Source organism: Amborella trichopoda, chromosome 8, assembly GCF_054954075.1.
Source record: "Amborella trichopoda isolate Santa Cruz 75 chromosome 8, AtrichopodaSantaCruz75HAP2 v2.0, whole genome shotgun sequence".
Lineage (NCBI taxonomy): Eukaryota > Viridiplantae > Streptophyta > Magnoliopsida > Amborellales > Amborellaceae > Amborella > Amborella trichopoda.
This window is the reverse complement of record NC_142343.1, coordinates 15,822,008-15,894,096: the sequence shown is the minus strand read 5'-3', so window position 1 is coordinate 15,894,096 and position 72,089 is coordinate 15,822,008. Positions and strand designations below refer to the sequence as shown.

The following is a 72,089-nucleotide window of genomic DNA, read 5'->3' as shown; positions in this document are numbered from 1 at the left end:
ATATTGAATCTAGGTTGTTCTAACGATCACATATGTCTGGTAGTATTTAAATTTTATTTATTTGTCTACTTAGCTAAATCACTTGAAATTTTAGGTGTGTGTTCATAAAAAATAGGTGAACCTTTCAAAAATATCATAAAAATATTTTTCGTGAAATAACTCCATCAAAATACCCCCAAAATGTTTTACGGGGTATTTTGGTTATTTTTATTTTCACAATTTATATTTTTATTAGGTGTGCCTTGATGAGAAGAACACACACCTAAAATTTCAAAAAATTTAGATTCGTAGAAAAATAAAATAAAATTCAAGCACATTGGACATCAGTGATAGTCAAATCGGCCCAGATTCAATTTGGACCGTTGGGCTTATATGTTCATATGAGCTAGTGGGCTAATCCCCAGCTTTTTCAGGGGTATTTTGATCATTATATATTTTGAAAAATACTTTTTATATATCTTTAATTGTATACCCTATTTCTTAGTATACACGTCTAAAATTTCATTATGATCCGATTTCTAAAAAAAATATTAAAATTTATATAGTGATATGCATTCTGAATCACATGGTGAAGATCTGACGGCTAAGATTTCACTTATATTACTATTTATTATATCTGTCCAACTATTGTTAGCTTTTTTTTTCTTTCTCTCTCTCTCTCTCTCTCTCTCTCTCTCTCTCTCTCTATATATATATATATATATATATATATATATATATATATATATATATATATATATATATATATATATATATATATATATATATATATATATATATATATATATATATATATATATATATATATATATATATATATATATATAATGTTAAAGGCTAAAGTTTTCATGGAAACTCTTATACAAGGTGTCGCCTTTGAATTGTAGAAGTAACGTGTACCTAAAAAGCCCATCAAAACAAATTGTTTTGATATTGTCAAAACCTTCCAATTGATCATCTTAACCTTGAGATATATGTATATTTTTAAAAAAAAAAATTTATTTCAAGTCTTGAAAATCGTGGATCTTGTAGGCATTATTTTCAAGCCTTTTAATTATCTATATATCTACTCGATCTATACTATTCTTAGAGCTTTAAATTTCATGATTAAGGACGAAAACAACTTTTTAGGCCATCACATAGTTTTTCAATACCAAAACTACATCGTTTAATATAATTTAGAGATACACGTTACTTAGATTGTTTAAGGTTGGTAACTTATTTAAATCACACCCATGTTTTAGAAGTATATTTCTTCATTAGGAAATGAAGCCTATTAAAAAATGGTAAATATTTTGATAGGGCTTCAGCCCTATAAATATAAGTAAAGCTTCAATTAAAAAATCATTGAAATTTGCAATTCTGGTCTCGATTCGATCATCTCGGCCTTGACCATGTGGTTGTCAACAAAATAGGATTTCTAATACCATCCATTTCGCCCTTACAAAATCCTCTTAGAGGTCCATAAGACATGTACACTTTTTTGAACTCCAAATTTCATAATCGATGTTAGAAATTGATTTTAGAGCACTATCGTGGAGATTTCTGAAGCCCAAAGTACTTTCCAGATGCGGATTCGAGCTGAGGCTTTACTTTGTTTTCATAAAACCTAAGCGTTATAGAAACTACATCTTTAACAAAAGTTTAGAATGAGGACATAAATTTTGTCTATCACAAAATGAGAATGCATATTATAACATTATCAATAATAAATATGTTTTTTATTTATGAAATTCTTCCTCGTCTCAATCCATCTCAGTCATTCTCCTCTAACGCATCTCCAATCTTGGTATGGACTCTTGAATGGACCTCATTGATTTCTGCCATGGTTCAGATTGTTACAAATAATATTTATATATTTTGGATAAATCACTAGGGCTGACCTATTTTTTATTTTTATTACCAATCTCAAAAAAGGTTATGAAAAGGAAATATACATATAAAAACATTATACAATCCTTTTCTAGGGCGATGTTGGCAGAGTCACTCATAATGAGTTACAAAATCTAGGGGATGGGTCCGCCAAACTGTGGCTTGAGCAACATGTGAAGAGTATCAAGTTTCTCTGAAGAGACTCAATATCCATTGTCTTATATAGACATATACAAATGATAAAAATAGAAATAAATCACAAATACCTTTACATATTGTAAGGTATTGGGAAGGGTAGATACAATATCTTGTACTTTATGGTAAGTCTGGGTAGAGTAAAGGTATTTGTGATTTATTTCTATTTTTGTCATTTGTATTTGTCTATTTAAGACAATGGACATTGAGTCTCTTCAGAAAAACCTGAGACTCTTCACATGGTATCAGAGTAAAGTTCATATTTGCCGTATCCATTCCTCGTCCTTGAAGCATTGTCGTCGATTTTCAAGATGAGTCTGTTGCTCACCCAATTGGTACAACTTTTGTCAAGTCGTGCTTCGACTCTTTGATCTGTCTCTTTGTTGAGTCGTATTTCAACTCTCTGATCTATCTATCTACCGAGTCGTATTTCAACTCTCTGATCTATCTCTCTGCCGAGTCGTGTTTCGACTCTCTAATATGTTTGATCTCCTTTGCCTCGACTCTTTGATATGTTTGATCAGAGAGCAATTTGAGCATGACAACCATTGTTTCTACTGGTCACGCTATGCACCTGAATATCCTGCTCGTTTCCGCAATTAGTGTTCAAACTCCAGCTGCTCTCTTTGATTGCATCTTGAGTTTGAGGGGAAGTATAAAAGAAAAGTTTATATTGCTTATTAGGTTAATATAGAAGGTGTATATAGTAATCTGTATAGTTGGGAAGGTGTATGTTGTAAGGTATTGGGAAGGATAGATACAATGTCTTGTAATTTATGTTATGTCCAGGTAGAGTAAAGGTATTTGTGATTTATTTATATTTTTGTCATTTATATTTGTCTATTTAAGATAATGGACATTGAGTCTCTTCAGAGAACCTGAGACTCTTCACACAATAGATGTTGTCGTTTTCACCAGGCAATCAACATGTCTCCCAAAAAATGTGGGATATGTTATTTACAATCTTTAAGGCTCCACAAAGAGATGTCAATTTGTTAAGATCTTGCATTCTAGAATAATTTGAACCCTTTCCAAACTTAAAAAAAAATTGAAAGTTAATACAAATTAGGAGCATAAAACCTTTCTTCCATATATGTTTTACTTAGCATGTTCGAATGACATGTTATATATAAGTTAAATTTTATCGCGCATCAAATTTTTTAATAATATCTCACAAATCAAACATGATAAATAAGTCCACTAAATATGTGGTTTTGAGCGGTTGTTATAGTAACCGAATTGTCACCAATCTTTGGTTTGCTTCGACTAGCAGTTCGATCAGTCAATAGGAAAAGAGCCTGAACTTAATTGATTAGCGCTTGACGATTTGCGATGTTACGTCCTAGACTCAATTCCTATAAAGGGTAAAGGCCCTATCCCCACTGACTCGCCCAAAAAAAAAAATCGATCGGTCAATAAACCAGTTGTGAATTGAATAAAACCAATCAAAATTTATAAATATATAGTTTTTTTTATAAAGAAAATTAACTTTTCTTAGAATCAATATTGTTATTGAACCAGACCGGCTTGGGTCTAGTTGATCGTCCAATTCATCAAACCGGCAGGCATAAAACTGGATTTGGCATCGCTGGTTTTGAGTCATTTTCTATACTTGTCCTTTGAATATATATATCTAAGAAGAGGCTGAACAATTTGGAAGCTACAAAAATACATATAAAAGCTATTAACCATCTCGTTTCTTAAAAGATTACAGAGATGAAGAGATATAAGGACGACATCTTATTTTTTATATAAAAAAAAAAGAGGATGGAATCTCCATTGTTATTATTAGTATTGTCATCAAAGTTTTTTTCCAACTAATTAAGATTGACTACTACATGAACTCTGGTTCGTTATTCTGCTTTATTAAAGGTCATACTTTTAGTAAGGACATAAGTCTCCATGCCTTTTCTAACTATTTCCAATCATGTTCTTTTGGGCCTATCCATTGCTTTTTTTTAGCTGTGTACTTGAACTAACTCACACCTACTAACGAGTGTTGTACTGTGTAGGCGTCACATCTAACCAGCCCACCTAATTCTATTGTCTCTCATCTTATCTCCTATTGGTGTTACATCTAAGTTTTTTGGGGATGTATTCATTTTGAATTCTATTCTTTCTTGTTTTGTGACTCATCCATCTCAACACCTCCGCTACACTCATTCTATGGATATATTGTTTTTTGACTGCCCAACATTCTGCCCCATAGAGCACAGCATGGAATGTACACCATATCATCTTTAATAATTGAGATTGTACATCATAAGACCATGTACTTTTGGAACAAGGAGTCGACCATTAATTTTTTAGTTATTGGATCTAAAATCAGACATGTTGAAATGCATCATAATATTTGAATTTTTTTTTTTAGACTTTGTGCCTAATTAATAACACATCTCCAACTACCCTATTTCATATTTAGTAGTCAATATGATTGTTTCCTCTTTATATAAAAAATAAATAATAAAATTTATATAAGTGCGATGTTCTAAACAATCAAATTAGGGCTCACCTCAAAATTTTATCTAGAAGAGGTTGTTTTGATGCCCAAATATCTTCAAATTAATCATCTCGACCTCAAGATGCATGAACATGAGAACAAAACAAATTTATAGTTTTGGAAATAGTACATCTTGTAATGCATTTTTGGATCATCAATTTTCAAGATTTATATAGATATGCTCGATCTGTATTATTTTTGAAGTTATAAATTTTATAATTAAAGATGAAAATATATTTTTAAGGCTATAACAAATATTTCTAGGGTTGAAACCACATTTCTCGATACTATTTGAAGGTGTGTTTTACTTTAATTGTTTAGAGCCTCGGCCCTATAGCACCCAAAAATAAATAATCTTATTATTTTCATTTCCTTAACAGTTTTATCCATATATGGTAAGTTAAATGGGAGACCAACTGCATACCCCATCTTATCAATCTTAGTTTTAGTCAACTTTCAAGCATGGTAGGGGACAAGAACCAACCTTTGTGTACCATCATGCAAATAGTGAAAGATAAAGAAATGCCTTACTACATTTGTAGAAGACATAAAATGCCTTTGTTTGATAGCAAATTTTTATTTCTTAGGTCTCTTCTGACCACTTGACATGTTGTCTATTTAGGCTTTGGGAGTGGCATTCACGGGCCACAAATGCAATTTTTCTCTTTTTGGGTGAGTACAAATGCAAACTTCGTGCCTGACTTGTCATTTCAAATGTTGCAAAATAAGAAGACTCTTACATGTGGGTCCCGTCATTGGGGATGGAAATAGAGGGACTTGCCTCGTCGTTTATAAGATTTGAGTACCCACATATTATTCATCACTTTATGGTTTAGATGGTCTAGATTTGACGCATATTTTAAAATAATATAAATTTTTTTATATATTTTTAAAAATATTATTAAATTTATATTATTTAAATAAAATGTTCAGTATTTATTACTACAATCTCACTTCTAGTTGCAACTTTATATAAACTTTTCTCTTTAAAAAAAGATTAAAACTCTACGAACTGTATTTTGATATTTCTAAAAGAAAAAAAAAAGTATTTAAGTTAGGACATGATCGCAAGGTGTCTTCTAACATTATATTGACAGTCTTCGTAGAATTGGAACATGATGGTTAGGTACCGGGAAAATTGTCAAATTTATGAATTTTCAAAATTTGTTGATTTTGAGATCATTGATTAAACTTTTATTTCTCCTATTTTGGGAACTAATTGGGAAAGTTATTCTCTCATTCTCATTGTTTGGGAATCAAGAAAGTTTCGGACCATATGGTTGTTGGGAATTTCGTCAAACAATTTTCTTACAATGTCTCTCTTCTTGATCTATTGGACAAAATCTCTGCATCTCATTAAGCAAACATGACAGAGAAGAGAAACCACTTCTATAAAGGTATGTGAACATTTACCTAAAAATAAAAAAGTCTTAAAATTGATATGTTATCTTTGTAGAAAAGAAAAATCATTTTTAAACATTTCAAATTTCATTGTTGAAAATTGGGAAAATTTGATGTAACGATTTCAAAAAGCATGAAATTTCATAAATTATTATTGTAAAAGAGTGAAGTTCCCAAAGAAAAAAAAAAGTAAAGTTATTTATTTTGAAATCCAAAAAGTGAAATGTTTGCTGAAAGGACAACCTTTTTTATTATAAATTCTAAAAGTTCTTGAAAATCTTAAAGTAAGTCATAAGTGAATTTCAAAAGCCATAAAAATCCATATTTTAAATAGAGTAATGGTTCTATAAGACCTTTTTCCACCCATGTGTGTAGGACCCTAAAAGATCACCATTAAAGTTAGCAAGGATATTTAGAAAAGTTATCCGATGGTGTGATATTTGACTTTTCTATAGATCCGTGCTAAATTTAATGGTGATCCTTTTGGGTCCTACACACATAAGTGGGGTAGGGTCCTATAGGATCATTTCTCTTTGAAATATAGGATTTTAAAATGGTTGTTCGATTTCTCTAATAAAGATAATGTATGTTATATAAATATTTAGAAATTTGTAATAAAAATATATAGAAAAGTCATAGAACTACAAAATAATGCAATCATGACTGAAAATATGGAATACATATGTGTGGCGATATAAAAAGGTGCAGTTTCTATAAGGTTGCAACTTTAAACAATACAATTAAGGCGCACCTCTAAATTGTATCATAATATGTAATTTTGATGTGAAAAATTCTTAGGATCATCTCAAAATCTATGTTCATATCTAATTATAGAATTTTAAACTCAACAAATGAGTAAAATCAAGTAGATCTATAAATATATGAAAATATTATAAATAGACGGTCTAGATAATGTGTTAGAAGATGCACTATTTTTAAGACTCAATTTTTTCTTTTTTTTTATATTCATACATCTTGATGCGATGATCAATTAGAAGGTTTTTCAACATTAAAACAACCTTTTCTGATGGATTTTGAGTTGCATCTTTAATTCTACATTTTAAAGTTGCAACCAATGTTCGCAAAACCGGCCGATCTAACCGCTAACTGGTAGGTTCCAGTTTTGGCCGGATTTGGTGATCAACCAGTATTTTAAACTTTAAATAGAATAGTACTTCAAATTCATATCAAAGTATTATCAGAATGTTGTAGTGTAAGCTTTGACGATTAGTTTTCATACGATCCAAGGTTCGATTCCCACTGTCAGCGTTATTTGTTTTTAAGCTAAATTCATTTTGTGAGCGTTGTTTCACTAAAAAATATGCTAAAAATAAGGTCTATAGCATATATAATATACTTTTTTCTTTATTTTTTCTTTTATTTTAAATATAATTTTCTTTAAAAAATGATCATTTTATTTTATTATGACCCACTAACCAATATGCCATTTACTACTTAGTTGATAAAAATAAAGGCCTATATTATATATATAACATAATTTTTTCTTTATTTTCTTTAAAAAAGAAAGATCATTTTCTTTTAAAAAATGAGTTGGTCAAGTCGCTTTTTTAACAGTATTTTAATATTCTTTATATTATGGTAAAGATTAAAAAAAATTTGGTCATTGATACTCACTTTTGTATTTTCCTGTCTTTTTTAGAAAATTTTAAAAATACCCCTAGGTACAAATCGACTAGTTAAAATCTATTTTTTCATTAATTTTCAACTTCATTTGAGTGCGTTTTGTTTTAATCACATTCTTATATGCTTCTCATATTTTATTAGATTTTTTTGTATCTTTTTTATTTTTTTTAATATTTTTTTATCATTTGGGATTTGCCCGGTTAGAGCGGTTAAATTGACCAGTTTACCGGTTAGGCCGGTTAAATCGCTTCGAAGCCCATATTCAATTAATCGTTTCGGTTCGATTTTGCGAACATTGGTTGCAACCTTATATAAAATTTTACCCTACGAAAATACCAAGTCACTGTGCCAACTAAGGTATCCACTTACTACCGAGTAATGCATTCACGAATGAAAACCATACAAAGCCATACCGAAAAATTCCCCCCCTTCTCCTTTTTTTTCTCTCAACCCCATGAAACTCTCCCTTCTCTCTGCGTTGTTACCCTTTTATTATTTGTAGGAGTAAATGATAGATAATCTCCCTTTCACCTTCTATAGAAATGAGAGTTAATAAAATTAAAACGAGAAGGAAAAGTTTGGATTTCCAAAAACAAAATGGCAAATGGGGATTAGGGGGTTTTCATCCCTTTTTATAAATTTTTGGGAGTTTCATGGGCTTTTCATGGACCCGTAGGGGTCGTATATACGATCCTTAATTTAAATGGGAGTGGATACATCTTTTTCCCAACATTAAATTGTTTATGCTCGAATTTGTGTCGATCTCAGAGCGAGATCAACCCAAATATCATTCAAAATAAGTTAATTTTTTGAGATCAGTGAAGAGTGGGATTGCTCAAATTATAGACTCAAAAACGTTGTAAATCCATACAAATCAAATATTTTTTTGAGTCCACTTACAATGCCAACTCCAAAATCTATGTACAAGGCATTAGAAAAGCTTCTAAACTTTACTAAATCTCCTAAGATGTAAAATTATAGGAAAATAAATTAAAACTAAAGAAAATAATAAATCAAAGAGAATGAAGGAGATTTATTTACCTTATACACTTGAAACTTGGAGCTTCGGGCTCAGATCAAGTCACTCTTCTCGTGCCACCATATCCTATTGAATGCTTTTGCTTACTGGATTTTGGTAGATCTTGGGTAATTTTACCTAGATTTAATGGTTCTAAGGCTTAAAATAAGGTTAAGGAACTTAGACATAAATTTCCCTTATTATTTCTAACGATGGGAGATGGTTTCCTATATTTTTGGGGTCTTGAAAGACTTACTAAGGATTTTGGGATTTTTTAGTATTTTTAGGGAATTTTTGTGATATTTTTCAAAATTTCTAGGATTTATCTAAGAGTTTTTCCTATTTTCTGGGATTTGTCTAATAATTTGTAGGGATTTTCTAATTAATTCTTGAGGGGTGTATTTTTTTTTTTTGCATTTCCTTGGGATTTTATAGGGGGTATTTATATGTTGCGCTAGGGTTATGACTGAAAATAAGCCAATTTAATTGAAGGGTTCACGTTTAGTCAAAGATGTTGAATATTTCAGATTTTTCTAGAATATTCGATTATTAACCGACTTAACACATTTATCAACAAAAATTGGGTGAGAAATGCACCACCTCCGGCCCACCGAGTCGCGTGACTTGTGGCCCGTGCGCGACATGGAGCCTGTTGCATGGCTTGCATTTCGTGTGGCGCATGGCCCACATGCAGGGGCATTTTGGTTATTTTCTCCCCTAGATTTTTCCAAAGCTCTAACTCTCCAACGATATATCTGATTTGAGTGATTCTTAGACCGTTCGAAAGATCTCGGGGTCTACTATTGCTTGGGATAGGTTTAGGATAAACTGGATCTAAGTGTACTAGGGTTCACTAGGGTTAATGTGATCCTTAGGACTCATAATTAAGGTTTTAAGGAATTCCCTTAGTTAGAATTTTGAAGGTGTGTCTAAATATATATATATATATATATATATATATATATATATATATATATATATATATATATATATATATATATATATATATATATATATATATATATAAAAAGTTATCAACAATGAAGGTATTAAGCATTTAGAAGGTATAATGAGGAGTGAACAGTGAATATACCCTTAGCGTGTCTGAGTCAAAGTCTGCATAGGTGTATGTGTAATGAACTATACCCAAGTTTGGAGCACTTATCTGACCCTAAATTTTAAGGGAAAGCTTTCTAGGCACAGGGAATTAATATATGCCACTCTTTGCTAACCATCCAATCTAAATGAATGACTAGGATATGATCGAAAGTGGATACAAAAACTAGAGCAAATTTTCAAACCGAAAAACAAGGCAAAATGGACACCTTCAACAAATCACTTGCTAAAAACCAAGCTAAGTGTATAAGGTACAATCCTTTTACATAACAATTACAACCATTTCTAACCTTGTATAACCACTGTAAATAAACTCAAATACCAACCCCTTATGGGGAATTTATATATAAAGTAAGACTAGCTTATGAATTACACTTTCATAGTACAAATTACATAAACTATGTCCCAAAGCTTAAATACATCATGTAACTAATCTAAACAAAATTCTAAAGAATAAAATCAACTAAACATGGAATTAGAATGCCAAATTAAAATAAAGAAGCCATGTTTTGAACCCCTTGTGCCGGGGCCACGCAATCGGGTTCTATAAGGACTTAATTTTGTCCCTTCGGATTGTACAAAAGTGGTTCAATCTCACAAGAGTGTCTAATCCAAAAGGGAAGAAGTTACACACCTTAAAATAACTTCTTAAGATATCAACACACTGGCATTATCATCCAAAACAAAATGAAAAATGTTTGAATCGAATCGGATAAAGAACAAGAGAGTTATGACCAAACTACACAAAGTGGTCCCTCAGACCACCAAAACAGTATTGTATGGAAAGATTATGAACCCCTATAGGTAAAAACTTGATGAAATAGTTCTGAAAATGGAATGACACTCTGAGACTAAACTATTTGATGGGTTTGAAGCAAAGTAATTAACGGATACTATGCATGATCATTTATTCTCATGCATATAGGCTATAACTCATGAAGATCACACTATGAATAAGCTTGATGAAAAAGATGATCAAATGGAGATTCTAAAATCAATGAAAATTTTCTAAATTCAAAACTCCAGCAACTATAGATGCACACTATGGACTAAAGCATAAGAAAGGAGGACCCCATCAAGATCACCATTAATAGAACTCTAAAAGCTCTCTTTCTTCAATTTTCTCTCACAAAACGTTAAAAGAAGGAGGGCAGCAACAATTTTCCAAAATGGTTCAAGAGTTGAGATAGTTAAGACTTTGAGATCTCATGATGTGCTTTTATAACATGGGTGTAACTTTGGATTCAATCAACACCCTTGATGCATTAATCTAAAGGCACATGAGAGGCTAATGTACCTAGCCCATCCCCATCCAACCACTAAGATGAATGGATGATATTTCACACCATTATCACTCACCCAAACCCTAAATTATGCCACTTTACCATTTTGTCCTTGGCCTATGTTTTTGTTCCAATTGAATCTAATATGGCTTACAAAAATACCCTTAGTTTTTCTAATAATGTATTAGAGTAGATAACAACAAAGGCTAAAGGGCAAAGAAATAATTGACAAAGCTCACGCATGTGTAGATATTCTACTTTATCAAAGCCAATCACTTTGTAGATCTAGAATTTCAAACCAATCAATTTAACGATAATGTCTTCTTCACATATGCGTGTGAAGATATTTTTCAACTCAAATTTGAAAATGTATTTTCTCTTTAATATCAAATAAATAAAATAATTAAACTTCACACATGCCATGCATGACCCATGTGTGAGTTAATTAAGACATGTGATAAAAATGGGGCCTTAATATATAACAAAGTATAACAATACACCATAACACAACCCCTTATAAAACAAGCAATCAAATGCCTTTCTAGTCCCTCACTTAGGGATCAGTGCCCATATGGACGACGATCCTAGAGTGAGGCGTGGAGTGCCATGTGGCAGCCCTATGGCCATTCGAACGCCACATGGCACTACCAGGTCAGGACTAAAGTGGAATTTGAGCCAAACAATATGAAAACCCTCATTTTTTTATCAAATAAAATTTCCAAAAATTCTCTAAAATTCACAATAAATATTTAAAGTATTTTTGAGAAATTATTAGGTTTTTCTCATCATTATAAAATCAGCCAAAATGTATAGTGAGACCTCAGGCTAATAACTATAGGTATCAGAGTACTCCATTGGGCTAATCCCTAATAATGTTCTGCCGAGTCTCAGATCGACCCAATAGACCTATATTCTATAGTCTAAAGTAGGGATATATAATGGTCATATCAAAGCCGCTAAGGCAAAACTTTCGATCATTCGTCTCTCAATGGATTACAGGTGTACCCATGTGGGACGTGATCCAACTCAATTACAGGGGTCCTCTCAAAGCACATGTGCACTGGCTCTTCCAAACTCGGATAATACATTTGGAAGAGTGGCTTCCCGTAAAAAACGAAAATACACATGCCATGCAATGGTCTTGTGTCAGGATACAGACTTATGTCCCATAAGTCTTGATCATTCCATACAAGGTGAATACTCAATAAGTACTCAGGTTCGATTTTTCTCATTTGGATTCTCCAAGCCCTGGCCGATTGTAGCTAAATATGAAGCTAACCTATAAAATCCTGACTAGGAGGTGACCCTCACACCTCCTTGAAAAATTGCTTTCTCAACACATGAACTCTCGGTGCCTTATGCGTACGCAGGGTAAAAGAATCTGGGCTTCATTTCACAAGACGCCAAGATTTCAATCTCTCAATCGCTCCCACTGAATGAGAAACTACTGGAATATAGGTCTTGATAGGCCATATTTCCAACATTCTCCCACTTGACCTTTTGAGGTCTGAATTCGTATATCTCTTTCACTCATTACCGTTCACAATAAATCAAAGCATGCAAACTTATCCATGGATTTTTCATTCATAAGCAATAGACAAAGTAATAACAACTACGTCAACCTCCTTAAACCTATCCCATGCACATGCCTCATAAAATCATTTACCCCCAAGTCTTTGGTTAATGGATCTGCATGCATAGCCTTAGATGGAATGTAACCAACTTCTACTTCACCAGTTGCTATCTCTTCTCTTACTCTATGATATTAAGCTTTAATGTGCCTTGACTTGCTATGGAACCTTGGTTCAACTGCCACGCTATTGCTGCTTGATTGTCACACATGATTCTAATAGTTTCATGTTGTAGAGGGTTGAAGTTAAGATGATTCAAGAACTTCTTAATCCAAATGGCTGTTAAAGTTGCGAAACTTAAAGCCATATAATCGGCTTCCATGGTAGATAGGGCTACAGTGTCTTGCTTCTTGGTGCGTCAAGAAATGACACCACCCCTATAAAGAAATAGATAACCCAAAGTGGATCTCGAGTCATCCGGGTCTCCTTGATAGTCAGAGTCTGTGTATCCCAAAACTTTAAGCTCACTCACATTATCATAGGTTGATCCATAATCAAATGTTCCTTTCAAATACCTCATGATTCTTTTCACGGCTTTCCAATGTTCTTATCCATGATCACTTTGGAATCGACCAATCAAGCCGAGAGAAGCTAGATCGGGTCTAGTTCCCATGGTTAAATATATTAGTGATCCTACGGAACTCCGATACGGGATTCTTTCTATCACATTTCTCTCAATATCATTGTTTGGTTTCATATTAATATTTAATTTTCCTCTCCTTTCAACAGGTGTATCTATAGGCTTGGATTCACTCATACCAAATCTCTCAAGAACTTTCTTGTAATATGTAGATTGAGATAATTGAATAGTGTGGGCTGCTCTATCTCTTATATTATGAATCCCTAATACATATGAAGCCTCTCTCATATCTTTCATTTCAAAATTACTTGATAGCATTGCCTTTGTGTCCTTATATGGTCGAGGGTGCTACTAGCTATTAGACTGTCATCCACATATAAAGTCATGAAAGTAATGTCAGTCCCATTGGTCTTATGGTATACACAATGGTCATCCTCATTTGGTTTGGTGGAACTTGAGGAACCATCTTCTTGAAGCTTGTTTGAGACCATAAAGTGATTGTTAAGTTCGTACACAAACTTTTCCTTTCTTTTCACAACAAACCCTCGGGTTGGTTCATGTATATATCCTCTTCTAGGTCACCATTTAAGAAGGCGGTTTTCACATCCATTTGATGCAATTCTAGGTCAAGATAGGCTGTTATGGATATGATCATCCTAATGGAAGACATTTTAGCAACAGGTGAGTAGGTGTCAAAATAATCTACCCCTTCCTTTTGAGTAAAACCTTTTGCTATAAGTCTTGCCTTGTATTTTTCAATATGCCCTATGGAGTTAAGTTTCTTTTTGAATATCCACTTACATCGAATGGATCTAATGTTAGGTGGTAATCGGATTAACTACCATACATGTTTCTTTATGATTGAATTTATCTCATTTTGCATGGTTTCCTTCCGTAACTTATTATCCGTACAAGACATTGCATGTAGGTAAGAATAATGTTCATCATCAGGCTCTTCGCTTATCCTCTCATTGTCCTCCCCAAGGTAAGTGAAAAAGGTAGGTGGTCTCTTTATTCTCTCACTTCACGTAAGTGAGATAGTTTCAATTTCTTTATTAGACTGAAGGCCATGGAAGTCTACTCTCTTTTTGGTTGATTATCTCTCAAGGAATTCATCTTCAAGGAAATGGGCATCAAGGCTTTCAATCACATTGCGATTCAAGACGTTATAAAACCTAAAACCCTTCCCATGACTTAGGTATCCTATAAAAACACAATTTATGGTTTTAGGATCAATTTGTGACCTATTTTGGGATGGTATGAGAACATGGGCTGAACATCCCCAAACCTTGAGGTGCTTTATTGAGGGAGGTCGACCCATGAAGAGTTGGTAAGGAGTTGATTGAATTGCTTTGGTGGGAGTCCGATTAAGGACATATGTGAAGGTTAGAATCGCCTCCCCCCAAAACTCTAATTCCAGATTAGCGATACTCATCATACTTCGCACAATCTTAACTAAGGTCTTATTTCTTCTCTCGACAACCCCATTTTGTTCGGGTGAGTAAGGCATGGTGGTTTGGTGGACAATCCCATATTGGGCACAAAGATCTTGGAAGGCTTGGGAGGTGTATTCCCCACCCATATCTGATATAAGGTTTTTGATGGTTTGACTTAAACTTCCACTTTATACTGTTGGAATTTGATTATGGTCTCACTTTTATTTCTCATGAGATAGGTTTGACCAAAACGGGAATGGTCATCAATGAATGTCATGAAGTACCTAATATGCCCCAAGGTAGAAACACTCATAGGTCCACACACATCCGAGTGGATTAGTTCTAAAAGACTAGAGACCTTTTCAACCTTTTAGTGAGACTTCTTTAGCATCTTTCCTTTAAGGCAAGCCTCGCATCCATTATGAGAATCGATATTCATTTTATCAAGCAATCTTTCTTTCATCATAATATGCATTCTCGATGGATTGATGTTACCTAACCTTAAATGTTATAAGGTAAAATTTTGTAAATCATCACCCATGTAAACAAACTCCCTTTTCATTTTGATTTCATAAAGCCCTTGAACCAACTGGGCTACAAAAACAAGGTCTCCATTAATAGAGCCATCATGCACATAGACCTTTTCCTCCTTGAACGAGAGTACAAACCCGACTTTACTCATCTTGGAAACCGAGATGAGATTCTTCCTCATCCCATGTGCATAGAGGGCATCCTTAAGTATGAGAGTCTTACCATTAGTGAGCTCTAACACATAGTCCCCTTTTTCTAAGACACTTTCATTTGATTTCCACCCATATAAAGATTATGGGTACCGGGTTTAACATCATAAAACCTTCTAAAGCTCTTCATAGATATTATTATATGGATAGTAGCCCCTGAATCAAGAACCCACAAATCTGCCTCCTCATTAGCAATCAAAGTCTCATGGACCACGTAAACTCTCTCCTTCCTTGGTCCTCCACCGGTATTAGCCTGAGGCTTACTGGTATTGTTCTTAGGAGCAAAATGAGGGTTTTGTGGAGGAGGAGGATACCTACAAAACTTTTGGGTATGCCCGTATTTCTTGCAATTAAAGCATTGTACCTTCGAATAATCTTGGCTTGAAGGCCAAACTGACCTCCCACCTACCATCATGCGTGTGAGTGGTAGTTTAGGCCTAAAAGGCATGGGGCTAGCAAGATTTGGTGGGTAGGCATGGGTTTTAGGAGGGTAAGGGTTAAATGGATAAGAGGAGTATGATTTTCTCTTTTGCTTACCATTCCCTTTCCATTTGCTTTTTCCCTTTCTTTTCTTGTTCTTCACATTATTAGTCCCACTCACTCCCACATTATATGTATTCACCATAGAAGAGTTAGGAAGAGAAGAAGATATAGGAGTAATGAGTAAGGGAGTAGAAGAAGATGACAGTTGGTGAGATTTTACGATATGGACCATGGAAGATGATCCATCCATTGCCATCCTTCTTTGCTCTTCCCCTTCCATGAAAAATGCAATCTCCTTCACTGTTGTAGGCGCATCTTAGGCCATTAAATTGGCCACAAAGGTCTCCCATGAGGGAGAGATCAAAAGCACAAACAACATCTTTTGTGTCACCTTATCATATGAGTGATCGAATCTCTCACTCTCTCTTATACAACTCTTGAATTCTCTTAGATGATCACCCACTTTGGTGTGATCATCCATTTTGCAACACATGATTTTTCTCATTCTAATGATCATTTGAGCTTCATTCGGTATGTCGTATTTCTTTTTCATGCTCTCCATAATATATTTGACACATATGGAAATCTCAGACTCCTTAACAAAGGAATCACTCATGGTTGCAAAAATAATATTCATAGCACTTTGGTTTTTGTTATGCCATGTCTCATATGCATCCTTAACAACTTGAGGAGCATTGATAATGGGCGGATTAGATGGTCTAGAAGTCAATAGTGGCAATAGACCATCTTCATGAAACACAACCAATTTTCTTTCTCCATTCGGAGAAGTTGGTTCCATTAAACCTCTCTTCCTTAAGCAATTCGGTCAATATTGAACGGGCTGCCCTGGGTTCCTATTTCGCACTCTATAATCCCTCTAAAGACCCTAAAAGAGACTGTAAATGAGCCTAGCTCTAATACCAATTGAAAGTGGATACAAAGACTAAAGCAAATTTTCAAGTCAAAAAATAAGACAAAATAGACACTTTCAATAAGCTACCTGCTAAAAACCAAGCTAAGTGAATAAGTTACAATCCTTTTACATAATAATTACAACCATTTATGTCATTATATAACCACTGTAAATAAACTCAAATACCAACCCCTTATGAGGCAATTAAATAAAGCAAGACTAGCTTATGAATTACACTGTCATAGCATAAATTATATAAACTATGTCCCAAAGCTTAAATACATCATGCAACTAATCTAAACAAAATTCTAAGGAATAAAATCAGCTAAACAGGGAATTAGAATACCAAATTAAAATAGAGAAGCCATGTTACGAATCCCTTGTTCCGGGGCTACGCAATCGGACCCTATAAGGACTTAATTTTGTCCTTTCGGATTGTACAAAAGTGGTTCAATCTCACAAGAGTGTCTAATCCAAATGGGAAGAAGTTACACACCTTAAAATCACTTCTTAATATCTCAACACACTGGCATTACCATCCAAAACAGAATGAAAAAGGTTTGAAGCGAATCAGATAAAGAACAAGAGGGTTATGGTCAAACTACACAAGGTAGTCCCTCGGACCACCAAAACAGCCTTGTATGGAAAGATTATGAACCCCCATAGGTAAAAATATGATGAAATAGTTTTGAAAATGGAATGACACTCTGAGACTAAATTATTTGATGGGTTTGAAGCAAAGTAATTAATGGATACTATACATAATCATGGATTCTCATGCATATAGGCTACAACTCATGAAGGACCACACTATGAATAAGCATGATGAAAAAGATGATCAAATGGGGATTCTAAGATCAATGAAATTTTTTTAAATTCAGAACTCCAGCAACTATAGTTGCCAAGGATATGATCTTATGAAAAAAAAAAAATTCAATGGAGTATACCTTGATAAATGCACACAATGGACTTAAGCATAAGAAAGGAGGACCGCCATCAAGATCACCATTAATAGAACTCTAAAAACTCTCTCTCTTCAATTTTCTCTCACAAAACCTTAGAAGAAGGAGGGGAGCAACAAATTTTCAAAAGGGTTCAAGAGTTGAGATAGTTAGGATTTGAGATTTCATGATGTGCTTTTATAACATGGGTGTAATTTTGGATTCAATCAACACCCTTGATGCACTAATCTAAAGGCACATGAGAGGCTAATGTACCTAGCCACCCATCCCTATCCAACCACTAGGATGAAGGGATGATATTTCACACCATTATCACTCATCCAAACCCTAAGTTATGCCACTTTACCATTTTGTCATTGGCCCATGTTTTTGTTCCAATTGTATCCAATATGGCCTTACAAAAATACCATTAGTTTTTCTAATAATATATTAGTATAGATAACAACAAAGGCTAAAGGGCAAAGAAGTAATTGACAAAGCTCACACATGTGTAGATATTCTACTTTATCAAAGCCAATCACTTTGTAGATCTAGAATTTCAAACCAATCAATTTAAAGATAATGTCCCCTTCACACATGTGTGTGAAGATATTTTTCAACTCAAATTTGAAAATGTATTTTCTCTTGAATATCAAATAAATAAAATAATTAAACTTCACACATGCCATGCATGACCCATGTGTGAGTTAATTAAGACATGTGATAAAAATGGAGCCTTAATATATAACATTTATATAACAAAATATAACAATACACCATAATACAACCCCTTATAAAACAAGTAACCAAATGTCAATCTAGTCCCCCACCTAAGGATCAGTGCCCATTTGGACGGTGATCATAGAGTGAAGCGTGGAGTGCCATGTGGCAGCCCTATGGCCACTCAGACACCACATGGTACTATCAGGTCATGACTAAAGTAGAATTTGAGCCAAACAATATGAAAACCCTCACTTTTTATCAAATAAAATTTCCAAAAATTCTCTAAAATTTACAATAAATATTTAAAGTATTTTTGACCAATTATTAGATTTTTCTCATCATTATAAAATCTGAAAAAATGTATAGTAAGATCTTAGGCTAATATCTATAGGTATCAGAGTACTCCATTGGGCTACTCCCGAATGATATTCTGCCAAGTCTCAGATCGACCCAATAGACCTATATTCCACAGTCTAAAGCAGAGACACATAATTGGTCATATCAAAGCCGGTGAGCCAGAACTTCATATCATTCGGCTTTCTATGGATTACATGTGTACCTCCGTGGGACATAATCCAACTCAATTACAATGGTCCTCTCAAAGCACATGTGCACTGACTCTTCCAAACTCGGGCATTTGGAAGAGTGGCTTCCCGTACGAAATGAAAATGCACATGTCATTCAATGGTCTCTTGTCAGGATCAGACTTATGTCCCATAAGTCTTGATCATTCCATACAGGGGGAATACTCAATAAGTACTCGAGTACTATTTTTTTCATTTGGATTCTCCAAGCTGGCCAATTGCAACTAAACATGAAGCTAACCTATAAATCCTGACTAGGAGGTGACCGTCACACCTCCTTGAGTAATTGTCTTCTCAACACGTAAACTCTCGATGCCTTATGCATACTCGAGGTAAAAGAATCTGGGCTCCATTTCGTAAGACGCTAAGATTTCAATCTCTCAATCGCTCCCACTGAATGAGAGACTACTGAAATTTAGGCCTTGATAGGCCGTATTTCCAACAATGATATCTCAGAATTATATGAACATGAAATTTGGCGCATGTCATTATCTCAAAAGGGCTTACCTAAAAAAAATTTAAATTTTTTTCTAAAATATAAAATGACTATGCTGCCCCTAAAACCTTTAGGGGTATTTTAATCATTTTATTTGTTCAGGAATATATTTTTATAATTTTTATAGGTGCGGCTCTATGGGAAATTGGGTGCCCAAAATTTGATATGAATTTGTATAAAAAAACTGGTTCCCAATTTGAGCATGCTGCTCTGATCCAGTCTTAATAACATTAGTAGAAGGAAACAAGGTTTGGATCTTACATCTCCAACAAATCTTTCTAATAACGTTGTTCACACTCCTTTCCAAGGTAAATGCCAAAAACCTCTAAAGGTGATAGAGCTCCAATTAACAAATCCAGCTCTTTAGGGGAGACATGTAAGCAGCTAGCTAGATTGATTACATCCTCATAATAACAGTTCACAAGATTACATCCATGTATGCCATGGACTCTAGCTCGTACTCTTCTTTTCCTCTTCATACACTTAAGAAGCATATTGCTTGTACTCGCAGTAGAGATGGTTGTTAGATAGTTGATGATCTTCCTCAATTCTCCGTACTTTTCATGGACACAATGTTGTGAAATTTTTTTCTTGTCTGATTAGTAACAGTCACTGTATTAATAAAATAAATACGGTGGAAATCTGGTAAACAAAAAATTTAACTCTATATCCAACTAGATCTGAGTTTCATGTAATAACATGAGCCATTCCGGAAATTGGGATTTCTTTTTTGAGCTCCAACTTGATAGAAGTGATACATTAATGCACCAAATGTATAAATGTTTTCATTTTAGCTTGTGCGCGGTATCTTTCCCTTATAGGTAGGAGTAAAAATGCATTGAGAGGTAAATAAGAATTCAATTCCTGCAAAATCAACAAAATTCTTAAGTTTCTCCATAAAGAGGATAAGAGCTTTGGCCAAGCAGCCATCAGCAAGGTCAACTATAGCTCTGAGTTCACCTTGAGGCACTACATGGGCCATCAGATCCAAACTAGATTTGCGTAAGAAGCTTCAGTGATGTTGCTGCCTTCTCAAGCATCACAAGAACAACCTCACTATCATCATTGCCACAAGGACTAGCAATCTTCATCACATCATTCATCAGATAGTGGCCACTCATAATGGAGAATCGGTTGTTGATGAATCATCCATTCTGTGAAGAAGCGAACCTCATGGAGGGTTATAAGTAGGACCCACTCCTCAAACAAATTTCATGATTCAAAAAAGGAAGCAATACTTTGAGCTACAGGTCCCTAAGAAATATTGTTGTAACAAGAATAAACTTCGCCAGAATCTGATAAGCGATCCTCGTCTTGATCTCATGCCTCGTCTAACTTCAGAGGCTTTCCCTTGTTCCATTACTCTTTCCACGACAATTACGATGCCAAATCCATCCAGTTGATTCCTCCACACTGTTCATGATCACCCTTCGAAGATTTCAACTCCTAAACAGGAACACGTGGTTGTCCTCTTCAAGTTTCAATGATTCCATTGACTAGTTGAAGGTAAAAGATCTGCAAAGTGGAATGCAACATTGAAAGAGTGATGCATACGATGGGTCTAACAGACGATTGCCACATCAATAAGATTTCAGATGTTTTCCTCAAAATAGCTTTCCTTGGACAAATGAAATCGGATAAAAAGCATTAGCAGAGGTGTCGTGTAATCAGGAATTGAAGAATTTGAACTCCTCCATTAAGTAAGATAAAGCTAAAACCTGCACACTCGCATCCACAAGGTTGCTTCCTCATCGAATTCAACACCAATGCCACTCCATTTTGAGGCAGACACTGCCAACGAATATCGCAGGCTTTTGAGACCTTGAGTAAGATGGATCAGTTTTGATTTTGTCATAACTTAGCAACCTCACATCTCGGCTATCATCGAGATAAAACTTGAAGTACTGTCCCTGAAAATATTACATCGGTTTGGGGCAGAGTCTGGCAGCAGGTGTCTATGGCAGAGGGTAGGTGCTGCAAGTGAATTTTTGTAATATGAAATAAATATGTCCATAGTGAAAGAAAGACCTATGTGATCTTTCACAGGGGAATACATTTTATTTTATTTTTTATTTTTTAGCAAAAGACCACTTACAGGTGGTTTTTATTATAATAAGATAAATTTCAAAATAAAATCAACATAACAATAAAACCAAGATATTAAAAACTTGATGCCATTGAAACAATTATGCACTATGCTTGAGAACAAAAGATAAGATTGCAAGAAACAAAAAGGAAGACTACCGGAGATTACCTCAATCGGGCTTTTACACCCCACACCGAGTCACCACCATCCAATGGCACGGGATCAACGGTCTAGCTTTAATCACGAACTGGGAAAGCAAATTTCGGCCAAGCCACGCCAATGAAACATGGACCCCTTTGATCACAAATTCAAACCCTAGGTGAATTCTCTTAGCAACCTAGTTTGAGAGAGATAGATTCTCTTTTTGCTAAACCCTAAAACCTTTCGCGGTAAATCCATATTTGAGAGATAAGAGATAAGAACTCCATAACCTAAACCTTTAGGTTCTTTCACAATGTGAGAGAGAGATCAAACCTGAAAGAGTGGTGTGTGCCCCCTTTTTGAGATATAAGAGAAAGATGAGAATTAGGTACAAGAGATAAGGTGTAGAGATTTTTGGGTAAAGACAATCCCTTTTTATAGGCTTTGAATAAGATTAGGGTTTCTTAGGGTTTTCTTTAGCTTGCCTCTTCTTGTGAGATCGAACATAGATCGTCAATCAAGGGTGACTTGTGGGGTGAGAAATCTGAGCCATTCATTCTATAGATGTGCCATCAACATTATAGAAGGTGCATGAACCATTATCCCCTTTTCTAAATCATTTTCCCATTAATATATTTAAATAAAATAAATATCATGCATTCTATAAAATTACTACCAAATATAAATAAGATACGATCGATATCAATTCAAATTGACCATATCTCTTTACAACAAACTTGCTACAAAATAGATAAAGCCATGGTCAATATATCCCTTCCAAGATTTGACCACATGCCACAAATCAAACGAACCTTATCTTAAAAACAAACAAGCGAATCCAAAGAGGGTGGGGCGTGCCACCTTTCTGTGGCACATGTGGGCCCCCACCCACATGCCACATGATGGGCCCATGTGCACTATGGGGCCTTACGGAATATTATAAGAAAATATTATTTTTAAACTTGAATAAAACAATTTGAAATATATATTTGAATTTTTATAACTTTGTAAGAACAATAACTGTATTTTTATAAGTCAAAAAATCACAATTAAAATATTGAGAGATTCATAAAAATTCAAATAATAAAACTAAAATCATTTCAATAATAAAATGAACACAATTAATATGATGGGAAAATGATCCATATGGTTTTGGGATTCCAATAGGTAATAACGGCGTACTCCACCTTTAACTGTGGGCTACAGACCACACTAGCTTTATCGAACCGACCCAGTGTTTTTCATGACCCACAGTCCAAGCAGGGGCTCATTAGCGGGTTACCAAAGTCAGGTCGATGAATCAAGAGGTCGCAATCCCAATCTGTGGATTACATGTCCTTCCCTAGAGACGAGTCAAGGTCACCACGACCAGATGCAACCACAGCTCTATGGCGTATAAGGGTATCTCTCGTACATACATACGCTTCACCCAAAGGTGGATATCTGACTTTCCCGAATGATATATTAATATGCATGCCGTGTGATAGAACATGGATGAGGTTTTGGCTCTCGTCTTAGTAGGCCACCATTACACACAAGGGTCACACAGTCTCTCGGCTCACTTATCCGGGCATGTTCTCCAACCTCATCAAGGGCTAACCCATAAACCCTCATTGGTTTGTTCTTTATGCCCAAGTAACATGGGTTTTTCCCAACCGACTGGCCTAGATCGTTAAGCACAGACTGATATCAGCAAACCATCATTTGCTTAGTATGGTTCACGAGGGACCACACTCCTACTGAGTTCATGTTCCACTATATCATTTCATTTTACAAGCACTTACAAAGGCTTTAACGGCCACATAAACCCAACACATAGATATCGAACGGAGTTCATTCTCCTTGTCCATTATCTTTAAATGCCTTTCTGACGGTTTCAAATGCACCTAATGGACAATCTATGGTCCCAACAAACCTGCTCTCAAATAACTAATTTGAAACTAGCTTTTATAAAGGTGGTCTTCAATCTTCCCTTGAGCATCAGGAAGGGGGGATGCGGGAGATGTATGGCGCGGGGCTTCATTCGAGAAGAATCATGGGGTAGGATAGCCTCAAGCACAAAAGTTCTTCATTTAAACAACAACAAATTCAGTGGGTCCAACCACATTAAGAACCCAACAATTAAAAAGTTGGACAAGTTTTTATATAACAATATTCAGTTCTCTTCCAATACTAAACCAATCACCACCAATTTCGTGTAATGGCCAGTTCAGTCTATACTAACCAATTAGTATGGTTTCAATCACCAAAACCCAATCATTTCTTAGCTATTTTTCAGAAAGTCATGAAACATAATCCATGGGCTGGTATCACCTGTCAGCTGTCCAATTCAAATGGCTAGGTCTTGATCCTCTATGAGAGCTCATGCACCTTCGTACTATCAAGAATAAGAAACCTGTCTGCGAAACCCTGATTTTCTAAATTTCATGCAAAGAATCGAGCAGATGAGCACAAGATTAATATGGGTTTGGATGTTGATTAAAGGTCCTGACCTTTTGGCACTCATATGTGAGACTGGTGGTTACAAATGCAATGAATGGTACTTGAGTTTACTTCGCAAATGGTTATAAAAAACAAATCGGTGCGTCGGATTGGGCGCCATAAAAATCCATCCGAATAGGTGAATCGGCTTTTCGGATCGGGAATCAGTCGAATCGGTCATATTTGGCCTTAAAACAAAATCCAAAAAATTTATTAAAAATCATTATAGATGTTTCTTTTTAGGAATCCAAAAAGGAATGGGGATACTACATTAAGAACTTTCATTTTTTTCATCAATATGCGAATATTGAGATATTATTTCCCTGTATGAATAAATTTAAAATTTGTCTCATAATATCATCCAATTTTTTAAAAACAACTTATTTACAGCTACAATAAAAATATTACATTATATAATTTATAATGTAAATAAATAAATAATAATAAACAAAGGTGCGACCCTTACAAATAAATAAATCTACAAAAGTACATAATTTAGAAACGTAAATTTGCAATTATATTATAATAAAATTAGAAAAATATATAACTACCATACTTGCAATGTGGGATAATTAAGAAAGCAACTTTAAAATAGATTTTAAAGTGATTTGGGCTACTGTTATTATTATTATCATTTTTTAAAATGTCCCAATATCTAGTAATTTTTTTAATGGTAAATAAACTAGTATTAATATTATTTTTTGTTGCTCGAGTATCCAATGAGTTAGTACAATTTTTTTTTTTTTAATCTCTATTAACCAATAACTTAATGCATAATATCTAATAAAATGGTTATTTTTTATAGTAAAAAGCTTAATTTAATTTTAACACTGGACGTTAATACAATAGAGTGCATAGACAAAAAACATTTGCCCCACATCGAAAAGATGAGGGAGCACTTCACCGTATAAAACACACGGCACAAGTTGTCTAATTTGAGTTATAATGCATAGGGCATAGTATAAAGCTACATGGGCATGTCCACTTGGCATAAAAGACGGCGAACATGCGAGAAAAAGTTAAATCTTTACCGTAGAGTTGTCAGTTTTGTCAGTTTTGTTCACGTATAACGATGGGTGATACCCGATTCGGATGTTCACGTATGGGTGATACCCGATTCGGATGTTCACCTATAACGATAGGTGATACCCGATTCGGATCGCCTGATTCTAGATCGGCTCAGTAATTTTTTAAACACGGGTATACATATAATATCCTGAATTGGTTCTTTACCGACCCCATAAGACATTAGGATCTCATTTTTATATGAAAGTTTGTAAACAAAAGAATACAAAGAGAACTCAAAAAAGGAGGTCCTGCAATTTCTCATCGATCTGCTTCCTTTTGGGAATGAGTTCGACATCCCTGCAATGTCAAGATTCCATTAGGTCTATGAGCCTCAGCTGGAACGTAAAGTTCATTTCCTACACAAGTGTAAGGAGGAACATCCAACAGCTAGAGTTGGACAGATCTTTGAGAAAGCAGGGGAGTCAATATTTCAATTGGATGCAAGATGAACAGAGTCCCAGAATCTACAAACGCAGACACATAGGCTTCACTGATGTCCATCAGAATTGCGTCAACATTGAATCCATTACAATGTTGTTGAGGAGAATTTGTTCAACTTCATTGGCATCTTCTTGATGCTTTCACTCTCACTCCAATCTATAGGGTAGTGATTGTCTTTTATTTGAGGCAAATAATGTAGCAAAGTTTCATTTTTTTATGTAAGATATTTCTAACAGCTTGATAATTGATTAGACAAAGGAAAGAATCAGCCATTGATTATTTTATTTACGAGAGAAGGTATTATCTGACAAAAAATAAAGAATCCTAAACTCCAAAAGATGAACATATTGCAATCTACAAGTTTGCAACCAAGATTGCGACAACTAGAGCAAGTTAGTAGAGAATGGCCATGGATTTTTGATGATTTTGGAAGGATTTTCCATTATGAGTGATTTGACAACTTCAAGACCATCAAATTAAATAAGCATAACATGATTCAAGAAGAATTTTCCATCCGTATTCCAAAAAACAGCGGGTGGTGTCTAGGCGGCTGGGGGTTCCAAGCCAACCGCTTAGAACCTAGGCCACTGAGGTATAGTACGAAGCATAGGAGGGTGTTTGAACCGATTGTTTTATGGCCAAATTCTCGGTAAAAACTAAAAAATGCATATTGAGGCATATAGCACATTAAGAGTACATTAAGAGTACATAGCATATTGTCCATCCGTAGTCCATTACTCCATAATCCACAAATTTCTGACCATTAGTCCATACTCCCTACCATAGTTCATACTTCATAGACTCCATACACACAATACAAATAAGAAAATATAACACAACATTCAAACTTCATCATCAAGAACATGACATATCAAATGTCAAGAGTTCACAATCCACATAAATTCCTCCATACTCTATATCCATTGTCCATACATATACATAAGAGGAAACGAAAAAAGAAAAGAAATATTACTTGAAGACTCAAATAGTCTTCAATCATCACTTATTAATCATCATCAGAAAAGGTAGGGTCAGCTACATCATATGCTTCGGAGTCGAGCCCACCATCATCTGAATCATTTCCCTCCCTAACATAATAGTCGTCCTCCTATGTCTCTTCTGAATCTGCCTCCACTTCCTCCTCTTCTTCTGCCACCGTCGTCCTTTTTAAAGAAGATCTAGTGACCCTATAAAGGTCGGCTGCTGTCCCTGAGGCCTTCATGATCATATCCGATGTCAATCCTTCATGCCCTCTCGACCTCATCAGCATCAACCACTCCGTGGCATTATCCATATTTTTTTTATCCTAGGGTGGGTCTCTCTTATCCCTTTTAGCAAATCTCTCCTTCAAGTATCGATCAAACTTCACATAAACTAAATCATTAAGCCTCTTTGATTGAAGCTTGTTTCTTTGCTTTGTATGAATCTAATAAAATCAAATGAAACTAATTAATATTACAAATTTACGATTGACATAGTCATAATTGATTACTAACTACTAATAAAAATTAGTAAACTGTAAACTAAAAAAATAAATTACCATATCAAAAGTACTCTAATTCCACTCACAACGGACGAGGTACGAGTTGTGCTCAATATTCGAATGATCAACTTTTGTAAATTTGGAACACTACACACATGATGGCTTTAACAATTAACTGCAAATTGATTATGAATTATGATTATATATGAAATATAAAAACAAACAATAAACATGAAACTTGAACTTGAGGACTAAGTTAAGTATATTATTATTTGGATCAATTTTGGTCCTTTGTCTCACCGCCATTGGACTCCCAAATGACTTCAATGAGCACGGGTAACTTATTAGCTCATCAACACATATCATCAATTGGTCCTTCTTTTATTTAGCCAAGCGTCTTCAGATTCATGTTTATCTTTCCTCCCCACTAGGTATTGAGTGAGTTGTCCTAGATTGGTTATTATATTTTGGGTATTAATGATGTGAAGAATGCACTATTTCTCTTCTACATGTAAATTGTCTTGAACCTTGTCCCAACTGATAGTATCAACTTCTCCATGATATTTGAATAAATATGGAAAACTTGGTTGATGCCTATTCCTTTAGGTTACTCGAAGAGATAGGCATTTGATCCAATGCATTTCAGGATTTGACCCAGTCCTGTCTTCTGGTGTTTGAGCTTATGATAGTTTCCAAAACCTTTCTTGATGGAGGTACACCATAACCAAATCCCCTTCATTAAACTCCTTCACTTGATGACTTGTGGCAACAACAACTTTATATTGTTCATATGCCTCAGCTAACTTGCCATGAACATTGTCATGGACTTCTTTCAAATGATTAGTCAGATCAACAACATTTGCATTAAAACATCCAGGGTTTGATATCAGTCTCACATCCAAAATATGCAATAGCGTTCACCCATACACAGTTTCAATTGGTGTTTTGCCTATTGAACGATTCTTTGAACCGTTATAGGCGAACTCAGCTTGTGCAAGCACAGAATCCCATAACCTTGGCTGATCTCTTGCAAGGCTTCGAAGGATATTTCCTAAGGCTCTATTGACGACCTCTTTATGCCCATCAGTTTGTGGGTGATAGGTTCTACTGAATTGTAATTAAGTGCCCATGCGTCACCATAATGTTCTCCAAAAGTGGCTAATAAACCTTGTGTCCTGATATGAAGTTATTGGGCACCCATAAAGCTTCACAACCTCTCAAAAGAATTATATGGCAGTCCGAGTAGCATATGTTGTATTTTTGCAGGGTATGAAGTGGGTCATTTTTAAAAATTGATCAACAACAACTAATATAGAATCCTGACCTTGCCTTGTTTTCGAAGTCCCACCACAAATTCTAGGTTAACATTCCCCCAAGGTTTTGTAGGGATGGGTAGTGGGGTGTATAAGCTAGTATTTTGTTTGCATCCTTTAGCACTCTGATAGATCCCACATCTTTCAACAAATCTTCCAACATCCCTTTTTAATTTAGGACAAAAGTACATTTCGTCTACAAGAGCTTGGGTCTTGTTTTGACCAAACTGTCCTCATAGACCACCTCCGTGCGGCTCATAAATGATTTTAAGTTTAAGGGAGCACTTAGGTATACAAAGACGATTTCTTTTGAATAAAAAAATCGTCATGGAGGATGACATCCAGGTAGGTTCCTTGAGTCTAGTATTTCTTCATGATTTATTAAAAATAATAGTAATTTTCATAATTTTGCGGTAAATTCTCAAATCTAAGCACCTCATACACCACACCTATTCATACTCCCTACCCTATACATCTTTCAGTCTACCTTTTACACCATACACCATACCTAACCATATACTCTACACCCTAGCCTATTTACCATTAACCCACCAAACCTACACCTTACCCCTCTAACCTAAGCACCCTAACCTCTTTTAAGGAACACTCAAAGGACCATTTGGGAGTACACCTAGCCACCGGTCTAGTTGCTAGGTACGCGGTCACATTCTCTCTCTTCTTCTCTCTTCTTCTCTCTTTCTTCTTCCTCTCCGTCTCTCTTTTTTCTTCTTCTTTTTCTTCTCGTTCTTCTTCTCTCTCCCCCTCTTTATCTCTCTCCTCAGAGGCAGGGGCTGAGCCACCTACCTCCCTCTCACTCACTCACTCTCTCTCTCTCTGTCTCCCTCTCTCAAAGCCAAGCAACTTAAGCCATCTAGATCTCTCTCTCCCTTAGAACCAGGTGGTTGAGCCGCCTAGCTCTCTCTCTCCCCATGAGGTAGGTGACTAGGCCCCCCACCTCTTTCTCTCTCTTACTCTCCCACCTCTCTCTTTCTCTCTCATTCTTCTTCTCTCTTCTCACTCTCTCCCTTCTCTCTCTTGATCACTTCCTAGGAGGCTCTTCGGAGACATATTCGTTGTCGGGCTTGTCTCGCAGTCTCACGCCCTCTTGAATCCTCCGAGGTGTCTACGCCCATTGGCTAGGACCTTTTCGGTTGACCTTGATAATTCCTCCTAGGGAGGTAACGCCAGAAGGCTGTCGGATTGGTAAGTGATCTATTCATCACTCCTGTTCTTTTTCTCACTCTCTCTTTTCCTTCATCGATACCATTCCATAGGAGGCTCTTCGGGGCATATTCCTTGTTGGGCTTGACTCGTAGTCTCATGACCTCTCGAATCCTCCGGGCTACTCAAGCCTCGCGCTTGATGCCTTTTCTAGAAGGCTATAGCAATATCTCTTAGGGGAGGTCACACTGGAAGGCTGCCAGATTCTAGGGTGGTCCTCCTCTTTTTCCTTCTCTCACGTCTATTACTTATCTATCCTCCTCTTTCTCTATCATCCAGTTAGACCTGAACTCAACTCCCTCCAAACCATCCCCACTCCCTCCAAACCATCCCCAAACCTTTCGCCTTAAAACCGCCATACATGGGACGAACAAGGGGACTCTCAATCGCAGGTGCATACAAAGAAGGTGCGTGAACCAATTAGTGCGATGTGCAAGCGGAAAGGGAGCGAAGTCCAAACCGTGCCGAGAAGACCAGGGGGCTTATTATAGTGATCTAAGAGGGCCGTGCCTGAGTGTGTCCATGAACCCAACCGAGTGAGGTAGTTTGTCTGACTCCTTTGCCAACAAAATCCCTCTCAAACTGTTGGTACCTATCCACACATCGTGCACGTGCCACGCACGTGACATGCGTGCGGGTGCACGATTTTTCGAGGGGGGCTCTTAGTCCGAGTCCCAACCAGGTCCTCGAAAACGACGAGAACTAGGCCTAACCACCTAGCATTAAGTCAATTTGATGCTAGATAACCCTCATTGGAGACCGATTTGGAAGTATGGAAGTCTGTGGCCGATAACTTGAGGATGAGTTCTTTTGAAGGGGGGTGACTGATGCATCCTTAAATCCAGAAGAAGGTTCTTGAAGGTTTCAAGGAAACTTAGAGCCAAATCAAATCATTATCCTAAGAAGTTTCCTAGAAACTTCTCTAGATATTTTTGGCAATAAATCATTGTTTAAAGAAGTATCTAGGAATCTCCTCTAAAAATTCCTTGATAACTTTATAGAAATATTTTCCTTGACGTATAAATACTCCCCAAAGGGGTCTATTTCCAGCAATTTGGAATTAAGAATTGTCTAGAGCTTCATTTGAGAGTAAAAGATTCCTCCCCAAGTGGTGATTGATTCTCATGTGAGGTTGAGTGATTCCCTCCTAGCCTCTTCCCCTTTTATAAAACAGTTATATCCTATCTTCTATTGAAATAAAATAGTGCAGTTTTATCTTATTGTGCCCTATTTCCTAATCCTATTGCCTTAGAAATACTTCAGAGGATGTCGTAATAGAGAGATCCATCACTAATCTATGTGGTTACCCTCTTTGTAACAAATTCCTTCCATTTGATTGTCCAAACAAGGGGCGATACAACATCTCTTTAAAGGAGCACAAGGTCTACCATCTCAAGGAGAAGTGGCAGTATTGGTTGCATGAATGTGCAATTAACAGTCGGCCATTATCCAAATCTTTGAAGCCTAAGAGATGTGAGGTCTAGACCATGGTAAAATTGTGGAGGTCTTGAATTTGTTCAGGTCATTGAGTCTTGAAGATAGTAATGCAGGTGGTGTTAGAGAGAGCAACAACATTTTGGGTCTAAAGAGAGAGGGTTTCCTTTGAGAGAAAGAGGGGGCCTCCATAGAGAGAGACAAATAGGCTTGGGTCTCGGTTGACAGAGAGGGACCTCCGTCAGCAACGAGAGAGGGGAGAGATTTAAAATTTTGACAGAGAAATAGAATTTCAAAAATCCAATTAAGAGTTGATTTTTTGGGGGTTTATATATTTATGGTTTATTTAGATATCAAAAGATAAGATTTTCTTTTTGGTGAATAAATGGATAAAATGTCAAATAGGTAGCCAGACAGTTAGCAACCATATTTGCCTCTCTAAAACTATGAAAGATCTAACATTGATGATATGCAAAGGAAGAGGGTTTGGCTTTGCAATTAAACAAGACTATGCATAGCTTCCATGGGGGCCTACCGGGCTGGTTATAGATTCAAAAAACATTTTGGAAATATTCTCAATGATTGGTGGTCTGCAGTCAAGTTCTTTTTCAAGAGATTTGCCGAGTTCCAATGTATGAAACTCAGCCATAGTTTTAGAGTTGGTACCAAGGGGATTGCAAAAGGCACAACTAAACCTCCCGCGTCATTTCTAATAATCCTCCTATATTCAATTTTGCCAAGATAACTAATGAAGAGCTATTTATGTTGAGCTTGAAGTGACGTAGGGTGGGGAGTGACGATGCAATGTAGATACAGGCAGGGGGCTCCATGCGGCACTTCATTTTTGGATTTTTTGTGATGTTATTTTTTGGGGGATGGAAAGCCCAACCCTTCCCTTTTGTAAGCTTGTGGACTAGGTGGATGATCTGTGGAAGAAGGTGCTTTTTGGACGTCTTCATCTCTTCATGGATACATGTGTTGCTCTTAGCCCACAGACACTATTTGGTGATGGAGAAGATGTAAACCCAAACATTTTTCTAATGAGTGGATTTAAACAAAACTTGATCCACTTAAGCTGTCATGATCCTTGTGGAGTGCTTGAGAGATATGTTCTTGTCGAGTCTCTAAAGTATAGATCTCCAAAATCTCCAAAATATAAAATATATAATTTGATCCTATCAAACAGGTCATACAAAATTATATAATTTAAATCATATACGAGTTTATACAATCTAGAAAGCATATTAGGGTCTATCCAATGTTTTAAAACCTGACAATTTCCAACCTGGGTCGCCAATTCGGATGTGAAATTGGTAAGAACCGAACCGGTTTCAAAATAGTATGGGTCCTTACCAAGTTCCACCTTAAAGCCCCCTTTTTTATATTTTTTATTTTTTATCCTTTGAGCGTATCGAACGCTTTTTATGATCCACCCTAAATGCCCACCCAATAAATTTCTATTTTAATTTTTATTTTATTTTATTTATTTTAAAGTTTTTTAGATCACCTGTAATAGACGATTCAAGAACAATTTGAAGCGTTGATCCAGACCGGGATTCGGGGTGGACAATCCACCCTACCAGTCTATTTTTTTTAGGAAAAATTTCATATAGAACCCTAATTTCTCATATTATTTTATGGTAGATCCTCATTTCGTTTTTGTTTAAAACGGCATTAAAAAACCCCTAAATATTTCACCATACCCCCTCATCTTTTATCTCTCTTTTTTATTGACTTTTGATTGTAAAAATTAACTTCAAAAATTCTTTTTATATCATTTCAACCCAAAAACTTTTTTAATGGATGGAATGGGAAAAAGAAAGTTAAAAACGTTTTTGTGTTGAAATAGTATAAAAAGATATGTTGGGGCCAATTTTTATGGTCAAAAGTAAATAAAAGAGAGAGATAAGAGATGAAGGGGTACGGTAAAATCTTTAAAAATTTTCTTATACTACTTGAAAAAAAGAAAAAAAAATTAAAAAGAGGGTCTTTATATGAAAATTTTTCTTTTTTTTTAGAACAATAGGCCTATCAAACGTACCCTTAACATATCGCTATAAATTGCCCTTCCCATTTCCAAATTATTAAGTAAGGTTTTGAGAGGCGTCGGCTTGCCAAATGCCAACAGAGTGGGAGGCCACGTGCGAACTTTTTCAAATTGTATTTATTTATTATATGTCTTCTCTTTAATGGAAAATTGTTTATTTTTAAAATTCATAATCTTTATGTTAGAGATTACATGTCTTCAAAAATTAAGTCTTAAAATGAGATTTATTAAGAGCCTCGCATTCCTGCATATGCGGGCCTGGCCGCATAAAACCGGGTTAAAAAAATGAAAAAAAAACCCTTATCAAGGTAGGGTTTAGGGGTTTGGGCTCCTTCCTGTTCTCTGTTCTTTCCTCTTGGTTTGCCGTGGTTCAACCTAAAAAAACAATGGAAGCTCTCCATGGGAGCTTGGCCGTATCATCAAGGAGCGTCCCATGCGTCCATCCTCTTACCCATCATTCTCTCTCTCATCATTTCCCTATGCTTTCTCTCTCCTCCAAACCCCCCTTTCTGTCACTCCGAAACTCATCCAGAAAATCCACAATCATCCCTCTAAGACATATTTCTCTCTCTGCAAGTCAATACTCACCGTTCCCTGGAGAAACTCCACAAAATACTTCAGAAGCAATCAAAATTCGCTCTTCTTCATTTTGGGAAGAAACCCCACAAAAAATTTCCAGAACCCAGGAAAAGAACCCACCACAAATTTTGAAAACCGCCATTAAAACTGCCTGTATACTCATTGCATCGACCCCTATCTTCTTCTTTCGTTTCCAAAATCCAGCCATTGCGAACCCCATCTCTGCAACTCCACCCACTATTGAAACTGAAGAGGTTTCTTCAAGAGAGAGCGATAAACTCACGGAAGAAGATTCTCAAAAACTCACGGAAGAAGAGAAAGAGAAGGTTTTGGAAGAGTATCTGGACACCCACCCAGATGATATAGCGTCTCTGAGAGCTCTAATGGAGATCAAGATCATGGCCTCGAAGATCCCTGAAGCCATATTGGTCATCGAGAAGTTAATGGCTCTCGAGCCCGAAGAGATAGAGTGGCCCATGCTCAAGGCTCACTTGAAAAGTTATGCAGGTGAATCTGAGGCTGCGTGGCGAGGATTTGAAGATATTTTAAGCAAAGACCCACTTTATGTCGAGGCCTATCATGGCCTGGTTATAGTGGCTTCACAATCTGGTGGCATGGAAGAGATATGTCAGAGGATTAAGAAGGCAATGGAGATTTGCAAGAAGGAGAAGAGGAAAGAGGATATGAGGGATTTTAAGCTGTTGATGGCTCAGATTCATGTTCTGGAAAGCAATTATGAAGACGCATTAAAGATTTATCAGGAGCTTGCGAAAGAAGAGCCTAGAGATTTTAGGCCTTATCTGTGCCAAGGTATTATATATACTTTGCTTGAAAAGAAGGATGAGGCCGAGAAGCAGTTTGAGAAGTACAGGAGGCTGGTTCCAAAGGGCCACCCTTATGCTCGATTTTTCGACGATAATGTACTCGCCACTAATGTCTTCTCTCAGTTGAGAGAGAAAAAAGAAATGGCTGCAAATAATTGATGGGATTTTGGTTGGACCAGTATGGCTTGCTTTGCAAGAGTTTGAACATATTAAGAAGAAGCATGGTGATTCAGATGTTTCTCTTTTGGAAATGAGATTAATCATAGGTAAGCTTTTCTGTCCTTGGTTTCTAGTTTGTATTACCCAGAGTATACACCTCAAATGTTGGAGTTTTTCTAGTGAGGTTTCCAATTTGGGGATACTTTGAATTATGCAAAGCGGACAAAGCAGGAAATTTGAATTAAATCGGATGTTCCTTGCCCTCTGATTTGATTTTTAATTTCTTTATGTATTTGATAATTTAGAAGTAGCAATCTTAATGTCTTAAATCTTAAATATGAGCTGTTCTTAACTCCTTATCTTGTATATGTGTTTTTCTTTGTCTATGCAGTTGCATTTTTCAATTCCAACCACTGAAGCCCCTCTTCTCGTTTGAAATTTTCTTTTTTCCTGGTAAATGCATTCTTGTTTGATTTTAGTGTTCTTCTTTTCTCATCTATTTTGTTTCATGTGTTTTGTGTACAACTAAAGTCTAAGGGTACTATAGGAAAACAAAATGACATTTGTACGAGACATATAGAACAACATCATATGTTTCTATTGGTTTCCAATTCAAATTGAACATTAATAATCAACTATAGTGCTTGTTTCCTTCATTTTGATGGTTGTGTTCTCAAATATTTTTCTTTTTTCCCTTTTGTTTTTATCAGGTAATCCACATAATAGAGAGGCCATTTATATCAAAAGTATTAGACAAATCAATTCTTTACTACTGACTCCTTTCCCTTTTTTATGAAAATTACCACTATTGATTCCATGACAATTTGGAAGTTTTAATCCCCTGTGGTGCTTTTCTGGCGACACCATGGTTCCAATGGCAACTTTGTGGTGCTGCAGACTACGCTTGAGAGATTTTGAGAACCATCCCACCAAATTTCTTTGTACTGTAGAGAGTTTTATGCTAAACCATACATTTGGGCTTAATGTCAAAGAAAAACAGTAATGCATGCATGCATTGAATGCAACAAATTGCTCAAATCCTTAATTTCATTTACAAGGGCACTTAATATGTCAATTATCAAACCAAAAGACACATTAAATATCTCAATAAATATTACATGTGTCACTTAAAGTCATAAGCCGCTTATGATTTACTTATAGAAACACAGAACCCGATCCCTCATGTCAACCCCATGGTGATTGTTCTTTTTCTCTCTTCTTCTTCTTCCTCCTTAAGTGCTCATATTCTACACGCAAACACTCACATATATAGATAGACAAGCATATCTAAATTCATACATGTGCCATTAATTTGTATGCATGTGTGCAATGCAAGATGTTTTAATTATGTTTATGTATAAAGTATATGCTCACGTATGTCATATTTCTTATGTGTGTGTGTATTTGTTTATATGCATCCTTGTATGTGGATTATGATTATTATTTTAATTGAATAATAATCCACACACACGTTTATGTGGATTATTATTCAAGTTATATATATTTTAGAAGAATTGCTCAATACATACATCAATAATAATAATATATTATTATATATTCAAGTTATATATATTTTAGTAGAGAGAGAAAGAGAATTGCTCAATACATTGCTTGGTAGTTTTACTAACTCCTACAAGTTAAGAAAAACGGGTAGGGGCCCGTCTTCCTCACTGAATCACCCAAAAATAAAAAAGGGCAAAACAATTGAAGTACATTAAAATATTTTCAAAAACTATCTAAAACCTGCCCAAGACAACCTAGAACATATATATATATATATATATATATATATATATATATATATTGTAGATATATCTTATGTCACAAAAAACATGTTGTCACAATAGTAGTTAGGACACCCTATCTTCTCTCTGTTTTGGTGTTTTGAGCATATTTTGGGCTTGCTGTTCAACTAATATGCTATTTCATTGCTTGGAACGTGACTTCAGCTAGTGACGTTGGTTTGCAGCAATGGTCATGCGATGTTTGTGTATATTCGTCTTCTCTTAAGCTCTTCAGTTGAATGCAATATATGTGTTTGTCCCAATGTAGTGTATCTTGCATGCTTGTGAATGTCACAAGAAGATGAATTTTGGGGTTTGAATTGACAATCTGGATTTAAAGGACTCGTTCCTATGGATGCATTTGCATTATGAACCCAACCTCCTCCTCTGTTGATAAGAGATAGTAGAAGACAACATACGGATGTTGTACAGTTTTCTCCTCCAAGAGATGTATGTTTTGTAGCACTTGATATCTCCGTCTGATTTTCCCTTATGGGTCTACTATGGGAGTGTGTAAAGGCTTGCCCCACCAGGAGGCATGAAATTTTTTCCATCACAGTTTTATTGCTCATTTTCTCACTGGCCTTGGATTTCAAGTTTGGAGTCATCATAAGTGGATGAGATATCTTCATCTGATGATTGCAATATGATAGATAAATTATAGCATGTTCATGGTATTTGTGGAGCATCTGATGAGCCAGAAACTTAGGAGGCTACATGAGCTTATAATGGCTGATTGTGGATTACTTTCTCATTGCTTCCACTTATTACTGGAAGATTCTACACTCTCACAAAAAAAAAACTGATTGATTTCTCTGTTAGCCTTGTTCCCTTGCAATTTGCTACTCTAATTTATGTATTGGTTTCCTCCCTTTCTGTAGGTTTTTGAAACTTTTCCAAATTGATTTATTGCTTCTGATTGGTAGAACCATCCTTTAATGTGTATGTATTGTCATGGTTAGACTTGTGGTGTAACTAGTCGAGTGCTTGTACTGTTGGAGAACCAGTTTTTATGGATTCAGACCGAGTTCACTTGAACTTGACCAAATAACTTATCCTCTCCCTATCGAGGTAAGTTGGGTGTCCACTTGTCCAAGGGGGTGGAAACCAAGCCATCTCTCTCTCTAAAAAGGGGAAGAAACCCCACCTCCATCTCTCTCTCTCTCTCTCTCTCTCAAGGGGGTTGGAAATCCTGCCCCTTTTTTCCTCTCTCTCCCCTCCCCCCTCCCCCCTGGTTTCTCAGTTGAAGGGGGCAAGAAATCTGGCCCCTTTTTTTCTCTCTTATTGCTTCATCTTTTTTCTTGAACCCTTCTTTTTTTTTTTTGAATTGGTATATTCTTCGTCTTCATCAGCCTCATCTTCTACCTCATCTTCTTTTTCTTGCTCTGGGTTTCGGAGCACCTCCTCTCTCTCTCTCTCTCTCTCCTTCCTCTTCTTCATCATCACCCCTACCAACCCTCTTACTGTGGTTTCAAAGCAAAATGGGGGTGAGAAGCCTTTGTTAACGGGGAGAATATACCCTGTTGCGTGGGGATGCAAGTTTACAAATGTTAGCTTTTCTTTCCCTCTCTAGCCACCTGATTCATTCACTATCTCTGTTTGTCACATGCCTACCCCTCTTTCTCTCTCTCTCTCTCTCTCTTAATCAAGTGCCCTGCCCTGCACTCACTTTCCCACAGCGTTTCCCTTTGAGAGTTTTAGCTAGGAGCCTAGGACCAGACTCGCATGAGTCCAATCTGATTCAGACTCGGCTGAGTTATTCGGCTCAAGCAAAGACCAGTCCCAGTCAAGTGCCAAGTTATAAATAATGCATGGAAGAAAGTATGGGTTGCCTTTTAATCTGAGCGAATAAAGGTTATTTGTTTCTGCTCTTGCGGGTTGTTTCTTTAGTGTGAGAAGGTGGTTGAACTGAAACTTTTATTGTGGTTTTGAGGTGTTTCTCTCTGTAAAATACATAAATCTTGCTTTGTAAGTCCTTTGGCTTGCCTTGTTTACCTGTGCTTCAAACGGCAGACATAAGCATTGTGCTAAAGCCCTTTTGGCCCCTAACCCCTAACAACAACTGATGACCAGAACGTTGTGCTTATTTTGAATTTGAAGAAACAAATGCCTCTTACTAGTTTTGAGTTTGTCATCAATAAAAAGCAAACAAATGTTAATGATTCAAGAGAAGCAAAGAACAATTAATTGTTCGAGAGATGCAAAGAACAGCGTATTAAGTTGAATACAATGATGATTAAGGGCCCGTTTGGTTTCTTAGATTTTCAAATCATGTGGAAAAGTGTATGTTGAAATTGATATTTATTGGAATTGGCAATTTTTGGATTATGTCTTTTCTTTAGGGTCATTGTAGATCACTAAGATACAAACATACTAGAACATATTTGATATATTTGTGTGAATAATTGAGAGAAATCTTGGTTATTCTCATCCGTTTCTATTAAAAAAAAGTATCCAGACCAATGCCCCAAGTTTGAGTAAACGCAGCGATTCTCCAATCGGCTTGACGATTTGACTGTGCTTGGAGTTATATTGGTTCTCCCTTCTTGTAGCCGTGCATCCCTTGTTTCTACTTATACTGGATTGATTCTAATTGAGAAACTGATGTATTGTCACATATGACTTTCAATACTTGTGTTGTAACTAGACATGAGTGATTGTACTGCACTGGTAGCAATTCTATGCGAGTAAAAGTCCTTCAGAAAATATACTGACTTCAGAGAATAGAAAGAATGAACACAGTTTATGTCTCTGTTTATTTTGTTTAATTTTGGTACTCGTATAAATTTTTTTTTTAGTGAAGTTTCAAACTTTGAAGTAGTAAACACATAGCCACACTACAATTTCATATTTTGTAAATAAAACATATTGTAAAATAACCCGACTTCGAACCCACCAACCACCAACAAAAGTTATTACCAAAATATTTTATGTACTAATGTGAGCAAACTGTCTATTTACGCCCTCCGGAAAAAATCAAGCTTGGACTCTTTTTAAGGCTATAAAATTTGTTGATGTCACCACTTTCAAAATAAAAAAAACATTTTCAAAATGCGTTCTCTATGGGCTTGAAAAAATATCTCTTCAAGATTTAATGGAGACCGTCCAATTTTGACAGGAGCCAAGAAATTTTATATTTATTTTGGAAATAATCATTTAAGATCATTAGGTGGTTATCAAACTTTCACATTTAAAGGTTTTCCCAAGTATGTTTTATGCTCCAGGGAGTAAATGTACAACATATTCCTGCAGGACCCACATACATAGGCTCAAAGTTATGAACTAATTTAAAGTGAAGTATCCTTGTGTGTCCATGTCGATAATGGACGGCAGGCTTGATAGTTGAGATAGGAGTAAGAGCCCATGCTTTATTGTTTGTTGCCGTGCTTCAAATTCTTGGACTTGAAATTTTAGTAAAGCCCTCTTAGAATTAAATCAAGTCTGGTTTTTGGGCTACATGGGGACAATAGTATAAGAGAAAATCGCTCTCATAACCCCTATAATTCATGTTATTTAAAACTCATCCAAAATTTTCCTATTTTTATATTCCTAACTTTCTTTTCTCAAATTTTTTAAGAAGACTAAATTTCTCATATTTTAGATTTTCAAGATTCGAAATTATACAGTTTTGTAATTTAGTTGTTTTTAATAATTTTTAGACTTTGAATATCTGGTATTTTTTTTTTGCCCAAAAGTTTCTTATTATTTGCCATTTCCGGTTTAGAAGTCCAAAATTTTGTGAAAAATAAGAACTTTAGGCTGAATTTTGTCAGCTATTAAAAATCAAAAAATTATAAAAAATAATTAAATATCAAAATTGTATAGTTTGATCTTTTAAGATTTGAAATATTGAGCAATTTAGTCTTTTAAAAAATCTGAGAAAAAACAAGTGTGAATGAAAAAACAAAAAGAAAATTAGACAAATTTTAAATAACATAAATTATGGAGAATGTACGCATAATTTTCTCTAGTTTATGCTCTTTTTGTGTTTGTAAATTATTGAACGAGCATTCGTGCTGGTTTTCAATTGCCACTAACAAAGATGTATTCTATGGCAGTTAAAATTATTTTATTTTATTTTTCTTTTGGAGCTATAAGTTTTGTTGATGCGATTTGTGCTTGTTTTAGATATCTATATATGGCTATAAGCTATGATGATCAAAATAAAAAATTTCTATTAGAGAAGCAAAACTTTTGTAAACATGGAAGGGTTTTTTCAGATAAATTTATGCAAATTATTGTGATTTAAAAAATGCCTTATTGTTATTTAAGAAATTCTTTGAAAAAGTTTGATTTTACTTCCACAACTCTTTTTCCAATTTCTTAAATTTTTTCCTAATTGTCCCTACTTGGGACATTGACAGTTTGAACTTTAATATTTGAAGTTCAACCTCTTTTTCTTTTCTTTTCCTTTTTTTTTTTTTTTTTTTTTTTTTAACTCCTAAGGAAATAACTATTATATCTTTTAATTACAAACACCAACTTTAGATGTTTCAATGTTGGTTTTTTTGTTGTTGTTTATATATATATATATATATATATATATATATATATATATATATATATATATATATATATATATATATATATATATATATATATATATATATATATATATATATATATATATATATATATATATATATATATATATATATATATATATATATATATATGCGTAGTGATTTCATGCAACGGTTGTATCATAGTATAATGCATCATCCTTCAAAAACCATGTTAGATCCATTTGTTTGATCCAAATTTTAGATAACAATGATTTCATGCAACCGTCGTATAGTAAAATGATCAACAACCTTAAAAAACCATCTTATTGCCATTTGTTTGATTCAAATTTTGAAATATACACTCTTTTCATTCTAATGAACAATCACAAAAAAAGGAAAAATTGAAAACACAACCTAGAAAGTATTTTTTTAGCCCAATTAACATAGGTCGTTCATTTTGGTGAGATGCTTTAGATCTAGGCTTTAGAAGGATTTTTTCATTTTCAATTTTTTCCGATGGTTTTATTATCATTAGATGAACAATGTTAAAAAAAAAAAAAAAAAATGATTTTGAGTTTATAAAGGCTAAGATCTTGAAATTCACAAAATGAATGGTCTAGATTTGTTTTTGGAGGGGACTCATTTTGACCATATCTGAGGTTCAAATTAAATTTTTTTTTTTTGGCGGATTGATTATTGAGATGAAGAGAGTGTATGTGCAAATTTTGGGGTCATACAAATACCACAAACATGATTTTCTAGAAGTGTCGTTGCATTATACTATGATACAATCGTTGCATTGGACCATTGCTCAATTTTAAAATATACATTTTTTCCATTCTAATGAACAACCACAAAGAAAGAAAAATTTAACAACACAACCTCGAATGTATTTTTTTTAGCCCAATTAACATAGGCCATCTATTTTGATAAAATGCTTAGATCTAGGCCTTAGAATAATTTTTTCTTTTCCAAATTTTTTAGATGGCTTTATTATCATTAGATGAACAATGTTAAAGAAGAAAAAATGATTTTGAGTTTGTAATGGCTAAGATCTTGAAATTCACCAAATGAATGGTCTGGATTTGTTGTTGGAAGGGGACTCACTTTGATCATATCTAGGGTTTAAATTGAACTTTTTTTTTTTTGAGATTGATTATTGAGATGAAGATAGTGTGTGCAAAATTTTGGGTCATACAAATACCACAAACATAGTTTTCTAGAAGTGTGATTGTATTATATTATGATACAACTATTGCATTAGATCATTATCTATATATAGGGAAAATATGGGATTAGCTCACTAATTCATATGAACATATGAGCCCAACGGGCTCAGATTGAATTTGGGCCGATCTAACGATCACATATGTCAAGTAGTGCTTGAATTTTATTTTATTTTCTACATTTAAATCACTTGAAATTTTAGATTTGTGTTCTTCTCATCAAGGCGAACATAATAAAAATATAAAAAAAATTTATTAGTGAAAAAATGACTAAAATACCCCTAAAAACTTTTCAGGGGTATTTTGATCAATTTATTTCATGTGAAATATTTTTTTGATATTTTTCAAAGATTCACCTATTTTTTATGAACACACGTCTAAAATTTCAAGTGATTTGGATTTGTAGAAAAAAAAAATTAACTACTACCGGACATCTGTTATTGTCAGATCGGCTCATAATCAATCTGAGATGTTGGGCTCATATGTTCATGTGCGCTAGTGGGCTAATCCCATCTTTTCCCTATATATATATGAGTAATGATCGAATACAACGGTTGTATCATAGTATAATGCAACGACACCTCTAGAAAACCATGTTTGTGATATTTGTATGACTCCAAATTTTGCACACGCTCTCTCTTCATCTCAATAATCAATCCCCAAACAAAAAAAAGTTCAATTTGAACCCTAGATATGGTCAAAATGAGTTTTCTCCAAAAACGAATCTAGATCATTCATTTTGTGAATTTCAAGATCTTAGCCTCTATAAACTTAAAATCATTTTTTTCTTCTTTAACATTGTTCATCTAATAATAATAAAGCCATCCAAAAAATTGGAAATGAAAAAAAATCTTCTAAGGCCTAGATCTAAGCATCTCACCAAAATGAACGGCCTATGTTAATTGGGCTAAAAAAATATTTTCTAAGTTGTGTTTTCAATTTTTTCCTCTTTTTGTGATTGTTCATTAGAAAGAAAAGAGTGTATATTTCAAAATTTGGATCAAACAAATGGCCATAAAATGGTTTTTTACGGTTGTTGCATCACATGGTTTTTTACAACGGTTGCATGAAATCATTGCTCATATATATATATATATATATATATATATATATATATATGAAAAAGTTTATCTAAGGATGCAACCTCATAATGTAGACCTACGGATGCAGCTAAAAAATCCATCGGCAAAGGTAGTTTTAATGTTGAAAAACTCATTGATTGATCATCTCGACATCGAAATGTATGACCATGAAACATAAAAGATTTTAAGTCTCAGAAATAATGCATTTTACAACATATTATCTACACCGTCCATTTTCAAGATTTTCATATGTTTATAAATCTACTTGATTTTAACCATTTTTTAAATTTAAAATTTTATAGTTAGTTATAAAACTAGATTTTGAGATAATCCAAAAGACATTTTATATCAAAGTTATATACCATGATAAAATTTGAAGGTGCATGTAACAATTCTAAAATTTCAAAAAAAACAAAAAAAAAAAAAAAAAAAAAAAAAAAAAAAAAAAAAAGAGAGAGAAGGAGAATAGATGCTTTTAAATAGGTGATGATCTGTTTGAGTATGATGGTCCTTGGGGACCATCACTATTTTCAAAAACTTTTACTTGGTTTAAAACTTTTGCTGCTGCTTTTGTTTGCAGGCTTTGCAGTTGCTGCTTGCAGCTGGCAACATCCTTTAACGGACGTGGTTTTCGTATGTTGAAAGCAGACGCTTAACGCAACACCTCAGGTATGAGGTAGAGCGTAATAAAATATTATAATAATACGTTATAAGAATTTAAATAGGGGAGGTGAGCACTCCCACCCTAGAAAATTTTGAGATCTCTCTCTCTCTGGTCGAAACACAGTGAACTCCTCTTTCGAACCGAATTTTTATCGGAAGCTCCCTCTCAAATATTTGTGAGTAAGTGACATCGTCTTCTTGAAAAATAGTCTATTTCCAATAAATAGTGATATTTTCGTTTAGGATCTTTATTTTATCAGTTTTATGTGTAAGTGATCTCATTGTCTCGAAAACTAATTCATTCTTTTTAAAAATAAAATAAAATAATTATTTCTGCTTATTATCATGAATTTTAGGCGCGATAAATTTTATGTGCACGTGACCTCATTATCTTGAAAAATAATCTTTTTGATAAAAATTGTGATATTTTATCTATGTTAGAAATTTTGAATGCTGTAAATAAGAAAAATAAATTTATTTATTTTTCTTGTTTATTGTTAGAAATAAATGTGATATTTCCGCTTTTAGTAAAATTGTGATATTTCTTTCTACTGTTTTGAATATTTAGACATTGTAAAATTCACGTGCAAATGACTGCCTTATTATTTAAAAAAATTGACATTTTTACAATTGATTATAGTATTGTTGTGAAATATTTATTTGTGGATTGATATCCCATAAATTGTGATAATTCCGTATTCTTGAATTTCTATAAGAGTTTTTCTATACATATTAAATTGGCAATTATGCTAGAATGCCTTTACAAACTGCTACCTTTCTAAATTTGAGCCCAACATATTTGATTGGTTATTTTTGAAATGTTATAGAGAGTGACTGTTATTAATGGTTTAAGTGAAATTCATATTAATGATTTCAGTGATATGTTGAGTACATGATATTGCTGCTTTCGAATGTTTAAAGAGATTTAGAAATAATTTAAGTATGCAAGTGGACTCATCCGGTTCGCCGGTGAGGTATAAGTGGATCTATCTGGGACGCCGGTAGGGATTAAGTGGACCTATCTGGGACGCCGATAGGGATTAAGTGGACCTATCTGGGACGCCTATAGGGATTAAGTGAACCTATCAGGACGCTGATGGGGTATATTGGTGACCTACTTGGGGCGCCAATAGGGTATTTTGTGAAATCCTTTGAATTATGTACTGCCGTTAAAAGTGTTATAAGCATTTCAATTACTTGGATTATACTTAATTATGCATTTATTGAAAGTAAAACTGTTGATGCATTTCTGTTAATAGATCTCATTTTGGAAAATATTGATATCTTTCAATCATGATTATTTTTAGGATTATGATGATCACTTACTGAGTAGCCAAACTCATCAAACTATGGTAAACATTTTTCAGGATAACTGCGGTTTCATTTATGTCCTCGTCGAGATCAACTTTGGGAAGATATTGTAGTTTTGCTTAAACTTTCTTTTGTTACTTTGTAAGACCTCGCCATTGTAAATTTATCCTAGAAAGAGATGTATATGTTTTGACTGCCACATCTCAGAAATATCAGTATTGTAAATTCTTGGGGTGTGACAGTGCACATTACCTCTACTGCTAAAGATTCATCGGTATGCCAACTGCACCCATATATATATGGGCAGTGATGTCATACAATGGTTGTATAATAATATAATGCAACAACTTTAAAAAACCATGTTAAGGTAATTTGTTTGATCCAAAATTTGAAATATACAGTCTTTTCATTCTAATGAACAATCACAAAAAAGGAAATTTTGAAAACGCAACCTAGAGAGTATTTCTTAGCCCAATTAACATAGGCCATCAATTTTGATAAGATGCTTAGATCTAAGCTTTAGAAGGGCTTTTTCTTTTCCAAATTGTTTAGATAACTTTATTATCATTAGATAAACAATACTAAAAAAGGAAAAAGTGATTATGAGTTTGTAAATGCTAAGATCTTGAATTTTACCAAATGAATGATCTAGATTTGCTATTGGAGGGGACTCACTTTGACCGTATCTAGAGTTTAAATTGAACATTCTTTTTTGATTGATTATTGAGATGAAGATAGTGTATGTGCAAAATTTTGCTTTATACAAATACTAAAAACATGGATTTCTAGAAGTGTAGTTGCATCATACTAGGATACAACCATTGCATGAAATCACTGCGATATATATATATATATATATATATATATATATATATATATATATATATATATATATAAACATATTGCATGAAATCACTGCGATATATATATATATATATATATATATATATATATATATATATATATATATATATATATATATATATGAAGACCTATAGATGAAGTTCTACAGTACTTCACCTACACCTCATTACCGTTCAAAGTTTATCACACGGTCACAGTTGTCCCATAGTATTTGAATTTTTATAATTATTATACTGATCAAATTTATCTAAAATTTGGGGCGTGTGTACATGTGATCAAGTAGCACAAAAATAAAATATTAAAAAAATAATAATCATAAAATAAAATAATGAAATTACCCTTGAAACTTTATAGGGGTATTTTATATAATTTTTATCATTCAGATTATTTGTTTTATAATTTATTCATGTGAATCTCAGTAAGACGCACACACTTACAAAATTTCAGATCATTATGCTTTGTAAAATAAATATTAAAATTCAAATATCTTTGATCGTGTGATAAACTTTGAACGGTGTTAAACCCGTATCTATTAGCCTACGAACTAACTGCTACAGTATCGGCCAATGGCTCAGATTCAATCTAAGTTGATCTGACGTCTACAATCTCCTTTTGTATTTGAATTTGCATTTTTTTTCTACAAATCGAAATTACTTGAAAGTTTAGGTGTTCATTCTTCTCATCAAGGCGCACCTAATAAAAATATAAGATAAAAAATTTGTAAAATATAAATTGATTAAAATACCCCAAAAATGTTTTGGGGGTATTTTGGTCAATTTATATTTTACAAATTTTTTATCTTATATTTTTATTAGATTATTCTATTTTAGAAGAATATACGCTTCAAATTTCAAGTGATTTGGATTCGTAGAAAAAAATGAAAATTCAAACACGAAATGAGGTCGTGACAGTCAGATCGGCCCATATTTAATCTGGGCCATTGGCTGACAGGATATTTTTCCTATATATATATATATATATATATATATATATATATATATATATATATGAAAAGTCTTTCCAACTCCAATAGGCAAAAATGAATAGTGATTTTGCCTACCCTCATCACCATCCAAATTTCATCTAGCGGTCACGATTGTCTGGTAGTGTTGTTATATATATATCGGAAAATATTGAGAGTAGCCCATTAGCTCATATGAACATATGTGCCCAATGGCCCAAATTGAATCTGAGCTGATATGACGGTCATGACCTCATTCTGTATTTGAATTTTAATGTTTTTTATACAAATCCAAATAACTTGAAATTTTAGACGTTTATTCTTCACATAAAGGCACACCTAATATCGTAATAAATAAATTGACCAAAATACCCTCGAAATATTTTAAGGGCATTTTAATCAATTTATTTTTTTGATATTTTTATTAGATTATCTTATTTTTTAAGAATATATTTCTAAAATTTCAAGCTATTTAGATTTATAGAAAAAAATTAAAATTAAAACACGAAATGAAGTTGTGGCCTTCAGATCGGCCTAGATTCAATCTAGGCCATGGAGCTCATATGACATCATATGTTCATACGTCAACATTTTCCATATATATATATATATATATATATATATGGGTTTTGTTAGAGCACTTAAAGTGTTCAACATTGTTGGACACTAAAATACCCTTGAATTGTAATACAAAATTTTTCAAGTAGGGGCATTTTTGGTCATTTAGAAGGGTAAAATGGATATTTATATTAAAAAATAGTGGCATTCTATTAGTAATTAAAAAAAATTAGTGCATTTTGTGGGTGATGTATTGTCCACTTTTGTTAATAGATATTTTTCTTTCTATTAGGAATTTTTGGTTTACCCTCGATTTAATTACTTAAAATACCCTTGAACAAAAAGTTACTCTACTATAAGATAATGGTATCTAAATGCTTAAAAATGTTGAGCATTTTAAGAGTCTACTTTATATATATATATATATATATATATATATATATATATATATATATATATATATATATATATATATATATATGAATATCTTCCCGGGTCTTCTAATTCTCTTCCTGATTTTCTTACCCGTGAATTTTTGCAGGGGGGCAACACTGACGCCAACGACGAAGAATCACCACTATCACTTGCACTACAGCTCTTTGCAGCTAATAAAAATAATATTACTCTATCACATCCACCTACTCTCATGGGTTCTCGTAGCAATTCTCGCAATGAGAAACTCCCACTGAATATAATACTATTTGAAGGTGAATTCCCGCCTCTGGCAACCCTTTCACCTTCCAATTCTCCTATTCACCAAATTACTTACCCAGAAGCTAATACATCTACTCCTGCTTATTCTCAAGCACAGTCCAAATCAAATCAGAAGCCTAATTTTCCTAGGACTTCATACATTGAAAGAGCCTACCTTATGGACATTACCATTGATGATCACCATACGAATATGGACCCTATCAAACTTGCTCCATTATACTTGATAAACCATTTGAATCCAACCAATGGAGTCAAAACTAGAGAATATTATGAAGCAATCCTCATGGAAACATGATCCATATCTGTTATCCATTACTACCAACAAAATACTAGAGTAATTGCATACTCCAAAACCCAGATTAAGAAATTACTCTCTTATGATGAGTGGGGTTGCAATCCTGCTCAAGGGAAGAAATTACATAATCCTGATTTTTCATACAAATATTATAAATATGCCGAATATATAGAAGCTTGGCATAAAATGTTTTATTATAAAAATCCAAACAATACTCATAGTTGGTATATCCAGTTCAGATTACCTATTTTCGAACGATTCCCAAACTGGTTTAAAATTGGTTTTTAGTTTGAGGATCAACTACTTCAATTTTACCTCCTGCTTTCCAAAAAGTGCAAGAACAATTTGTGAGGTTCAATAATAGTGATAATAATACTGACAATCACCTATACTTTGTGGCACTGTACCAACTCCCATGGATCATGAAATGGGAATACTCAATCTCTGTTAATAATACAGCCGACCATACATATATTCCAAGACTGGGCAAAACCATCTCAGTTAAATGGTGGGACATCTTTAATATGGATCCCACAACCATAGTTCCCAAAAGAATACCTCTACAAAAACCCATATATAACCCAAGTCCAAGTGAACATAATACAGCCAATACTTCATTTGACTTTCCCACATATTTATGAAATATGCTCCAATCAAACCTCAAATGCTTCCAAAGAAACCTTAGAACAACAAATGAAGGATATCTTTGCAGAAGCAGGAAGAAAACCGGTCTCATCAGATGAAATCGTACAATCCTCACCATTGCACACCAATAAATATTTCCCACTTGAAGAAGCAGACCCAGAAGAAGAAGAAGAAATAGACCCAGAAGAAGAAGACCCCAATGAATTCAGCCAAAGACCATAAAGATGCTACACAGTACCATGTCACCTCATACATGTCATCTCAAGCTGCTTTCCATACCACATGACACCTCAAGCCACTATATCAAGATGCCCTTCATTGTAGCTGCCGACACATACGACAAAGCTACCGACATATACGACAAATAAGGCACTGTGCTGCCGACATAAGAAGACAAAAGTGTCACTGTTTAAGATGCCTCTTTAAGCATCTTCTTTTTCTTTTTGTCTTTTCCTTTTTTGCTTTTTTTTTGCTTTATGTCATTTCCTCTCCCTTTTGGTCTAATCAAGTCATCTCACCTCTTTCCTTCCTTATGAAGCAACCTCATCCTTTGCTTATAAAAGAGAACACCCTTCCTCATTCAGGAGGCAGGTCTCCGAGCTTCTTCCTTCTCACACTCTGCTCTGCTCTCTCTTTGCTCTCTTCATCTGCTCTCTTCATCTCTCTTCATCCCTCTGCTTTCTCATCTCTTTGCTCTCTAGCCAGAACCTGTCTCATGCTATCCAGGTTTTTCCTATCTTAGTTTTCTTAGTTTAAAATGTGTGACTGTAACTTCCATACACTCCCATCATACTGTCCTCACAACTGGAAGTTATTCTCCAATTATTGTATCTGTAAGCAGTAAGTGTTTGTTTATGTTTTCACTATAAGAATTGTTTCATATACTTTACAGTTTGTTTGTTTCAGTCAGTTTGGTTATGTCAGTTTGATTATGTTTCAGTTGGTTTGATTATAGTTTGTTTATGGTTTGTAATCTGGGTTTGTAATCTGTGATACATATATATAAGATCTAATGATCTAATGCAGTTTAAACTTGTCTTCAGTATTAAAATAGGTGATCACATACACACATCGTGGTTTGTTATTGACATTTCAGTTATTCCTTTTATTATAATAATTTTATTTTGCCTTAATTATATCCGTATATTACAAGAATTAATCAAATATAATGGTATGCTATTTGCTTACTTGTTATAGAATAGTTGGTTCAAAATCACCGTAGATCTGGGCGCGTTTTGGTATCAGAGCCAACAGTAAACTGTTAAGAGTAAAATTTACAATATTACTGTAGAAACCTATTTAAATTTACATCTAAGAAAGTTGGTCCGAGAGTTAAGACAAGAGACGAAAGCACAAGTCTAAGCAAAGTACCCGCCAAGGCCAGGAAGAGCAGCTTAGGGGAACACGTTGGACCCTTGATCGTCCAGATTGTCATTATCCGCTACCTACAGATGACAAATTTAATTAGGAATCTAAACGGTAATACTGCAACTCAATCTCAGACATTAAGAGTTAAAAATAAGTAGGAGATTATTATAAATGATATTGAAAATCATATCCAAAATTGGAATATTCCTAAAGTACCAATAAAAAATATTTATCACAAAGGATCATTTAAATTCAAATTAGGTTATGCTATAAAAACAGTAGAAGAAAGTCTATCCGTAACTCAGAACCAAGAAGACTTTCAAGTATTATCAAGAAAAATTATTGAAAAACATAAAGAGAATAGTTATAAATATTTGCACATTGGGTTAATCCAAATAGCTATTAAACCTTTAACCCGACTAGGGTTAAACACCTCAGTGCTTGTATGCCTAAGAGATACAAGACACAATAACTTCTCAGATTCACTCCTAGGCATGGTAGAATCTAGCCTATGTAGTGGACCAATATATTTTAATTGCTTTCCAAATTTTTCTGTTTCTTTAACAGACCCAAACATTTTAGATATATTATCTATAAATTTGAAAACTCATGGATTTAATATGATACATGGTTCTCAGAATTATGCAATAGTATGCAGAATTTATTACAAAGTAATGAATACCCTTTGTCCTAATATTATGCAAGCTGATAAAAAAGATCAAACTATACTATTTCAAACAAATATAGAAAAATCAAATACAATTGTACCCAAAACAATTACTTGGTCCGATATTATTCTACCTCAATCTTGGGCATTACAACATGCAAACCAGCCCCAAAAAGCACCTAGAAATAATATTCCAAACCAAATAATCGAACATCCAGATGGAAATATTGAAATAAAATTCCAACAATCTATAGTCAAGGATGATATAGCTATTAATAGGAAAAGAAATAAAAAACCATTAAAACCTGCTAGAAAATCTTGTCATACTACTCCTGATGTTATCATACTTCCTTCTGCTTCACAACCTACACCATCTTCAGACTTCCAATTACAAGGAGTAAGAAGAACGGCTGATCATGTAGTTCTTCCTACATATACTTCTGAACCTGATATAGAGGAATTTCAAATACTTACATTACAAATAGAGGATGATACAGAAGAAGAGATAAATACTAATAATACATATGACGATGCCTACATAGCAACATATTTAGCTGCTAAATTAGAACGAAAAAAGAAGAAAATTAATATTGATTATCTTAAAAAAGATTATCTTTCTCTAGAAAATCAAAATATTAGGGAATGGTATTTTCAAACTTTCCAACCTAGGTTAATCGAATTATTTCATAAAAAATATAATAAATTTCTCAAAAAAGAAAGAGAAACAAAATGATTTTTTATATGGTTAAAAGAAATATGTATTCAACATAAAATAAAAATTCCTCCATTTGACAATCTTCAAACCTTAGAAGAAAAAACATATATCAGCACGGATGGTACTACTACTACTAGTACACACCCTCCTGAAAAAAGTATAATACTCAAAGGAGTAACCACATCAAGTAAAGGAGAACCACCACAATCTCTATATGATATAATTGCCACACCATATAAAGTCCTACCCAAAGAAATAAGTAAAAAACAAGAACTTATTCCCCATATTGTGGAACAAAACAATTATACTAATTTATATATGCAGTCTTAAGGAAAACAAGCAGAACGTATAGAAAGATTAGTTTCGAAGGAGGTAACTTCTTCCCTTCTTAAAGCAGTTCTGTTCAAACCACCTCTAGAACTTAATAAAAATAAATTTCATATTGGTGAAAATAATAAAACCTTAATGGATTAGTTAATAGCCAAATTAGTTCAATTAGACATTAAAGGAATTTCTTCTCCCAAACTCAGTATTCCTATACCAAATATACTTGTTCCATTACCAGAATCTTCAGATAAAGAAAAATCAAAAATACCAGAGCATGAAACAATGATGCTCCAAGAAGTAGAACTAATTATAGAAGACACCATACAAAACCAAGAAAATGCTTTTGTGGATACTACACCTATTGATATAAACAGAATAACCTATGGTAAAACTTGGAAACCAATTACAGCTTTACCATATTATAAAAGACCTACACCTGTTGATGTCCAGCTTGAAGAAGATGCCATACAACAAGTTGTTTCCTATTCAGGAAGATCAATAGTTAATTGGACAATAGATGGTTTATCTGAATTAAAAATACTAGATGTCATGAGACACATGACAATGTTTGCACAGGCAATCCAGACCAAGAGGTTGCTAAAGCAATAGTTAATGGATTCACTGGCTGGTTAAGAGGATGGTGGGATTTCTATGTCGACGATGAAACCAAAAATAGAATCCTTACCAATACAAGACAATGGACTGTCAGGAATGAGCAAAATCAAGAAATAATGTATACTGAAAGTGATGCAGTAAACACTTTAATATATACCATTACACTTCATTTTGTAGGAAGTACGGCATTATTAGTAGCAAGATCAGAAGATCTGCTATCTAATCTTCGTTGTCCTACATTATCCAATTATAAATGGTATAATGATGTCTTTTTCTCAAGATTATTAATACGAGAAGATTGTCAGTTAGACCATTGGAAATAAAAATTTATTGCTGGTCTACCCTATTTATTTGCAGAAAAAGTCAAAGACAGACTTAGAAAGAAACATAATGGAATTATAGTATACTCAACTTATACACTTGGAGAAGTCTCAGCAGAAATATGTGCTGAAGGATTAGCTTTATGTACTGATCTGAAACTCAAAAGACAGTTAGATAAACAACAAATTACCAAGCGTAAAGAACTTGGTGATTTCTGTGAACAATTTGGATACCATATAGATAGGAAAAATAACCCTGAAAAGTTATATAAGAAAAGGAAAAAATACAAGAAAGACAAATATAAATCCAAATCTAATAAAGTACATAAACAATATAAAAAGTCTAAACAAAAATTTATAAACAAATTCTCTCCAAATACAAATAATAAAAAGAAACTTCCAGTATGTTATAAATGCAGAAAAGTTGGTCATTACAAACACCAATGCAAATTAAAAAAGAAAATAGAATCATTACAATTAGATGATACAATCAAATCAAAATTATATAACATAATCAATTATGATTCAATATCTTCAGATTCTACTGAATCACATATAGAACATATTCAGGATGATGACCTTTTATGGACAGACTCATCTGATTCTTCAGATTCTTCGACAGACACATAATCATCCAATCCAATGAAAGACACTAATTGTAATTGCCCTATACCTACACATAATCTTCATATGCTTACTCAAGAAGATAATCTAATATTAGATATTATTGAGAAAATTACAGATCCAGAAGAAAAACGATCTGTAATCACTAAATTTATTACACTAACTAAAACAAAAGCAAAAACACCTCTAATTAGTAAAACACCTGATGAATACAATTTTGCTTCTATTATGAAAAGAGTAAGTGAACAACATACTTCTCACCATAAAGAACCTTCTATTTTAAACTTAAAACAAGAAATCAAAGAAGTCAAAAAAGAAGTATATCAATTAAAAAATAGAATTAAGACTTTAGAATTACAAAATCTATCTCAACAAGAGTCAGATACAGATGAACTAGAATTCAATCAGCTTATTACATATGATCCTGATCCACCAGGAGATATACCAGAAACTTCAGAAGCCAAACCTCATCTGGTAACAATTCCCTCTGTCAATTTGATAAATAAAATTATAATTAAAAAATGGTTTGTTCAAGTCACTATAATTGTAGCAAAAGATTATAGATTTCAAACCTCAGCCTTAATAGTCTCAGGGGCTGACCTTAATTGCGTCAATGACGGTTTAGTACCTTCAAAATATTTTGACAAAACAACTCAAATCTTAAATACTGCAGATGGTAGTAGACTCTTTATCAATTATAAATTATCTAATGCTTCTGTCTGTAATAATCACCAATGTATTAATACACCATTTATTATGGTCAAAGGACTAAGCAAAGCAGTTATACTTGGAGTCCCATTTCTTACACTTCTATATCCTTTATCAATCGATCAAACAGGAATATCTTCGAATTATCAAAATGTACCAATACACTTTGGCTTTATTCATAAACCAAAATTAAAGGAAATCAATAATGTCAAAAGTCAGTTACAGAATAAAGAAAAATTTCTTTGTACTTTAAAACAAGAAATTAAATATAAGCATATAGAAGAACAAATACAGGATCCTTTGATCCAACAAAAGATTCAATCAATTTTACAACAAATAGAAACCTCTATATGTAGTGAGCATCCCAATGCGTTTTGAGAAAGAAAAAAGCATAATATTAGTCTACCATATGAACAAGGATTTAATGAAATACAAATACCTACAAAAGCAAGACCAATACAAATGAACACTACTTTATTAAACATGTGTAGAAAAGAAATTGATGACCTCCAAACAAAAAAGTTAATACGACCAAGCTCATCACCTTGGAGTTGTGCAGCTTTTTATGTCAATAAAAATGCTGAAAAAGAAAGAGGAGTCCCTCGATTAGTTATTAATTATAAACCTCTCAATAAAGTATTAAGATGGATTAGATATCCCATCCCCAATAAAAAAGATTTATTAGATAGAGTAGCTAATGCTTGTATCTTTTTCAAATTTGATATAAAATCTGGATATTGGCAAATACAAATTTAAGAATAAGATAAATATAAAACAGCATTTAATGTACCATTTGGACAATATGAATGGAATGTAATGCCATTCGGTTTAAAAAATGCTCCATCAGAATTTCAAAAAATAATGAATGATGTCTTTAATGCTTATTATCAATTTATGATAGTTTATATTGATGATGTCTTGATCTTTTCTGAATCTATAGATCAACATATCAAACATATTAATATTTTTATTCATGCAGTAAAGAATGCTGGATTAGTTGTCTCGACAAAAAAGATAACTTTATTTAAAACCAATATTAGGTTTCTAGGACATATTATTCATCATGGCACCATTATTCCAATAGATCGATCCATACAATTTGCTGATAAATTCCCTGATCAAATACTCGATAAGAAAGAACTTCAAAGGTTCTTAGGATGTTTAAATTATGTGAGTGATTTCTATCTTAATCTTGCCATAGATGCTAAACCTTTACATGATAGATTAAAAAAGCATCATTTACCATGGATGAATATTCATACTAAAACAGTTCAGCTAATTAAACAAAAGGTCAAAACCCTTGTTTGCCTTTCTCTTCCTCATCCTAGTGCTTTCAAGATAATAGAATGTGATGCCTCAGAAATAGGCTTGGGTGGTATTCTCAAGCAATGCATTGATAATCAGGAACAACTACTCAGGTATACCTCTAAAGCCTGGAACCCAACCCAGCAAAACTATTCTATGGTTAAAAAGGAATTACTTATATATATATATGGGTTTGTCTAGAGTAAACAACCCCTAAAAAATACAAAGATTCAAGTTAGAAAGAGTTGTGATGGGTGTATTTATCAAAATAATGATTACTTTTTTATTAAAAAATTATTTTTCTATTAAGCAAGGGAAAATTTCAAATTTTCACAAAAATACAATGGCATTTTCGAAGTTAGTGTCCTGAAACTTTATTTGTAGATTGCCCTTATCTTTTAGTTAAAATTTCAATTTTACCCCTTATGGAGATGACAAAGGTACCATTTGTCTTGTAGTAATACTTACAAAATTGCTCTACAAAAATAACTTTTTTTAAAAAATAGATTATAAAATTAATAAATCCACCCGTTAAACGTTCACTCACTCATCCCATTCAAGTCTGCCCAATGGCATGGATTAAATGGGATAGATTGGATGGTTAGATAGATATGCCTGACATTCAACATTTAATGGCAAGCCTAACACGCCATCTTTTTCTCTTTCTCTCCTTGGCTCCTATCTTTTTCTCTCTCCTCGATTCAATTTGGAGAGAGAAAGACAAGAATTAGCCAATTGAATCGAGGAGAGAGAGAGAGAGAAAGATGGGAGCATGCATCGAGGAGAGGAGACAGAGAAAAAAAAGATGGCGTGTCAGGCTTGCCATTAAATACAGCGTGTCAGGCATATCTATTGGGCATCCAATCTATCCCATTTAATCCATGCAGTTGGGCGCACTTGAATGAGATGAGCGAGTGGAATAATCCCATCTTTTTTTGTATGTAAAAATGCTGAGATTAGTCCACTAGCTCATATGAACATATGAGCCCAACGGCCCATATTGAATATGGGCCGATGTGACGGCCACGATTTCATTTCGTGTTTAAATTTTAATGTTTTTTCTACAAATCTAAATAACTTGAAATTTTAAGCATGTATTTTTCAAAACTAGGAGAATCTAATAAAAATATCAAAAAAGTAATTTGCATAAAATAAATTAATAAAAATATCCGTAAAAAGTTTCAAGGGTATTTTGATCAATTTATGTTTTGTGAATTAGTTTTTAAATATTTTTATTAGGTGCGTCTTAATGAGATGAATACACACCTCAAATTTTAAGTTATTTAGATTCATATAAAAAAAAATTATAATTAAAATACGAAATGAGATCATAATTGTCAGATCGATCCAGATTCAATATAGACCATGGGGCTCATTTGAGCTAGTAGGCTAATCTCTAGATTTTCCACACATATATATATATATATATATATATATATATATATATATATATATATATATATATATATATATATATATATATATATATATATATATATATATGGTGTGGTTTGTATAGAGTCTAGGCTCTAAACAATCAAATTAGAGCCTACTTTCAAATAGTGTCAAGAAACTTTTATATAGAGCCGAGGGGGTAGACGAAATCACTATTCATTTTCACATATAGGGAAAAGTTTATATAGAGCCTAGTCTAAACAATCAAAATCGAGTCTACCTCAAAACTTTCACTAAAAGATGTTATTTTGATGCCCAAATATCCTCAAATTGATCATCTCGTCATCAAGATGCATGGATATAAAAAAAAATGGATTCCAAGTTTTGAAAAAGTTTTCATAGATATGTCGATATACACTATTTTTGAAGCTTTAAACTTTATAAATAAAGATAAAAAAATATTTTAAGACTGTCATAAATACTTCCAATATTGAAGCCACATTTCTAGCCACTATTTGAAGGTAGGCTCTAATTTGATTATTTAGACCCTAAGTTATATACAAACCGCATATATATATATATATATATATATATATATATAAGCCCAACGGCCTAGATTGAATCTGAATTTAAATTTTATTTATTTTTCTATAAATCCAAATTACTTAAAATTTTAGGTGTGTGTTTTTCTCATCAAGGTACACCTAATAAAAATATAAACAAATTTATTTGTAAAAATAAAAATGACCAAAATACCCCTCAAAACCTTTCGGGGATATTTTGATCAATTTATTTCATGTATTCACCAACTTATGATGAATACACGGCTAAAATTTCAAGTGATTTAGATTTGTAGAAAAAAAAAAAATTTTGAGCACTACTAGATATTCATGATCGTTAGATCGGCCTAGATTCAATTTAGGCCATTGTGGTCATATGTTCATATGAGTTAGTGGGTTAACCCCAGCTTTTCATATATATATATATATATATATATATATATATATATATATATATAAAGTCTTCCCAACGCCTATAGGCAAAAATAAATAGTGATTTCGCCTACCTTCATCACTGTCCAAATTTATCGCACGATCACGATTATCCGATAGAGTTTTATTTTTCATTTTATTTTTTCTATAAATCTAAATGATCTGAAATTTGGAGGGTATGTACATCTTACTGAGGCGCATATAATAAAAATATAAAAAAAATTATCAATGAAAACAAAATTGACAAAAATACCCCCAAAACATTTCAAGGGTATTTTGGTCAATTATTTTCAAATAAAATATTTGTTTAATATTTTTCAAAGATTCCTTTATTTTTGATGAATATACGATCCAAAATTTAGATCATTTCAACTAGTAGAAAAAAAATAAACAATAAATCCTAGTAGATAATCGTGACCATACGATGAACTTTGGATGATGATGGCGGTACGTGAAATCTCTTTTTATTTTTGCTGCCTATAGACGTTGCATAGTATTTTTCATATATATATATATATATATAATATGAGACCGTGTGTTGTCATATTTTTGGCCCTTAGATTCCGTTGAATCCAACGGGTGAAATTAAAGCCCCAAATCTGATTTGAAATTAAAACGCCAAATCTGCTTTGCCCGCCTCTATCTCCCGCTCTCTAAGTGATAAACCAGATGAGTTGCAGACACTGTCGAGAGAGACATTTATTCTATAGAGAGAGACGTGGAGACCATTGGGAGGGAGACGGAGAAAGAGGGAGGGCAGGCATTTTCTGGAGAGAGAAAAAGGAGGCATTTTTCTCGAGAGAGAAGGGAGGCATTTGTCTAGAGAGAGAAAGGAGAAATCCTTGTCATGTGCAGGTGGAGAGGAGACATCTTTAAAGCTTTTTGTGCATACTTCTCTGACTTTCTCTCTCTCTCTCTTCCCTGTCATGGACGCCATATCTGTTGGCGTTTATATATATATATATATATATATATATATATATATATATATATATATATATATATATATATATATATATATATATATATATTATTTAAATAGGACCCTATCTCCAAAACCCTAGCTTCCCTTGGCTCCTCCTTTTTTTTTAATTCAATTAGGAGAGGATTCCTACTGCAACTGGCTGACTCCGTGAGATTTGCTTTTCTTGGCAAGAATTCTTCAAAGCTTTTGTTTGATGATTTGTATTCTTTGTTCATTATTGCTTCCTATTTGTGATTTATTTTTTATAATTTGATTGCAAAATTTGGATTGCCTGCTATTTCTTCTTTCTGAGATGTCACTTTTTTCTGCAGTAGACTATGCGTATTTATGGGGGCCATTGTTGCGTGTTTGTTGAACTGCATCTTCTAATTTGTGATTTTAGTTATTTGTGTTTTCTAAGTTTGGTTTCAAGTTTTCTCCACATGTGGGTTTTGGTTTTATTGATGACTTGTTCTATTGTGTAGGCCATCGTTGTTCGTTCTATGCCCCTGCATCTTTGAATTTGTAATTTTTGTTAATATTTATAGTTTTCATCGCATGTGGTTTTTGGATTAATCGGTCTTCGCTCTCTGTGCCTTTCGTAGTTTTCACTACTCATTGTTTTGTTTCAGTAAGGGAGTCCTGCAATTGTAATTGGAACAACTGTTCTATTGTTTTGATACTCAATTTATTGGCATTAAAACAATGGAATACTTTCTTCTATTTTTCAGGCAATGGGTTTGGCTTGATTTGGAAATAGGGTTAAGTTTTGGGAACTTATGGCAAGCAGAGGTGTTTTACTTTGTGATTTACCAAGCTTATGGCAAGCAGAGGTGCTTCACTTTGTGATTTACCAATTTATCTGTTATACTGTGTCCCTGTGATTTCTGTTTTGGGATTGTGTTAGGAAAATAATATTCCTTCATACCTTAGTGGGCTGTAGAATTTACTTCAATCGAATTTGGGTGTCCTTAGTTTCAATATTTTGGAATTTAATTATAAAAAAGCATTTGTCCCAAGTTCCTAAAGACTGTAATTTATATGTCTCTCTAGGGCACCGAAGATCAAAAGAAGCTCCCTATGGTTTTATGCAAATTGGTGGAAATATTAAAAGCCAATTGAGTGGATGGTTGTTACAGCATATTCTCTCTTTCTCTAAACCATATGTTTGAAAGTTTGGATGTGTAAGCACATTAGCAAGTGGAATTGTTACCTTGGCCATGTGAGTTATAATTAGATTTTTTTCAAATAATATATTTTTTCATTTTCTTCCTCTTTTTTTTTCCCAGGTATTTGAAGGGGGTAGGGGTTCTGCGGGTCATCTCTGAAACTCCTGTAGTCCTATGATCCCTAAGAGAAGAAAAATAACTTAAAGACAAAGAAGTTTCTGAGGATGGAAGAGGAGCAAAGACAGAGGCTCACTCTCTCTGATCAACTCTCGGTTCTGCAATCGCTGCACCTTCGAGACCTCCTCAGAGCTGCTGCCCAAGGAACCCAACAGCACCAACCATGAAATCCAAAACACCTCTTCCAGCCTCTTCTAGAAGTGGAACCCGAAGATGAATGGATAAGAAAGGAATTGAATTCCATTGAGTGAATTCAATGAAAATTTTCCTTGGCCATCATCGAAATCAGATGGCATCACCCATACACGTTTCTTTTTACTTCATGTCTTTGCAACTTTGGTGGCAATCATTTGGTTCATTTGATTTTCTGATTAATACGATCTATGTAATCCATTGTTTCCAAGATTGTTGTATCGGCAAGAGTCATAGTGATTATTTGGAATAATATTCAGTCTACATCAAGTGAATTGGATACCTTTTACTTATTCAAAGCTATTCTGCCTCTTCTCTCCTAATATGTGATTGATCTTTATGAATTATCTACACAAATTCAAAGCTCCTAGCAAAGTAACAATCACAAATTTTTTTTTTGATAAATTTCCTATTCATAAAAGAGGATTACAGTGCAGAATGGAAGCATCTGCAGCTAGTACAAAAAATATTCAACTCTATTGCCATCAATGGAATGCCAAAGCATCCATGGCCCAATAGCCATAACAAGCTGCTTCATGGAACATATATGAAAAAAATTACAAGATACTCTAACCTAGTTCTCACAACAAAGAGACCCAGTAAATGATGTTGGTTCTTCCATGAATATTTCTCAGAGCCTCCTCAAAGTTTTGAATCAATCAACCTTGACAGACGAGAATAAGTAATGCACGAACCATAAAGATGATAAGAACCCAACAGTTCCCGTTGCCAACATAACAGCTAAAGTCATGAAAAGGGAGTAACCCAGATATAGGGCTACTGAAACGGGGCCATTCAAACCGATCAAAAACCAGGTAATTGACTGAATACAAAAAGATATAGATAGCAATTGAGCCAGAAGAGAAGAAGGCCCTCCACCACCATTGCCAATCCTCCACACAAATGTGTATATGGGTCAAGACCAGAGAAACCTCAGCACATACCACTACAAGGATAAAAACAATTAGAAGGAACCCAAACACATAGTAGACATGGCTAAGCCAGAGGCTTGACATAATGAAGAAGAGCTCAATGAAGTTAGAGGAACAGAAATGCAAACCAGAGCAAAATCAACACAACAAATAGTGAGAAGGGAATTGCACCCTATAACTACCCCATAAGAGGAAATTCAGAGTAGTGAGAATAAGAAAGGCAATGCCAGGAAAGAAACAAGCCACTCTCCATAAAACCCTTGTGATCCCCACTATTGATGGTCCTCCAAAGTCTAACGACTGCATAACCAGCTGCTACACCAAGAACCATATAGAAAAATAATAGCATACCAGTGATGACAGTTCCTCTTGAGGCTGGAGACATGAAACCAAAGGCTGCAAAGAGTATGGTAACAACCCCCATTCCCAAATTTTGAACCCCATTACCCACCATTACATAGAGGAGGCTATAATAACTATAAGGAATCTCTGTTTCAACAGAGTGAGAGAATTCATCTTAACTCATAGCTCATCCCCTTTGAGGTATTTGTGGGGATAACTTCCAGGTAAATAGAAAGCCTCAGAGATCCAAACCAATAAACAGAGACACAAAACCCATGACCCAAGAGAAGTTACAAAACCCATCTCTGAAAAACCAGAATGAATCTTTGAGAAAGCGATTGGGAATAATGCCAAAACCAATCTCTAAAAAACCAGAATGAAAAAACCCATCGTTGAAAAACCAAAGCTTCTTGTTTTTTTTATATATCTATTGTGAATAATGCCAATTCTGTTCTAGTGAACTATGAATTGGGTGCTGAGTGGATAATGAATTCAATGAACACCGGTCTAAACAATTTTGAGAGAGAGAGAGAGAGAGAGAGAGAGTTAGAGTTGTGATCTCAATGCATTTGCCAACATTAATGAATACATTCAACTGTTTTTGTGACAGAAACATAGAATTGAAATTACAAGAATCTCTTTCTCTGATCAATGCTATGCATCATAAGAACAGTGACCCCAATATGAAGCCTCCTCCAAGCACAAGAAGCCCACCAACAATACCAGCCAGTATTCCGGTATGCTCACACCCACAAAAACAAGAACTTGTCATAGAAGCCCACCAACCATACCAGCCAGTATTCCACCATGCTCAGACTAAGATATCACCAAAAGAGCAACTTCCTGCAACATGCAATTAGATTTTACACTTCATATTATAAAACCAATTTACAAGAATATTTAACGATGCATTAAACGTGAATTATCGGTAATTACTAGTGCAACTTCTCCAATACTCTTCAAACATGAGTATGATTGTCACTTGAATCTGTTACAAACAAAATATTAATTAATTGAGGGTGGTGGGGTGCGAGGAGGGAGGGAGGGGGGGGAGGGAGGGAGGGAGGGAGGGAGGGGGGGGGGGGGGGGGGGGGGGGGGAGAGAGAGAGAGAGAGAGAGAGAGAGAGAGAGAGAGAGAGAGATCAATTACGAATTCACTAACAATTGAAAATGATGCATTTAAAAAAAAGGTCAGTTTAAGAACCTTTTGATTTGCATTCTTCGATATTTAGTACACTCCTCAAAGTTGGGCAATTCCTCTTATCATTACCACTAGCTTTACACATGGTACATTTCCGATCATTCTTTTGTGTATTCTCCAAGAAGGATTTCAACCGATGCTTAGGAGGCTTCCCTTTTGTCTTCACTGGTAAGGGGTCAAGCACTCTCCAATTGTTTATTAAATTCACTTCTTCACTTACATTGACATTTAATTACAAAACTTCATAATCTTTTAGGCTGCCTTGTTGACATGTCCCATCGATATTTTCTTGGACAATTGCAACTCTGTTCAAGCCTTCATCTAGAACACATATGCTTCTTGAAATGTTTCTTTATACATAGCTCCATTCTCTGCAAAGTTATCGGCCTTCTACACAATTCATTATATCACACAGTCAAGGATTCATGCAAATCAACTTACATTGTATGACCATGTCCATCTATTACACACCCTTCCTTGGCATTTTTTATCCATCGCTTCAAAATGTAACAAGGTGGGATTTTAAAAATATTTTTCATTCTAAGAACAATTAAAATATGTCTACAAAGTAATCCAGTGAACTCAAACAATTGGCAACTACAAGTTGCTTTGATTTCAAGTGCATTCAATGTAACAATGAATACCCTTTTCTCTTCGTCATATTTTGAGACTTTAAATACAATTATTTCTCCATCAATCTCTAATTCTATCACAACATACTCAAAACTGCGACACAATTCCTCTTGGAATTTTTCAAACATTGCGTTGGTATAAATGCACGATGCTTCTTTCTCCATTTGAAAATAAGTCTTCAAAACCCGATGTTTGTGAATTGTTTCAAAGTTCGCATCTCTCTCCTTTCTAAACCAATTATCTAATGCAAGTGCATAATTCTCAACAAATTCTTTTAGAGTGCTTTTTGCATTTACATAGCCATAAAAAAATGAATTCATACTCTCACTACGTTGGGTTGTAGACATCTCTGCAAAAAAGGTGTTGCACATGAATACCGGAACCCATTGCTCACGAATACCATACATTTTGATTAGCCATTTATTCTCTCTTAAATTGTAGCGATCAATGATTGTTTGCCAACATGATTCAAATTCCTGTATTGTCTCAGAATTATGGATGCACTTGTGCAAATCATCACTAAAAATGTTTTCATGTTCCGCATATATATGAGACAACTTCTCTAGTACTTTCTTCAGAATGTGCCATAAGCAAAGATGATGGCCAATATTTGGAAATACTCACATGATGGCTGCTACCATAGCAATATCTTGGTAAGTAATTATTGAAGTTGGATGATGACCAGACATTGCTTGAAGCCATGTCTTAAAAAGCCAAACAAATGACTCTTCACTTTCATCAATCAGTAAAGTACAACCAAATAACACAGATTGACGATGGTGATTTACTCTTGTAAATGGTGCAAAAGGCATTCGATACTTGTTTGTCAATAAGTTGTGTTAAACACAACATCTCCAAAAAATTGATAGTTCATCTTTGATCTAGCATCGGCCCAAAATATTATAGTCAAATGTCCATTCTCATCTACTTGCATCTCATAGAAAAATGCAGGATTCTCAAATTGCATATTTCTAAAGTATTCAAGGACAAGTTGAATATCTCCTTTTTCAAATCTCTTTTGCGGACTTTTGGCAATGTGATTTCGACAATGATGATCAGTAAATACAAGATTGTCACTTCCACCCGCTTCTTTGCTAAGCACGGACATTATAAGGTGCCGACGTAATACTGTATTGGTGTATGTGTCTATAATATGTTGTGCTGTGTTGGTCATCTTCTTATGTGATCGTAGATAGTGAACTTCTCTGGGCTTCGTTAGCAAATGGTTGTGATCTTTTATAAACTTCATAATGACCCATTTTTCATTATCAATTTTCTTCACCATCATCATTGCCTTACATCCTTCTCGAGTAATTGCACGTGGTCTTTTAACTCTATTTTCATTGTCCATATATTTCTTCTCTCGAAATCCTTGTTTTGAACAAACAAATCTTCTAGCATTAGCAATTCCAACATGCGTATAATAAAGGGTACTGGCACGCATGCTAATTCCTTATAGAACTCTTTCGCAGATTCTTGAGATTCAAATTTCATTCCTTCAAATGGTTCAACCTTCAAATTTTCTTAAGATTCAATTACAACTTTTACCATAGAATTTTCTATCATTCTAGCATCATCATTGACATAATGAGAAGCTTCCACCATATTTTCAACTCTATTCTCATCCTCACCTACAATATGAGTAATGGCCCAAGAATTCATCTCACTGTAACTGACAACATCATTGGTGAGGGCATGGCTTTGATCTTTGTCAATAGCCATGACAATATGTATGCAATAATAACCTATGCAAAAAACATCATTCCCACGAGGACTTTGCAATTTTTAAATTTTTCAAACACAATAAAAATTTCCCAATAAAATAATGGGGAGCTTAAAAAATTTAGGAGTTTCGCAATGATGGATGAAAATAAAACAAATCAACTTCATGCACAAACCATAAAATAAATTCCCCAAAAAGTTAACAAATATCCAATAAATGCATTGAAGGATCCAAAATATAACTTGGCAGACCTACCAACTTGTCAGGATATTTATGAAAAATAGCTAAAAAATAACATTTGAATTCCATTGCAGCAATATTTTTAAGTTAAACTTACCAAGAACATTGTACAAGTTCCTGGAAATCTCTAAGCTTTGACACCAAACAGATACCTTTGAATAGTTGCATGCCATTAAACTCATTCTACATGAAACATGAGGCTTACCTATGGGAAAATTGCAGAATGTATGGAGAAAAAAGAAAAAGAGAATGGACAAAATCATCCTCTGATCAACAAGAAAAATTGAAAGAAGCACCACAATAAATCCTGGATACAAAAAGAGAACCAACAAAATCATCCTCTGATCAACAGGCAAAATTGAGAGAATTGTCACAACAAATCCTTGACACTTTCTTCAGAAAACCTGATTAGATGAAGATATCAATACTTATACAGAAAATCACATAAGCAAACTAACTTGACATCTAGAACCACCTGCAGGCACCAAAATCCGTTCTATCCTCCAAAAAGAAATCCTAAAACATGCCATTGGCCAAACAAATCCTAAATATTTCCTTTCACGCAATAAACAATCACAAAAACTCTCAGAATCAGGTCTCAAACCCTAGGCATTTTCCTTGAAACCAGAGGACCACTAAAAACTTATCTTTCACAAATAAAACAATCCAAATAAGACACAGAATAAAAGAATAGAAATGGAGTTAGAGGGGAGAGAATTATCAGCCAGCTGACGATCCACTATCTTGAACCAAGAATTAAGAGTGAGAAAGAGCAGAGAGAGAGAGAGATCTATAAATTGCCACGGTTATTTAGATACATATAGAGAGAGAAGGGTTCCTCTGCATCAATGCGACGGCGTGGTATGCTGCAACTCCAACATATATGGCGTCCATGACAGAGAAGAGAGAGAGAGACAATGTCAGAGAAGCACAAGCACAAAAAGCTTTAAAGACGTGTCTCCTCTTCACCTGCACATGACAAGGATATCTCCTTTCTCTCTCTAGAAAAATGCCTCCCTTCTCTCTCTAGAAAAATGCCTCCTTTCCCTCTCTAGAAAATACCTGCCCTCCCTCTTTCGCCGTCTCCCTCCCAATGGTCTCCACGTCTCTCTTTCTAGAAAAAATGTCCCGCTCAACAGTGTCTGCAACTCCGCTGGTTTATCGCTTAGGGAGCGGGAGATAATGGCAAGCAAATCAGATTTGAGTTTTAATTTCATCCGTTGGATCCAATGGCCAAAAATGGGCTAACACACCACACCGTCTCATTATATTTTATATATATATATATATATATATATTTCGCAAGTAGGAACTTTAAGAATATTTCAATTTTGTATATTTTTTTCTATATTATATATGAGTATTTCTTCAGTATTTTTTATAATACTTATATGAGAACATGAAGAGCTAGCATTATTGTTTAAAGTTTGAGATCTACTCCTAAATTAGTTAGCCTTCGAGTCAATAACGAAGTTACCTATTTCCTGTTTCACAGTCAATGGAAAAAGAACACTGGCAACGTAGTTCTTGCGCGTACGTGCTCAACCACGACTTAGGGTTCCACGGGATAAGACGTACTGTCACTTACAACTTTAATAGTTTAATTGTTTTAGAAAGATCAAAATTTAAGTAATAACACTAGACAATAAACTTGGCTCTTATACCATTTAAGAGTGATTATGCTATAAAAACGGTTGAAAAGACTATGTTTATCCTTGAATCTCAAATACAATCTCTCTTCTATCTAAAGACAGGATATAAAACACCAAAAAAAGGGATATAATTATTTACACATAGGGTTAGTCCAAATTGCAGTTAAACCTCTAATCCGTATTGGATTTAATAATTTAGTCCTTCTCTGCTTAAGAGACGTGAGACATAGAAACTTTTATGATTCCTTATTAGGAATTGTAGAATCCAGCCTTTGTGAAGGCCCGATATATTTTAACTGCTACACAAATTTCTCAGTTTCTTTAACTGACCCTAATCTTCTAAAGGTTTTAACTTTAAACCTTAAAACTGATGAATTTAATATAGAAATTGGTTCCCAAAATATTGCTGTCATTTATAGAATCTGCTATAAGGTGATGAATACTATATGTCCTGATGTGAAAGAGATGGATAAAAGGGGACAAACCTTATATTTCCAAACTAATGTGGAAAAATCAAATTTGATAGTTCCTAAAACTATAACATGGAGTCAAGTAAATCTACCAGCACAATGGAACTTACAAAATGAAACCCTGCAAGACCTGTACAAAATTCTTATGTGAATTCTATAATCAAATTCCCTAGTGGAAAAATCCAAATATAATTTAACCTTCAAAGGAGTGCTAGAATTCATATTGCTTCCCAAAGTCCTAGAATTCTTGTTAGAAGTTCTACCTCTTCTATTCCTCATACGGAATGCGAGCATCAACATATTAATGCTATGTTACAAGAATTAAGAAGAGTTGGAGAAGTTAAGCAACCTGTTTATAATGTTGAAACCCCTAAAACAGATAACTCCATACCTAAATCACCAGGACCAACATTTTCTGATGTTGAATATGATCCCCAAAATGTTAATGTTATTGAAGTTAAAACATTTCAAATAAATTATGAAAAAATTGAAGTCGATTTTAACTCAGATCATAATAAAAAATATAAGGGGATGGTTCCTAAATAAATGAACTGAGAGATCACGGCAATATATTAAACAAAAATATATTGAAGCCATGAACAAGGTGCAAGGAAACATGTTCTTTTTCAAGTGGTTTGGAGAAAGGTTTGTCAAAACAAATAAGTTAATCTTTCCATTCAAATATATAAACAAAAAATATATTAAAAAAATCTCCTGAGGTTAACACACTAAATTCTATGCATAATAATTACAAAACATCAAAAGGTGAAATAAAATGAAGGCATCCTCCGAAAGACATTATCCTAGATGCCAAAGGGACTATTGGTCCCTCAAAAAAAAACTTCTGATAACCCTAATATGGAAGGTTTTAAATCTATTATAGAACAAAATAATTACACTAACCTCTATCTTAAATCCATAGGAGAACAAGCTGGTAGAATATAGAATTTAGTATCTAAAAAAGATACTTTTGATAAACCCTCATCATCTAAACCTATACCAACCCAGGTCAAAACTACTTCCCCTTTAGTGTTTAAACACTCACTGGAACTACCTAAAAATAGATTTAAATTGCAACTTGTGAGCTCAGAATTTCTTGATGAAGTTATTTCTAGACTAGAAAATCTAAAAATAGATGAAATAGGAAAAACCTTGGAAAAAATTCAGGAGACTTCTAACAATATGATTGACGATATTACTCATGACTGCACTGAGCAAGACATTGAAAGTTTAGAATAAGTTTTTAAGTAAGCTAAAAATGAGCATGTTGAAATCAACAAAGTTGGCTATGAAATTAAAACCAGGCCTATGGCTCCTACAAAAATGTAGTATCTGAGGTCTTCACCTGTTGACATTCAACACGAAGAAGCTATCCTAATGGGATCAGCCATGTATGACAGTAAGGCAATAGTAGAATGAAACCTTGATACCTTGAGTGAATATCAAATGCTTACCCTGTTTAGACACATGATGATATATGCTATTGCTAGCATAAATAATGGAAATCAAGATCCAGATGTGGCTAAGGCAATCCTAGTAGCATTTACAGGACAGTTGAGAAGTTGGTGAGATAATTATCTTACTGAAATAGAGAAAAGTTGCATTTTGATTGCTAAAAAGCAGTATACCATAACTAGGGCAATACAACTAGATCAAATACAAACTGTTCAGGTTACCGAAGATGAATGTGTAAATACCTTGATATATATCATTGCTCTACATTTCATAGGTAATACTAGCATTTTGACTCAAAGATAGTCAGACCTTTTACAAATTCTTAGATGTCCTACTCTTTCCCATTACAAATGGTATAAGAATACTTTTACCTCTAGACTCCTTACAGTTGAGGACTGTAGAGCTCGTTATTGGACGGGTCAATTTATTGCTTGCCTTCCAAGATTATTTGCTGAAAAGGTAAAAAATAAGTTAAAACCTAAAAATAATGGAGAATTAAATTATGATCTTTATACTGTTGGAGAATTATCTGCTGAAGTTTGTGCTACAGGTCTAGAAATTTGTACTGACCTTAAACTTAGAAAACAATTGGAAAAACAAAATTTGACCAGGAGAAAAGAGTTAAGAGATTTTTGTGAACAATTTGGTTTTGAATCCATAAAATCAAAACCCGGGAAAACTCAAAATGATAAAAGATCTTCTAAAACATACAAGAAAAAATCTAAAAGATTTAAAAGAAATTTTCTAAAAAAGAAAAATTCTATTATAGAAGATGAAAGGGATAGATCCCCTAGGTTTAAAAGAAAACCTATTATTTGTAGAAAGTGTGGCAAATTTGGCCATCCGGCTAACAAATGCAAAACTAAAAAGAAAATAAATAACCTAAACATTGATGAAGGTCTTAAAAGGCAACTATGTTAGGTTCTTTTAACTTCCGACGAAGAGTCGGATTCATTTTCTGAAGGTTCTATAAACCTTATAGACGATTCTAGCTCCTCCAGTGAGGAAGAAGTGGAAAATAATATTGATTGCCAATGTGATTATTATAAATCAATTTGTCTTATAAACGGGTTAGAAATAAACACCTTAACCCAAAAAGAAAATATGATTCTAGATATCATTGATAAAATAGAGGATCATGTTTCTAAAAGAGAAGCTTTACTCACTTATATGTCTAAATTAAAACCCAAGGATGAAATACTAGAACAAAAAGATTCCTATACAAAACGTACTTATGAGTTTAAAAATATCATAAGCATGATGAAAAAAAAAGAAAAATCAAGAGGAACTTCAAAAGACACTACCATGGAAGTTTTGAAGTATGCAGTAAACAATATTAAGCAATAAATAAAACAGCTTAAAACAAGAATTGAACAATTAGAGACTCATTTTGCAGGAGGAAGTGAGCCTAATGTCCCACTTATAAATGAATTCGAAAAATTGAATATCCCCTCAACTGAAAATAATCATATTACTGATAAAAATCTAGGGACATTAACTTATGTCAACCTGGTCGATAGAATCATATCACAAAAATGGCACACTTATGTTACAATTATAGTTAATAAAGAATACAACTTCTAGACAATCGCCTTAATAGACTCTGGTGTAGATTTAAATTGTATTAATGAAGGCCTTGTTCCTTCTAAATATTTTGACAAAACCACACACATTTTAAATACTGCTGATGGTAAAAGAATGATGATTAATTATAAACTTTCTGATGCAGCTGTCTGCAATAATGGAGGTTGTTTTATATTACCGTTCATAATGGTAAAATGACTATCACAAGCGGTTATACTTGGAACACCCTTTTTGAACCTCTTGTATCCAATAAAACTATTAGATCACACAGGTGTAGAATCTGAAATTGATGGTCATAAAGTAAAGTTTGAATTTATTGATAAACCAAAAATAAAAGAAATCAATCAGGCTCAAAATCAATTAAAAAATAAAGAGAAATTTCTATTCTCCTTAAAAGAAGAGATAAATTATAAAACATTTGAGAAAAGATTAAAATCCCAGAGTATTCAAAACGAAATAAAGATATTTCAAGAAAAAGTTCGAAAAAGAAATTTTTGCTGAAATCCCTAATGCATTATGGAAAAGAATAAAATAAAATAAAATAAAATAAAATAATATATATATATATATATGGATATGGGAAAAGTTTATATAGCACCGAGGCTCTAAACCATCAAATTGGAACCTACCTCAAAATTTTCACTACGAGAGGTTGTTTAGATGCCCAAATATCCTCAAATTGATGATTTCGATATCAAAATGCATAAGCATGAGAAAAAAATTGGATTTCAAGTTTTGGAAATAGTGTTTTTTGTAACGCATTTTTTGACTCAATTTTCAAGATTTTCAAGTTTTCATAGATCTATTGATCTACACTATTTTTGAAGCTTTAAACGTTATAGATAAAGATGAAAATATAGTTTAAGGCTATCACAAAG

General features: G+C 33.9%; 1 protein-coding gene, 1 long non-coding RNA gene and 2 pseudogenes across 9 annotated transcripts; 2 read left to right on the top strand and 2 right to left on the bottom strand.

Annotated features, from left to right (window-relative positions):
• Nucleotides 1–33,491: 33,491 nt before the first annotated feature.
• On the top strand, nucleotides 33,492–35,489 carry LOC18434156 (uncharacterized). The gene is made up of 2 exons (XM_006844189.4): nucleotides 33,492–34,940; nucleotides 35,225–35,489. The coding sequence occupies exon 1, from the start codon at nucleotides 33,658–33,660 to the stop codon at nucleotides 34,831–34,833; it is 1,176 nt and encodes a 391-aa protein (XP_006844252.1). The 5' UTR covers nucleotides 33,492–33,657; the 3' UTR covers nucleotides 34,834–34,940; nucleotides 35,225–35,489.
• A 23,632-nt stretch (nucleotides 35,490–59,121) lies between these two features.
• LOC148780818 (uncharacterized) lies at nucleotides 59,122–61,254 on the top strand. 7 transcript variants are annotated; one of them, XR_016060095.1, is made up of 3 exons: nucleotides 59,122–59,332; nucleotides 60,495–60,625; nucleotides 60,731–61,254. It is a non-coding gene; the product is annotated as an uncharacterized LOC148780818 (long non-coding RNA). The 7 variants fall into 7 exon arrangements; XR_016060096.1 differs by adding an exon at nucleotides 60,173–60,274 and having other exon boundaries at nucleotides 60,495–61,254; XR_016060091.1 differs by lacking the exon at nucleotides 60,495–60,625.
• A 101-nt stretch (nucleotides 61,255–61,355) lies between these two features.
• On the bottom strand, nucleotides 61,356–63,539 carry LOC110007257 (transmembrane 9 superfamily member 11 pseudogene; annotated as a pseudogene).
• On the bottom strand, nucleotides 62,800–67,262 carry LOC148780817 (protein FAR1-RELATED SEQUENCE 5-like; annotated as a pseudogene). The gene is made up of 3 exons (XR_016060079.1): nucleotides 63,458–67,262; nucleotides 63,190–63,241; nucleotides 62,800–63,096 (listed from the first exon to the last, which is right to left on the bottom strand). The product of XR_016060079.1 is annotated as a protein FAR1-RELATED SEQUENCE 5-like (transcript).
• Between the last annotated feature and the right edge of the window lie 4,827 nt (nucleotides 67,263–72,089).

Excerpts from the sequence above, each read along its gene's own strand:
- LOC18434156 (XM_006844189.4), top strand. The coding sequence starts at position 33,658 with ATGGAAGCTCTCCATGGGAGCTTGGCCGTATCATCAAGGAGCGTCCCA.